Here is a 62,600-nt window from a genome sequence, read left to right as displayed (position 1 = left end):
TATGAATTTTTCTACATAAAAACGTGACAAAAACAACAAGTTATTAGATGAAAAAAATAGCATGTCAGCATTTTGTTTTTATTTTATTTTTCCATGTAAGCAAATTATATGGGTTAGTTGTTGGAAACTTGCTAAAAATGCTAGATGAAAAATAATTGAGAGTATAATGGTTTAGATGGACCATATATTAATTCATAGTGCTAGCTGAATAATCAATGTTAGTACATGGGTCTATTTGACCCTTCTGCCTTTTAACTTTTTAAGTATTGAAAGCAATGCTTAGTGACTAATTTGAGTTGCTCCTAAAGTCTTAATTATGGTGCAGAATTTTTTAGCGGGTAGCAAAAGCGTAACTTTGGCCGTCGCCCAACAATCTCCTTTTAAATCCGGTTGTGACTTGTCTTGATACCTATTGTCAGGATCAAGTGCTTACCACTAAACTAAAACCTATAACTAGTATGTAGCGAAACGGTGAAAGATGTTTGTATATTCACGTTCACATAAGATACAAGAAGATTACAAAACATATATACACAATTAGAGTCCTGTTGTAACATAATAAACTCAAGAGAGTCCTAAACTAAATATATATACTAATACTTCCCTTCAAGTGGACGGTGGAAAAGGAACAACGCCCAGCTTGATCCGTAACTCTGCAAACCGCGAACTCGGAAGTGCTTTTGTCAAAATATCCGCTACTTAATCTTTAGTTGAAAGAAAATTAACCTAGAGATCACCAGCAGTAACTCGTTCACGCACAAAATGATAATTGATCTCTACGTGTTTTGTCCGAGCGTGAAACACCAGATTAGCACACAAATATGTCGCACCTAGATTATCAGTTATCACAGCAAAGAACTGGAAGAGAAGGGAGAAACAAACCAAGCTCACGCAGTAAGGGCTGAATCCAGGCAACTTCCGCAGCAACATCAGTGAGGGCCTTGTACTCTGCTCCGGCCTTCCTAGACACCCATAAACCAAGTTAGAACCAAGAAACACAGCAAAATCGATCGTAGACTTCCTATTGATATAGAAGTTGGCCCAGTCAGAATCAGAGAAACCATGTACTGTTCTAGTTGGAGACCCAGATAGCCGTAAACCAAGATCAATTGTCCCTTTTACATACCGCAGAACCCACTTCAGAGCAGCAAAATGATCTTGAGTAGGACTATGCATAAACTGACACAGGTGGTTGACCACATTTTATTTATGAGGTAGACAACAAACTCAAATGCAAAGTCTCAAAACCGAGAAGGAACATAGGCATGAGCTATAAGTGTTAGCTCAGTCTCAACAATATGCATGCCTATGCTTACGCTCTACACAACCATTCTATTTATGAGTATAAGCACATGATTGTCTATGATTGATTCCTATGATCAAAAGTAAAGAATGCAACATTTTATATTCAACACCAAGATCAGATTGAATAGGCTTGATTTGCGAGAAAAGGAACGTTCAACCAAAGCATGAACTTGATAAAAAAAAATGCCATAAATATCATACTTCAAACGCATAGGAAAAAACCAAGTATAACGAGAATAGTCATCCACAAAATAACGATAACCACTAAATGATAAAAGATGAGCAGGACCCAAATGTCTGTATATATTAAATCTAGAACACCAAAACTCAAAGACTCAACGCGTGGTAAGGAAAATCGTGCAGATTTTTCCAACTAACATGCAGTACACAACGAAGAACAACTAGATACACGACTCGACTAACTAACCGAACACGACTTCAAAACGCTAAATAAGTGTTAGTCTATCCTTCTTCCCTCTATTCAAATCCCTAAAATCTCTCCTTATTCCATCTCTCTCTCCTTCTCTTCGCCGTTTGAGACATAGTGATTATAGCAGATTTTGCCGACAATTTCTTCGCACTCTGCCCAATCGCCAGATTAGTCGCCGGTCTTCGTACAGCAGGTCACGGTCGTCGCTGATGTCACCGTTGCGGCCTCCGTCGTCGTCGTCGTCATCGTCAAAGGCCGCAGTTGTGCCCTCAGCTCCGATCTGTCGTCATTGTTCGTAGGTCCAAGGTAATTAGGTGCTATATTATTCATATTTGTTATTTTATTTATAATTATTTGACTCAGTTTAATCAACCTGAACATGAAATTCTTAAGAAAGTATCTGGATCAACCAAAAAATCTAATGATCTGATCCTCAGTAGCCTCTGCAATAAACACCATATCATTAGCAAAAAATAAATGGGACAGTTTCGGGCCATACGTGGATATTTTGACACCTTTTCAACGCTTGCTTCTGACTTTGTCTTTGATCATGTGGCTCAGTCTTTCGATGCACACAACAAACATGTACAATGAGATTGGATCACCTTGTCTAAGACCTCTAGTGTGGTAAATTCAGTACATCTGCGTGCCTTTCTACAAAATATCCAATCTAGCTTGTTCTCTCCACACATCATCCCATAATAACATTAATCCAATGAGAGTCAATACCCAACCTCTCCAAAGTGTTGCGGATAAATATATAATTCATTTTTTCATACATTGCCATTAAATAATAAAAATGAGTTAATACCTCTCATGGTCCTCCGAGTATTAGCGATTTACTAGTTGTGGTCATTCGAGTTTTAAATGACCTTCAATGGTTCTCTATGTTTAAAAAAATAACCACCCGTAGTCATTTTAGAACGTCTCGTGGTCATTTTAAACTCGGATTTTTTTAAGAATTAAGACCACGGGTGGTTATTTTTTAAAATATGGAGGACCATTGGAGATTATTTAAAATTCAGATGACCACAACTGATAAATACTCAGCTCGGAGGACCATTAGAGGTATTAATTAACTCTAATAAAAATCATGAGAGGCATGCAATGTGTAAATTTAGTAGTAAAACACATTATACAGACAACTCAATCCAAATTACAACAATATAATGACGAAATTTGACCCAATTAATAGAACTAAACACAAACAAAAACATGCAGGCCATCATGAAAATTAAAAAGAAAATATATATATAAAAAAGCACCATACTAGACATCCAAGATTACAAACTCGATCAGTTGGACAACCACACTTAATACATAAAAACAGAAGCCAGGTGGATGCCAATGCAATAAGAATGTATGTAAGCCCTGAACTGGACTTGTTGATTGATTTTGTCTAACGATGGTTCTTTCTTCTCCCTTGACCTCTCTTGAAGAAAACCTTGAAAAGAACTCCATCAATCTTCTTGTTATAATATAATCTCCATTTGTTGGACAACAGAAGTGGCAGAAATATTCCTCCCAGCAAATCCTAATGCAATGCTGGCGTAGATATCACCATGGTAAGCTGATTCTTTCTCGTTCGATGTTGGTAGTGGAGATACTGGTTTTCTAATGCCAGTGCAAGATACATTAAGCTGGAATCCACATAGCCCCTTGTTTCCCATGAATGAGCTTGTATCAAAGGTACTAAATTGTTTGCCTTGTGGGATCCTTCCAACGAGATGGTTGTATGACAAGTTTAAGAAGGGTAGGAAGGTTAAGCTCTCTAGTTGCTCTGGGATACTTCCACCAATTCTAATTTTTGCAATGGAAAAGAAATGGACATGTGGGATTTGATCAGCAATATATATCAAGAGGAATCATGGAGAAAGTGTTGTTGGAGAGGTCTAAATACTGAGCCTCGGGTGGTAGTCGTGGAACCTTTCCACTGAACATATTAGAATTTAGATCAAGGCCATGAAGAGAATTGTATTCCATTGGGTCTTTCATATGTGTCAAATGATTGTGAGAAAGATTGAGGACAAGGAGTTGCCCATTACCGATTCCCCATATCCAGCTAGGAATTTCAATTCTCCACTAATAGCATTGTTGGAAAGATCTAAGAACCGCAAATTAGGTTGGTTTTTCAGAAAACTAGGAAATTTCTGAAGGTTGTATGAGGCTAATCTTAAATATTGAAATTGAGGAAGTAAGGGAAGTTGTGCGGCGCTTATGGTTGTCTCAACTACCAAGTTGTTATCGGAAAAATCAAAAGACATGTTGTAAGCAGTGTTTCTAAATTTTGTTAGATGTATAGTGCCATTAAATTTGTTTGATGAAAGATGGAGTGATGTAAGATTTTGAAGTTGAAAATTTATAATGCATAAGCATATATTTATATATTAGAAAGGATGATGAGGACTTATTCAAAAAAAAAAAAAAGAAGAAAGAAAGAAAGCATGACGAGTTGCGTACTTGCGTCAGGATTGAGTCGTCTAAATAAAACTGTGTGGAGCTAGACACTGAGTTGCCCCTAATGTCTGACTTTTAACTTTTTAAGTATTGAAAGCAATGCTTACTGACTAATTTGAGTTGCTCCTAAAGCCTTAATTACGGTGTGGAATTTTTTAGCTAGTATTAAACGCCTAACTTTGGTTGTCACCCAACAATCTCCTTTTGAATTCGGTTGTGACCTGCCTTGATGCTATTGTCAGGATCAAGTGCTTATTACTAAACTAAAATCTCTCTCTCTATTCTCTATATATATATATATATATATATATATATATATATATATATATATATATATATATATGTATATATATATATATATATATATATATATATATATATATATATATATATATATATATATATAAAGGGGTTCATGTGCGGTTGAAGGTGTCAGGTGCGGTTGTGCGGTGAAAGGAGAATCATTGATTTTGCTTAAATCAACGTTTAGCTTACCAAAATTAAATTAAAAAACGTGGTGGCATTTTGGTAATTTTTGCATCTAAGTAAATTTAAGGTGTTTGGATTTGGACTTAATGTGCGTGAGTTTTGTGGTTAATATGCATGTGGTTTGTGCTTAAGGTGCGTGAGGTTAGTGATTAATGTCAATAGTTGTTTCATGTAAGTAGTTGTTGAAACATATGATTTAGAACAATACTTAACACTGTTAAATTTTTCCGTTTGTGTGATGTGACATAAAAGAGAATATAATTTTTGAACAAATTAGAGTAAGATTCAAACTCACAACTTCTTGCCTAAAGGCTAAAGACTCTACCACCAAGCTACACATCAATCTTGTTACATGGTAGTTAAAATTTGTAATAATAGTGAATCGTCTGCACATAGGCCAAAAATGAATATTTGTCTTACTATTTAAGATGTTATGTTCTCAACACCTTGCCAAAAAGTCATTTTTGGCCCATAAAGTGTGTAAAAGTTCATAATTTTTTTTTTTATTTTGCTTTGACTAGTGCAAAACAACATAACATCTTAAATAGTAAGACAAATATTCATTTTTGGCCTACATGCAGTCGATTTACTATTATTACAATTTTTTTTTGAAAACACTATTATTACAAATTTTAATTATCATGTAACAAGATTAATGTGTAGTTTGGTGGTGGAGTTTTCATCCTTTAGACAAAAGGTTGTTGGTTTGAATCTTACTCTAATTTTGTTTGAAAATTATATTCTTTTATGGCACATCACAAAATCTGACATGGCAATGCCACATCACACAATCTGACATGGCAATTCGAATGTCACGTGGACAAACTTAACGGAAAAATTTAACGGTATTAAATATTGTCCTGAATTGTTCTAAATCTTCAAGTACAAGGACTAAATTGAATACAATAAAAGTACATGAACTAAATTGAACAAAACGCTACGGTACATGGACCTAGCAGGTACTTTGTAAGAAGGAGATGGTTTCGATGATGAAATCTCTCCTATAAAAAGTATTAACACATTCATAATTTTTATTTCAAAAAATCAAAGGTTGAAATTTTACTTTTACTAAATTTTTAAGTGTGCAATACATTATATTTTTTTTTATTGCATGATTGATTTGGCAAGGTAGATAAATGTCACATAGCTTTAATTTGCTTTCAATCCTTTAAAGAGCATTGGCCGCCTGATTGGAACTATATATATATATATATATATATATATATATATATATATATATATATAGAGTGAAGGTTCCCGTGCGGTTGAATGTTTCCCGTGCTGTTGTGTGGGTGATTAATGTGCGTGAGATTTGTACTCAATGTGTGTGAGTGTTGTGTCTAATGTGTTTGAGATTTGTGCTTAATGTGCGTGAATGTGTAAAATGTAGCAGAAAATATGGATATCAGCTTCTTCCCCATCCCAGTAGTCATTGCCCTCTCCCTGATGATGATGATGATGCGGAGGCGAGCTGTGGTGATTAAGAATTATGGGAATAATACAACAGAAATCCACACTTAGCTAGTGTGCAGATTTTGCTGTGCGTGCGTCATATATATAAACATTCAACTGTATTGAAGGTAGCTGATAATCCAGAATCCATGGACAAATTGAAGGAAGAAGTAACAAGAAGCTTGGGCGTTAATGTGCGTGCTGTTCTTCTTCTTTATGAGCTCGTAATTCTGAACTACTCACGCACATTAAGCACAAATCTCACGCATATTAAGCACAATACTCAGGCACATTAAGTACAAAATTCACGCATATTAACATTACGCATAAGTACAAATCTCAGGCACATTAAGCACAACACTCACACATATTAAGTATAAACCTCACGCACATTAATCCACCGCACAACCGCACGGGAAGCAACAAATGCACCCGATCCCTTCCCTATATATATATATATATATATATATATATATATATATATATATATATATATATATAAAATAAAGTTCAAATGCGGCGGGGTCTTCCCGTGCGGCGGAATTCCAGAATACACCAACAGTGTTAACAATATGCACCAACAGTGTAATAAAAACACACCACAATGAAATGCAATAAAACATCACAAAATACACAACAGACTCAAAAAAAATACACCATATAACTCACCACACCCCAATGATGTATTTCCGAACAGTGTATGGTGTTTTTACTCACACCTAATGGTGTGTGTTTGGTGATGCAGGGCTCTGTTTACTCCGTTTTGTGTGGTGTATTTTCCTAACGTTGATGGTGCATATTTGTTGAACTATTGGTGTTGCCGCACCGTAAGAAATCGCCGCACCGTAAGACACTGCCGCACCTGAACTCGCCTATATATATATATATATATATATATATATGCCTATATATATATATATATATATATATATATATATATATATATATATATATATATATATGTTTCCACACAATTTAGACTTTAGGGGCAACTCAGAAGCTTTGCTTTGAATACTTGAGAGTGGTGAGTTTCTGTTTCCATAGGGCGTAGACGACTTTATACGTCAATTCATCTTTTCTAATATTTACTATCTGTTGAAAAATATTACATCGAAAATAATAATTTTCAAAAAACAACAAGCCACAAGAAATGAAAGGATATTTAATCATTAGAGTTGAGTGAAATACTATTTTCTTAAGACCTTATTTGCTACCTCTCAAAGGTTCTAGAAGCGTTTTGTAGCCTAATTTTTTTTTTTGAAAAAAACACAACTCAATTTTTAAACACTCAAAAAAGTGATCCCGGCGAACTAGAACAAAATCTTGAACATAGAAATTTGGAGGATGAACAGAGGTTTTGAGACCAGAAAGTAGGTTGTTGTGAAAATCCACCTGCTTAACCAAAGCTTATATAAGATTTGAAGGATTAATAACATTTATCATGGCATAACTGGTTTAAAAACCAAATTATTGTAACATTTTTAGGCTCAATCTGGGATTTGATTTGCACCCAATGTGCGGGAGAGAGAACAATCATTATTGTGTGGACCATGGTCCAAAAAAAAAAACAAAGTACATTATTCTAACTCATAAAATACAATATTTTGACATACAAAATACATTATTATAACTCATAAAATATAGAGTAAAAGACATTTTTGGTCCTATACTTATAGTGGCACGGGCAATTTTAGTCCTCCTTAAAAAAAGTCAGACAATTTGTGGACACTCTTATTGTGACGAGGACAATTTTGGTCCTCCGTCAATATTCCCGTTTGATGGCCCGTTAGATAGGGGTAATTTCGTCTTTTTTAGAGCTCCTTGCTTCTTCCCCTTTTCATTCTCGTTCTCAGCCAGACCTAACATTGGAAGACCTAATTTTGACTCTAATCTTACCAGTCGAAGACCATGGCGAAGACGTAATTCGTAGATTGAAGACCAAATTCGCATTGAAGAAAGGCCACATTCGCAGCTCTACGCAACAATTAGACGAAATACAGGACGAAGGGAGGCAAATGGAGACGAATATATCAGGTACGGAAGTAGTTCGTTTATCTTTGTGTGCCATGTATGAGTTCTATGTGTCGTGGGAGCACTTACGGACTAAAATTGTATCTTATGTATGAGTTCTCTGAGTATTGAAAGTAGTTCCTTTATATATGTATGCTATCCTGTATATATGTATGTTCTCTGAGTATTAGCTTTAAATAATTGGTGTTGCTATCTAGATCCATATGCAGTTTTGAATGGGTCCATGTGTTGTTGGTTTGTTGTTCACTTTTATGTAGTGCAGTACATATATTCATATAGTGTGGACCACTTGCATTTGTCTTTCCCATTGGGGAGTGGGGACCACAATTGTGTATTGAATTGGTTACTTTTACTGCAAAATCAACCACATGTATGCTATCTAGGTCCATGTGCTATTGGCTTTAAATAATCAGTTTAGTTTTGTGTTTCCAATTTAACAGTGTTGAATTTTATTCTTTCTTTAATTTTTTTTTTCTTTTGTCCTAATGAAATAGATGGAAACAGTGCTCAGTTTATATTGAAGCTAAAACATGGTGGTTGCCTTAAAGGAATAGGATATGTTGGAGGGATTACTCAATGTTTTACTTTGAACATCGATTTGTGGGGGATGCTAACATTAAGGGATACAGTTGAAGAATTGGGATATAACATGCTAGACGAGTTTAAGTATTTCACACTTACTAGTTCAGGAGAATTATTTGAAATAGTAAATGACAGTGACTGCTGGGCAATATGTGATTTTGGAATGTTTCCTAAGGAGATGGAAGTGTGGGTTGTTTGTGGAGAGTCTGGTGAGGGTGAGGGTGATGGTGATGGTGATGGGTCTGCAGAGGGTGAATATACTGAGGGTGATGAGTCAGGCAGTGCTTCAGAGAACTATGAGTACAGTAATGAAAGTGGTGAACATGATGACTTAGACTTTGAGACTAATGTAGATCCAACTGTGGAGTTTGAAGGGATTGGGAAAGGGAAACAGATTGGGAGTGTGGCTGGGAAAGGGAAAGGGAAAGAGATTGGGACTGTGGATGGGAGTGGGAGTGTTCCTGAAAATCAGACATTGAGTGTGCCTAGAGTAGTTGAGGATGTTGGCTTGAATCTGTCTGATGATGAAGATAGTGGCAAAGACCGTGATGAAGAACAGAATTATAAATGGCCAGTTTTCAGGGCAAGCACTGATATGAAATCCCCTAAGTTTTGTATTGGATTAACATTTTGAACAAAGGATGAAGTGAAAGATGCAGTCCACAATTATGCATACAACAATGGCAAGGAATTAAAATTCACTAAGAATGATAAGAGTAGAATGTATGTAAGATGTAGACAACCTGGATGCCCTTTCAAAATTAATTTATGGAAAGTGAAAAATGCAATGTCTTGGAGGATTTCAACTTTTGATGAAGAGCATGATGGCTATGGTTGGGTGTATAAGAATAGAATGGTGAATTCAACTAGACTTGCCAAGAGATGGATAAAAGAGATTGGAGGCACCTTAAACTGGACAAGTGCATAGTTTAGAGACAAGGTGAACACTGATGAAGGAATGAAGATAAGTAACAAGAAAGCCTATAGAACAATAAGAAGAACAAATGCAGTAATTGAAGGAGATGCACTTGAGTTTTTTAACAAGATCTGGAATTATTGTTTAGAGATTGACAAAACTAACCCAAGGACTTCTTACGATGTCAAGAAAACTGAATTGATGTATGATGAAAAATTCAGATTTCTTAGGATGTACTTTTGTTGGGAAACTTGCAAGGTGGGATACAAGTTTTGTAGGAAGATAATTGGAGTAGATGGCACCCATCTAAAGAACAAGTTTGGAGGACAACTTTTAACTGTTGTCACTTTAGATGGGAATGATAGTATATTCCCATTGGCTTATGTCATTATAGAAGGAGAAACAAAAGATTCATGGACTTGGTTATTGCAGTTGCTTAAGATGGACCTAGATATCACACCAGAAGTTGAACAACAACTAACCTTTATTTTAGGTATAGAATTTTGAATTCTGAATTTTCAATTATGTTTACTTTCTGCCACTATCAATTCTGTTTTTTTTTTTTTTAAGGATGTGCATTTGAATTTTATCAATTTGAGGATTTGAATTAGGATGTGCACTAATTCTGTTTAAACGTTTTCATATTCTAGACAAACATAAAGGTCTCTTGCCTGCATTTGAGTTAGTGCTACCAAATGCTACACATAGATTTTGTGTTAGGCATCTCCATGGGAACATGAAGCTGGCAGGTTTTGTGGGCAAGGCAATGAAGGATTGTTTATGGGCAGCAGCCAAGGCAACACCAGTAAATAGCTTCACTGAAGCTATGGAGGAGATCAAGAAGTTAGATGTGGATGCATACCTATGGCTAGCTGAGAAACACCCTTCAGAATGGTCAAGATCCCATTTCACAACTTTTTCTAATTCTGATGCATTAGTGAACAACATATCAGAACATTTCAATGCCATGATTTTAGATGCAAGGGCAAAACCACTAATATCTTCTGTATAATCTATTAGGAAGTTACTTATGGCAAGAATATTTGAAAATAAACAAAAGGCTATTAACTGGAAGGGTCCATTCTGTCCTTCAATAATGAAAAAAATTTCCTTAATTGAGAGGGCTGCTTCTAGATGTTTAGGGACTCAAAGTGATGATAATCTATTTGAGATAAGGTGCATGGTAGGGTAGGGCTAGAGGGGTTAGAGCAACATACATTGGATTTGTTAAGGGGTAGTTGTAGTTGTAGGAGGTGGGACTTAACTGGGATACCTTGTAAACATGTTGTGTGTGCCATCTGGACGACACATGGAAAAGGGCATGTGCATAATTATGTACACCATTGCTACTCAATAAACAATTACTTGAATACCTATAGAGGGAGGATAAAGCCACTTTCTGGTCCAAGTGAATGACCAAGGTCAAACAAGGAACCACCATTGCCTCCACTATACACAACCAAGGTTGGAAGACCCAAGAAATTGAGAAGCAGGGCAGAGATGAAATCACCAAGGATGGGACACATGTGAAACCTAGCTTGCTAGTTAAGCATTGTAGGAAATGCAATAAGACTGGTCATAACTCTAGAACATGCCCTCAAGATCCTTCTGCAAGACAAAGAAAGGTATTGACAACAACTACTTCTAATGTATGCATATATTTACTGTCTTGGAAACTGAAATCCATTGTTTCTTTGTGATGTAGCTCAATCCAAGAAAAAGGACAAGGAAGAACAAATATGCAAAAGCAGCTACTGGACTCCACTTGCAGTAGCTATTGGGACTCCACTTGCAGTAGAAGGGAGTAGTGTTGTAGCTGGAGACATGACTGAATTTTGGAATGAAGCAGTAAAGGTGGCAGCAAGGTATGACAATGGACCTCAACCTGATGAAATCTCAATTACACAGCCAGAGCATGTTTCTGTTACACCACAGCCAGAGAACGTTTGTGTTAGACCTCCTCCCAAAAGGTCTAAATTAGAGTTGACATCAATGAACAAATTACCACTTAGGAGGGAACCTATGACAAGATCTAGGACAACCATGAAGTCAAGGTTCACCAACACTGTGGACACACCTGTGGACTTGAATGAATGACATTATGATGTTTGAATTGTAGGCAGTGTTGCTGTTTTTTTGGTACATAATATGTATGATGGGGTAGATCTTTGATGTTGTTTTTGTGTTCTATGTAAGCAGTTAATCCTCACTGTCTCAGCCTTGCTTTTTTGACATCAAAACTGACATTCTAGCTTTGCTTTTAAAATTGAAATTGGCAGTGAATGAAATGGTGTTTATTGGCAGCTTTGCTTTGTATCTTTGCTTTGGTTTATCAATAGCTTTGCTTGTTAATTGTGTAGCTTTGGCAGTGAACATGCTTTTAACTTTGCTGTGAAAAGTGACACATGACAATTGACCAAAACAAGAACACTCCGTTAATCCATTGATAATCCAAACAACAATTATGGAAGCATATGCATGTTGTTCCCTACAGATACAACAATTGAAAGATAACAAATTAATAGTACAATAAGGGCAACTGCAACCAACATCATCATGGATCTACATTTTGTACTCCTACGATTATTCTTAATTTGAATGTTTTCCCATATGCTCAACTTGCATTTTAAATATGTCTTCTTCTTCACTTTTGTTAATTTTCTTCAATAAGCCCGGTATAATCTTCTTTGACCTAGGGCACATTGGGGGATCGAACCAAGCCACGAATCCATCCTGATAAATTTGCACAAATTTAAAAAATATATAAGCCATTCAATTTCACATTTCTGAATCATCAAACTCAAAAAAAAAAAAAAAAAAAAAATTCTCATTGCAATTTTTTTTAAAACTTGCATCTAACCTTGCATCCTGAACATTCCCAGTACCTCCTTCCTGGGTTCTCATTGGTCCAAGATGTTCTCAAAACCATTTCTTGCCCACATTCACAAACTTGAATCGGAATCCATTCACCGTACACCTTTCGCCTTGTAGTTGACGAACAGGAAGAGTTACAGCTTCCTCCTTGCATTTTCCTTCGACCAGATTTGCTTCTTCAGAGAGAGTGTTGCTTCTCTTCAATCTGCCTCTTGCCCTCTTCAATCTGCCTCGTCAATCTGGAATGAAGAACAAAGCACACTGACGTATTAAAATGGAGGAGGTATGCTGAAAAGACGAAATTACCCCCTATCTAACGGGCCATCAAACAGGAATATTGACGGAGGACCAAAATTGTCTTCGTCACAATAAGAGTGTCCACAAATTGTCTGATTTTTTTAAGGATGACTAAAATTGTCCGTGCCACTATAAGTCTAGGGCCAAAAATGTCTTTTACTCTAAAATATATAATCTTACCCTGAAAATTTCATTATTCTAACACATAATTTACATAATACATTATTCTAAATCGTAAAATACATTATCTTACACCAGAAATTTTATTATTCTAACACATATAAAGTGCAATATTTTAACTCATAAAATACTATATTATCTTACCTCAGAATGTTCATTAATCTAACACGCGTGCAGAACAAGAAATTTTAATATTTTTAACATCAAAACGACGTCATTTTTTATCGTGGTCCACACAACTGTTAATTTGTAGAGAAAGAGTCTCTATGCTATACAATTCATCATTCTAAAAGGCGCGCTCTTGTATATATATGTAATCGTGCAAATCCCCTTTTTTTTTCATCCTGGGACAAGTGTTTGTTAAGTCTTTCCTAAAAAGAGAATAATAAGGGAAAAATATAAATATATATATTTGTTAACCAAGTATAAATATATATATTTGTTAAGTCTTTCCTAAAAAGAGAATAATAGGGAAAATATATAAATGAAGAAAATTATATAAAATGACAAATAAATAATTAACAAAGGGAAAATATAAATATATATATTTGTTAATCTCTAAAAAGAGAATAATAAGGAAAACAAACATATATATATATATATATATATATATATATATATATATATATATATATATATATATATATATATATATATATATATATATATAAGTATGTCTACGTGAAAGAAGACAAAAGAAAGAAGAAAGAAGAAGAATCAATTCTAATTGATGTCTGAATGAGTGATTAACTACAAGGCTAAACAACCTATTTATACAATAATGAAACTAGAATTATGCGGCAATCATGTGAACAGCCGCAATGCTCGGGAACGTGCAAGAAGCTCCTTAATGTTGCATGCGACGTGGACACTTGTGGATTTGATGCACGTACAAAATATACAAAATATTTTATTTTCCTGACGATCTCCACCTTGGATCAAATCCACTGTGTGAATTGACAACTGGAATAGTCGACTAAATCCAAGCACCGCTCGAATTTAGCAATAGGAAAAGCTTCAGAATAGCAGGATGGATCACCATCAACTTCCTATGCGACTGAAAGAGCATAAGCAACCATGTTGGTTTCATCATCACTAGCATACCTAGCAGGTTTTTTAATTGTCCTCCTAAGACGATCCATAGCAATGGAATACTCTCGTTGTGGCTCGACGAGAGCTGCGGTGCTAGTAGATGCATCAAACATCGATGAGGATACTGCTACTGAACCTGTCACAGTACTGCCATGCAAGATGTATAAGCTTCCAGAACGAGAAGCTTTCATGAGAATAAGAGAGCCTTTTATGACTTTCAGAACTCCACCTTCAGCTATGTACTTGCACCCCAGACTTTCCAAGGTTCCCAAGGATATCAAATTGCGTTTCAAATCAGGAACATACCGAACATTGGCAAGTGTCCTGACAACGTTATCATGAGTTTTAATCTGAACACTTCCAATTCCACTAACCTTGCATTGGGTATCATTACCCAACAAGACAACTCCACCATCAACCGGTTCCAGAGAAATGAATCAATCTTTGTGGGGACACATGTGGAATGTACAACCAGAGTCCAAAATCCACTCGGTTTCACTCCGTTTTCTCACCGGAGCTAACAGATAACAACACATCACCATCTGAATCACTTTCAACAACACTAGCTTCAACGGACTTCTTTTCTCTCTCTTGCTTGTTTTTCAACTTGAAGCATTCAGTCACATCATGACCATGCTTCTTGCAGTACTTACAGGATTTGTTGGACTTGGATCTAGATTTTTTATTGCTACTCTCTGTTTCAAGTGAATGACCCCTTACAGTCAAGCCTTCACCTTTGTCCTCAGACTTAATTTCAAAGTCAAACTTTTCTTTGGACAATAGGTTTGACTTAACATTGTCGAAAGTAAGGGTATCACTACTATTACCATACAGCATAATTTCTTTGAAATGCTTGTATGATCTAGAGAGAGAAACAAGCAATAAAACAGCGCGATCCTCATCTTCAATTATGACATCAATATTTTCCAAGTCCAATAAAACAGAATTGAATTCATCCAAGTGAGATTTAATAGAAGTACCTTCCGTCATACGGATTGTGTACAAACGCTCCTTCAAACGCAGCGTGTTCGCCAGAGTTTTGGCCATGTAAAGCGTATCCAGCTTGGACCATAAATCTGACGCAGTCGTCTCACTTACTACGTCACGTAGAACCTCTTTAGACACACAAAAGAATGGTTGAACGTGCCTTGTCATCCAAATCTTCCCAAGTTTCATCTGTCATTGTAGCCGGTTTCTTCTTCTTCCCAGCTAGCGCTTTCTTCAAACCGTTCTGGGTTAGAACGGCTTCCATCTGAACCTTCCAGATAGAAAAACTAATTTTCCCGTCGAACTTCTCGATATCGAACTTGGTAACAGTCGACATCTTTGAAAATAACTCTCAATTAAACTGTTTTGATACCACTTGTTAGGAATATAGCGGAATAATGCGGAAGCGAAGAATCGAAAATTGAGAATTATAGAAGTTAAATAATAGGGAAAATATATAAATGAAGAAAATTATATAAAATGACAAATAAATAATTAACAAAGGGAAAATATAAATATATATATTTGTTAATCTCTAAAAAGAGAATAATAAGGAAAACAAATATATATATATATATATATATATATATATATATATATATATATATAAGTATGTCTACGTGAAAGAAGACAAAAGAAAGAAGAAAGAAGAAGAATCAATTCTAATTGATGTCTGAATGAGTGATTAACTACAAGGCTAAACAACCTATTTATACAATAATGAGACTAGAATTATGCGGCAATCATGTGAACAGCCACAATGCTCGGGAACGTGCAAGAAGCTCCTTAATGTTGCATGCGACGTGGACACTTGTGGATTTGAGGCACGTACAAAATATACAAAATATTTTATTTTCCTAACAAAGGTTATAACGGGAATAAAAATTATATTTGTGTAATAATAATGTGAATTGATAACTTATATATTTTGAATTATTCAACGTACAATAATAAAACATTTCCAAAGTTATCACCTTTAATTTTTTTTTACTTTTCCATTTATATTTAGTAGATAACAATTAAATTAATGTACCCAAACAAAGCCAAATACCTTGTGCTCAGATGATATGTAGTGGCCTCTCTTATGTGGGAGGTCATGAGATTGAGCCTCAGTATGTTTGAACAGATACTACAATGTAATAGATCCAACGTAATTCTTTTTTACGCGATCCACTGCAACATATATTTTTATAACTCATAATATATATTATTATTATATGGTAGAAATCAATAATAATTTATTAATCATTGTTTTATTTATTTAATATTATATGATAGAAATACTATACACTTCAATAGATGGTAGCATGAGATGGATATAAAAATTTATCCATTGCACATCTAAGAACGTACGTACTGTATATGCTTTATAATAATAAGTAGCAGTTAATAGTGTATAAAATACACTTCAATAATAAATTATATTAAGCATTGTTTTAATGTACTTATTATTATATGCATGGTACCTCATGGTTTGACATATTCTATTGCTAGCGCTTTTGGCCTAAAAATTACTGGTAGTAGTTGAGGTACATATATTTGAAAATGAGTTTTAAGACGTAATCTTAGAAAAATAGAAATTTAGAAATTGTTGTAAACTTTTTTTAATACTATAGACTTTGTTATGTAGTATATCTTCATATATACTTTCTCAACATATTGAAACTTAACGAGTCAATATCACTTCCACTGAAACTCGAACTTATAACATTGCATTTGAGAGAGTGACTTCATGCCACTTAACCATAAGGTTTTTGGCCATAATTCATAAACTTAAGTTTTTCCATTTGGCCCGCATGGGTAGCTCAACTAGTCATAGATGTGAAACTTTAGAAGAATGACCAGGGATCGAGTCTCACCAGCGGCAGTGTGGGAGCAACCTACCACAACCTCTCAAAATGAGGGGGGCTCCTTGTGCGCAGTGAGCAAAAAGGTCTAGCATTTATGGTTCATGTTCAGTTGAATCACCATGATTTACACCCTCCCAAATGTTTTGTCGGGCCGGGGTTGGGGTTAAGCCTTTTTAGAAGTTTTCCCATTTGTGTTTTCTTGCAAGCTTACAGTAACTTAACCTCGATCAGATCATCTATCTTAGCTGCTTCTTCTTCTTCTTCTTCTTTTTTTTTTTGTTTTTTTTTTTTTTTTGCTTATTATATTCTTACACACATGATAACATGAGATAGATATTAAAACTAGGGATGTTTGGCAAATAGCTATTAGGGAATTGAGTTAGTGAGTTTGACTAGTTGATATCATTAGCTGGTTGTGGAAATATGTTTGTTTATTAACTGTTATGCACTAGTTGGTCGGATTCTCCTTTTGCCAGCTGGTCGGATGGCGCGCAGGCTATATAACCCATAGCCCAATTCGGGCAAGAGTAGGTTATTCGCAGCAACTATATCCTGCACTAGGGCGCGCATTGCATTGTGCGTCCTGATGCAAACCGACGTCGTTCTGAATTTTTTTTTTTGAAATTTCGCTACCCTGTGTTGGCGGTTAATTTTTTATTTTTTTTAAAAAAAAAAATCTCAGGTTAAAAAATATACATAATTTTATACTAGAATACATATAATTGTATACATGAATGTACATAATTGTATAACAAAATACACATACTGTTTTTTAAAAAAGATAATACATATAATCTAACATAATACATAATATACATAAACTTTTAACATAATAAACATCAACTCTTAACATAATACACATAAATTTCCTGTTTCGGATGTACATAATTGTATAAAAAAGATGTACATGATTGGATAAAATCATTATAATCGAAGACTAAATTGGTTACTAATAGAGGAAAATTATCAAGATATCCTAATAGAAGACTCAATTAGATATACATTATTCTAATTCATAAAGTACATTATCTTACCCTTAAAAGTTTCATTATTTTAACACATAATGTACATAATTCTAACTCATAAAATTCAACGACGTCGTTTTGAACCGTGATCGACGGAGCGTTATGTTGTGGACCTGTGTCCACCATGCGCTGTACATTCATAATTTCTATACTGTACATTCATAATTTCTATATTGTAGATTCATAATTTCTATACTGTAGATTTATAATTTCTATACTGTAGATTCATAAAATTTATAATGTAGATTCATAATTTCTATACTGCACATTTATAATTTCTGTACTGTAGATTCATAATTTCTATACTGCACATTCATAATTTCTGTACTATAGATTCATAATTTCTATACTGTAGATTCATAATTTCTATACTGTAGATTAATAAAATTTATAATGTAGATTCATACAGTACATAAATTATGAATGTGCAGTATAGAAATTATGAATCTACAGTATAAATTTTATAAATTTACAGTTTAAAAATTATGAATATACAGTATAGAAATTATGAATGTACAGTGTGTCCACCATGCACATGGTGGACACGGTCCATAGCATAATTTGCCGTGATCGACATAGTTGTTTGGATCGTAATTTGGGAACAATTTCTTGATTGACTTGGCAAGTTAGATAAATGTTAATAAATTAGCTTTGCTTTCGATCCTTACAAGAGCATGGCCCGCCTTATTATTTATGTTTTCAGACAGAAGGGTTAGATATCAACTAACCCACTCGCCAATAGTTTCTAATATGCGTATACAAATTATACAGCGCAGCTCAAATGAAGATTCTGATGTTTGCCTGGATTTCCATGGTTGTACTTTTCTCAGATATATTGAGAATAAATGTTATGTATGGATTGGGTGAGTGTCTTCCGGATCAAAAGGCTGTACTTGTGAAGATACGAAGCCAACTTTCTTACAACTCTTCATTATCCTTCAAATTGGTGTTGTGGGATGAAAGAGTTGATTGCTGCCAGTGGCCTGGTGTGAGTTGCAACGATGATGGATATACTATTGGTCTTGACCTCAGCTATGAGCCAATCACGGGTGGAGTCAATGCAATTTTCTTGCTTAAACTCTTGCCATCCCTTTCTGTTATTAGGCTTGATTGGGTCAACTTTTCTGCTCCATTTCCAGACTTGTTCTCGGATTTCACTAATCTGACTGTTTTGAGCCTGGAGAGCTGCAACTTCACAGGAACAGTCCCTCACAAAGTATTCCAGGTACCTACTCTGCAAACCATTAATTTAACATGGAATAAAATGCTTGAGGGTTCTTTGCCAGACTACTTTCCAGAAAATGGATCTCTTCAGAGACTACAACTTGGTAATACAAAGTTTTCTGGGAGATTACCTGAGTCCATTGGAAACCTCAGACTGCTGTCCCAAATTGACCTTACAGGTTGCAGTTTAAGTGGGGCAATCCCTGCTTCTATTACAAAGCTTACCAATCTTGTTGAGCTGAGATTGGTTGGGAATCACTTCAGTGGTTGGGTTCCACCATTTAAGTTGTTTAAGAACTTGACTGAAATAGATCTTTCTTATAACGATTTTATAGGTGAAATTCCCTCCTCTCATTGGGATGGCCTTAACCATCTTGAAAATCTGAACTTGGATGGGAATTCATTTTCAGGACCCATCCCAGTCTCATTGTTTTTCCTGCCATCCCTTACAACCATATCTCTGTCCGAAAACAAATTTTCTGGTCATATAAACGAATTGCGAAATGTGACTTCTCCACTGCAATATCTTCATTTGAGTGGCAACAACCTGGAAGGCTCAATACCTTCCTTCTTCTTTCGCCTTCACAATCTTACAGTTCTCTCTCTTTCATCAAACAAATTTTCTGGTCATATAATTGATTTGCAAAATGTGACTTCTCCACTGCAATATCTTGATTTGAGTAACAACAACTTGGAGGGCCCAATACCTTTGTTCTTCTTTCAACTTCAGAATCTATCATCACTCCATCTTTCATCAAACAAATTTAATGGTATTGCACATCTAACTAAATTCAAAAACCCTGAGAATATTTGGATTCTTGACATCTCCCATAATAGCTTGGCAGTTGAGACAAACATAAGAGCAGCAGAACTTTCCCTCCTCCCGGAATTTCGAGTTTTATATTTAGCTTCTTGCAATCTACAGAAATTTCCGGATTTTTTGAAAAACCAATCTCAACTCCAGATGTTAGATCTCTCCAGCAACGCTATAAGTGGAGAAATTCCTGAATGGATATTTGAAATTGGTACTCGAAATCTCGTTTTTCTCAATCTTTCTCACAATCTCCTTGACAACATGCAAGAGCCAAAGGAGTATGGTTCTCTTTATTACCTTGATCTAAATTCTAATATGTTTAGTGGACAAATTCCACGACCACCGCATGTGGCCTGGTACTTGGACCTCTCCAACAACAGTTTTTCCTCCCTACCTCTTGATATTGGTCATCAACTCCCAAATGTCACCTTCTTTTCCATTGCAAACAATAGAGTTAGTGGAACCATCCCACTTTCATGGTGCCATGCAAACCAACTTGAAGTGCTTGACTTGTCCAACAACGCTTTGCATGGCACAATACCACCATGTCTGGTTCAAAATAACACCAAACTCGCTGTTATGAATCTTAAAGGAAACCATTTAAGTGGTGAGATACCACAGGATTTTCTTCAGAGTTGTTCTTTAGAGACATTGGATGTCAGTCAAAATTTGTTACAAGGCCAGCTTCCTCCATCATTGGTCAATTGCACAGAGCTTAAGGTTTTAAATCTTGGAAACAATAGAGTAAGTGATACATTTCCTTGCTGGCTCGATAAGTTGTCGAATCTGCACATACTTGTATTGCGTTCGAATCATTTTCATGGAAGCATTTCTTGCCCCAAGCTTGGGGTAAACAGCAGTTGGCCAAGCTTACAAGTCATTGACTTATCCTCCAATAATTTTAGTGGAAATCTACCAGCTGATCTATTCTTGGAACTAAAAGCTATCCTAGTTGATGGGAATGCAGCAAATTCAAAGGTTGGCTACTTGCACTTCAAATCTCAAGAAGATGCTTACATTTATTATCAAGACTCAGTCTCACTTTCTCTGAAAGGACAAGGTTACACTATAGAGAAAATTCTGTCTATCTTCACCTCTATTGATTTTTCAAGTAACCAATTTGAAGGGGGTATACCAGAGATTGTTGGTGAGCTTAAAATGTTATATCTCCTTAACATTTCCCACAATGCACTGACAGGCAATATTCCTCCCTCTCTTGAAAACTTGAAATCTTTGGAAGCACTGGACCTGTCATTCAACAGCCTAACAGGAAACATCCCAGAGCAGCTAGAGAGCTTAACCTTCCTGTCCTCCTTAAACTTATCATACAACCATCTGGTTGGAAGGATTCCACAAGGCAAACAATTTAATACCTTCGATTCAAGCTCGTTCATGGCAAACAAGGGGCTATGTGGATTCCAACTTAATGTATCTTGCAATCGCATTAACAAACCAGCATCTTCTCTACCAAAATCGGGAGAGAAAGAGTCAGCTTACCATGGTGATATCTACGCAAGTGTTGCAGTAGGATTTGTTGTGGGTCTAGGAGGAATATTTTTGCCACTTTTGTTGTCCAACAAATGGAGATTATATTATAACAAGAAGATTGATGGAGTACTGTTGAAGGTTTTCTTTCAGAGAGGTAAGGGGAGAAGAAAGAACTCTCGTTAACAAAATCAATCAACAAGTCGAATGACTTCACCCAGGTTACTTTGTTTTTATGTATTAAGTGTGATTGTTCAACTTAGTGTGTAATCATGGAGTCTGATGTGGTGCCTTTTTTTCTTTTCTTTTTAACTTTCTTGATGTCCTGCTTTTGCTTGTATTTGGTTTTATTGGGTCAAATGTCATCATTGTAGTAATTTGGATTGATTTGTGTCATTGTGTATAATGTTTTTTCACTCCTAAATTTACATGTCTCATGTTTTTTTTTTTTTTTTTTTTTTTTTTTTTTTTTTTTTTAATGGCAACCTACAAAAGAATGAATAATATGTAACAAAATGTTATGAAAAAGAAGTTCAAACAACTTACCTAAACATAGAATACAGTTAAAGAGGTAGGAATCAGTAATCAGAAAATCATTTCCCAGGTTTTCAGCATTTGAATGTATTTGAAAAATGGATCAATGACTAAAATGTGTATTGACCACCCTCTATTTCTCAAAAATGTTTGCTGATTATTATTATTATTTTTTGACAAAAATGTGTAAAACTAAGTTGGGAATTGCGTTTTTGCATGTGTCCCGACAATTTTTGTTTTTTTTTTCGTATTTACGTAAAACGCAAGGACTTGGGTTTACGGAATCGTATACGTAGAACACATTTGGTAAACGCATTTTAGGTTGAGATACGGTATAGGGAAAAACGCAACTGGCATTTGCGTTTTACGTAGTATACGTAAAATGCAAATGGCAGATGCGTTTATTGGTTTTGTACACCGGCGGGTTCCGGCGACGTGCGAATACTAAAAAACGCAACATGCATTTGCGTTTTACGTATAAAGCATAAAACGCAAATGCCAGTTGCGTTTTGTATTTGTCCGATCGGTTTCCGGCCGGCTCCATGCATGAATGCGAATGCAACCTAAAACGCAACCGGCAGATGCGTAGTCTATTGTGATCAATTTTATTGTACTAGTTTTAGTATAAGTACTAAAAAATGAGCAAATGTTAATAGGAGATGTGTTAGCTTAGTTGGGTGTTCATGTGTATCAATATGTGGTTGGTTAGGGTTTGAATCTTCTCATATGCGTTGAACATTGATATTTGGCTTTATGTAGTTTTAGTATAAGTATTAAAAAATGAGCAAATGTTAATAGGAGATGTGTTAGCTTAGTTGGGTGATCATGCGTTTCAATATGTGGTTAGCTAGGGTTTGAATCCTCTCATATGCATTGAACATTGATATTTGGCTTTATGTAGTTTTAGTATAAGTATTAAAAAATGAGCAAATGTTAATAGAAGATGTTTTAGCTTAGTTGGGTGATGATGCGTTTCAATATATAGTTGGCTAGGGTTCAAATCCTCTCATATGCGTTGAACATTGATATTCGTTTTTTTGTAATTTTAATTGGTTAGATGAGCACTATAAATACCGATGTTAAAAAATTGTAAGGATTTAGTAGTTTAATGTGTCTTTTTAGTGAAGGTAAGTAAATTGGTTAGATGAGCACTATAAATACCGATGTTAAAAAATTGTAAGGATTTAGTAGTTTAATGTGTCTTTTTAGTGAAGGTAAGTTGAACATTGTAAATACTAATTTCCAAAAATTGTAAGGATGTAGTAGTTTACTATAATTTTAGTGTAGTCTAAGGCAATAAATATTTTTTCATAATTCATTTAGCTAAATAGTTTAAGGAATGATTATTAGTTTGAATCTAGGTTTTTAGTATTGGAAATGGTGACGTAGCTGTGTAGGTGTATGCGAACCAAGGAGATTGAGTATGACGACAAATATAATTGCGAAAAAATGTAAAAGACGTGTGAACATTGATATTCGTTTTTTTGTAATTTTAATTGGTTAGATGAGCACTATAAATACCGATGTTAAAAAATTGTAAGGATTTAGTAGTTTAATGTGTCTTTTTAGTGAAGGTAAGTAAATTGGTTAGATGAGCACTATAAATACCGATGTTAAAAAATTGTAAGGATTTAGTAGTTTAATGTGTCTTTTTAGTGAAGGTAAGTTGAACATTGTAAATACTAATTTCCAAAAATTGTAAGGATGTAGTAGTTTACTATAATTTTAGTGTAGTCTAAGGCAATAAATATTTTTTCATAATTCATTTAGCTAAATAGTTTAAGGAATGATTATTAGTTTGAATCTAGGTTTTTAGTATTGGAAATGGTGACGTAGCTGTGTAGGTGTATGCGAACCAAGGAGATTGAGTATGACGACAAATATAATTGCGAAAAAATGTAAAAGACGTGTGAACATTGATATTCGTTTTTTTGTAATTTTAATTGGTTAGATGAGCACTATAAATATCGATGTTAAAAAATTGTAAGGATTTAGTAGTTTAATGTGTCTTTTTAGTGAAGGTAAGTAAATTGGTTAGATGAGCACTATAAATACCGATGTTAAAAAATTGTAAGGATTTAGTAGTTTAATGTGTCTTTTTAGTGAAGGTAAGTTGAACATTGTAAATACTAATTTCCAAAAATTGTAAGGATGTAGTAGTTTACTATAATTTTAGTGTAGTCTAAGGCAATAAATATTTTTTCATAATTCATTTAGCTAAATAGTTTAAGGAATGATTATTAGTTTGAATCTAGGTTTTTAGTATTGGAAATGGTGACGTAGCTGTGTAGGTGTATGCGAACCAAGGAGATTGAGTATGACGACAAATATAATTGCGAAAAAATGTAAAAGACGTGTGATGTAACCGCATAAAAATACAAATGCTCGTATGCTAATGACACAACTTTGATATTCATCATATATTTATACAGTGAAAAGTACATGGACTGAATTCTAATTTCTCCATTGCAATCCCAAGTAGTCGTTAACACAGTTGTGGACGGTGGCCTCTTTGGAGTTTTGGAGGGCTTGCTCCATTGTCCAGACGCAAGTCTAAGTTGCTATGGTGTACTACTTATTTGCGTAGTACATCATCAACCGTCATTGCTATCTAGGCACGCTGTATCGTAGATGGCTTGTAAAGGAAATACGAAGTCTGTAAGTGAAGACATTCAACTTCCTTTGAGTAGAGATCTACGGCGGCAAATATGAACAAGCCCCTTAATCGAAAACCAAAATCGCGAAATTTAGTTGAAATTCATTTGAGTTTGGAGTCAATTTGAAAAAAATGTTGGCATGAAATATTGGGCATGAGAGAGTTGGTAAAAAGAAAACAAACTTCCCATCTCATACACAATAGAAAAAAGAAGTAATGCCGTCAAGCAAACAAATATCGGCTTTGAATGTGAATCCGCGAGCGGCATTGGATATATATATCGAGAGAAGTTATGGTTTTATTTTATTATTATAACAAAATATCAACATAGACAGTCAAAACGCAAGTGTGTAATGCGGTCTTGCTTAGAACGCAAGACTGGGATGCGTTTTTCTTAGCCTCACCCCATCAGTCCCATCAGTCAGCCCAGCCCATCAGTCAACCCGTCCGGACCTGCAAAACGCAATTGGGTAATGCGTTCTTGCATAAAATGCAAGTCCGGGTTGCGTTTTTCTTATGACATCCAACCCATCTATCACGTGATGACAGCCCAGGTACGTTTGTCACCCCATCCGTCACATCTAGCGTTGAAAACGCAAGCCATACTTGCGTTTTCGATAAGTAAGTCTATTTTTATTTATGTCAGCCAGCCCATCCATCTCAACCCAGGTACATGTGTCAGCCCTTCCGCCACATCTAGCCGTGAAAACGCAAGCCAGATTTGCGTTTTCGATAATTTTATTTCTGATTTAGTAGTTTTAACAGTGCAATATAAATAATCCTTTATATAATAAAGCTATATGGTTTGAGAAATAATTAATATTACAATTAATGCCACAACATACTTTATTATTAAAAAAAAAAAAAAGCACAACATTTAAATTTGAAATTTGCTTTCCAAATGTAATTATCTTAGTTATTATTTGTATTGTGAAAATTATAATATAGATGAAATACAATTAAAAATAAATCAATGTAATTATGTAAATTCTCTCTATAAGTTTATTTGAATATGCACATAATTAGACATCCTTTATTATACAAAAAAAAAAAAAAAAGCACAACATTTAAAAAATAAAATAGCTATATATTATATAATCATATAAAAAATATACTTTTGGTTTCAAAAAAATATAAAAAATATACTTTTGAAAAATAAAAAAGCTATATATTATATAATCATATAAAAAAATGTGTTCAATTAGAGTTTAAATTTACACATACAAAATTTGAAATTTGCTTTCTAAATGTAATTATCTTAGTTATTATTTGTATTGTGAAAATTATAATATAGATGAAATACAATTAAAAATAAATCAATGTAATTATGTAAATTCTCTCTATAAGTTTATTTGAATATGCACATAATTATTAGAGATTATATTAACCATACAAAATTATAATTTTAATATTAATTTTAATTTTAATTGTAATTTTGTATTCTATAAAAATAATAAATACTTCTCAAAAATATTATTATATTAAATAATTTAAAATATTTTAATTTTTCTATTTTTATTTATATTTATAATAACATAATTTTTTTCCCGTGCATCGCGCGGGTGAATTACTAGTATAAATTAATAGTGTTATTGTAATATATAGTAGTGGGATTAATTATTTAAAGTGGTAGAGATTTGGAGGGATAATGTTAGTTTGAGTTTGTTAAACGCAATTAATAGATTTAAATATTCAAGAACTATAAGATACACTAAAATAGTAGTCAGTACTTGATAAAAATTCATATAATCATTTACTAGACTCGTGGTAATGATATAAATGTATACAACGTATATTCATATACTGCATTGATTTTAGATATACATCATATATTCATACACTAGAAATTACATGAATTATAAAAAAAAATTCGGTAAAAAATAATTTTCTCGGACTGCATCATATATTCATATACTGCATTGAGTTTTCATTTCTTGGAAGTCGTTCACACAATGATGAAATGTAGCATCACCGGAGTTCTGCATTTCTTTGTTAGGGACAATAGTGTACCCCTTTAGCGTAGACATGTCTGACTTCACGCGTCTCGTCGGCACTGCGTATTATGAAACACAAAGTCTATAGTATCAGACATTGAACGACTTTTAATGAATTCACAAAAGAAATGTGGTGGCTTGTAGAATTGCGTTTGAAAAAGTGGAAAGAAAGAAAATAAACTTCCCGTAATGAGTAGAGAAAGAACTGATGCGGTCATGACGATAATGTAATGTTTGAATGTAAAATCGGTGACGTGATGTGATATTTATAGCCAAAGTTGTGTGAAATAATTATTAAAGTGAAAACGCAATTTGGAATTGCGTTGTACTGTACAACGCAATTCCCACATTCGATTTTCCTACTGTAGAAGTAGTGTAGCGTTAGTCCCGGGTCAGTCCAGTGTAAGTCAAAATATCACATCACGTGTTGAAAGCATATCCGTATTGCTTTTTTGGTAAGTTTTGTATTGTTGTGATTACAGTGTTGGGTGAATATTTGGAGTGATACTGGGACCAACAACGGTCGAACCTAAAGTCGGAGCTAAATGGTCCAACCTAAGTTATAGTGAAATGTATTTAATTGTGTAAACCGTATATATGACAAAACAAACATTGATTACAGGAATGATAGAACATATATTATAAAGTTGTTCATCTAGCCGGAATCGCTAATTCCCGTTGTAAATTGCATATCTTCTACATAAACTTCTATCCATGCGCTATAATGCCATAGTATTGCTTTTATCATCAGATGTTGCATTAGATGTCGATGCATACAATTTGGAATTCTCTAATATGCAAGTTTATGCAACATATTAGAATGATAGTAGTGCGACAAAGTAAATTTACGGTAAAAACAGGGACGGAGCCAGAGGGGGGGCAGGGGGTCAGCTGCCCCCCCCCTCACCCCACCCCCACCCCATATATAATTTGTGTATGTATATATGTATATATGTATATATAGTATAGGTTTTAGTATTAGTATAAAAAACTTGTATGGTAAGCAGTTGGATTAGTTGGTAGAGCATGTGTATGGTAATGGGAAGGGTTTTGGATTCGAAACCTTGCAATAACATAGTTTATCCTTCCAAGCCATAAGCATATGACTTTAATACATTTACTTTTTTAATATTTAATACACACACACACACACACACACACACATTAGAAAACACATTAATAGTGATATATGTTTTTAATGTGTTTTCTATTCAAATTATTTTATCAAATTACAACTATATTTCTTAAGTAATGATTATAAATTTTTTTTTAGGTAATTTATTTATTTTTTAAATTATATCTTTTGTTTTAATGTTTCGATTTTACTGGTGTTAGAATATTGGGAGAGAGAAGAATACCTCTGGAGAGTCCTCCCTATTTCTGTATGCCTTTAGGGTTAGTCAACCACCCCTTAAATACAAGCTTGATCTAAACTGATATGGTATGCTAATATTTTAGTTTCCTAAAATATTGAATACTCAATCACATAGAACATTCAATAACACTCCCCCTCAAGTTGGAGCAAAGACATTGATCATGCCCAACTTGTTACACAAATAACTGACTCGGGTTCCAGTAAGGGCCTTCGTGAATAAGTCCCTGAGTTGTTCTCCTGCCTTCAGAAATCCTATGGAGATTAACCCTTGTTGTATCTTCTCACGTACAAAATGACAGTCAATCTCTATGTGCTTACTTCGTTCATGGAACACCGGGTTTGATGCAATATGAAGAGCAGCTTGGTTATCACACCATAACTTTGCAGGAATTGTGTATCCACATTACTTCACTCGTTGATTGTGCCATCGCTCTATATTCAGACTCTGCACTCGAACGAGAGACTGCATTCTGCTTCTTACTCTTCCAGGAAACCAGATTACCTCCAAAGAAAACACAATATCCAGTTCTTGATCTACGATCCTCTTTGGAACCTACCCAATCCGCATCAGTAAAACACTCAATCCGAGTGTGACCGTGATTCTTATACAAAATTCCGTGTCCCGGGGCTCCATTTAAGTAACTCAAGATGTGCTCTACCGCTGCCCAGTGACCAATAGTTGGAGATGACATGTACTGACTCAAAACGCTAACTGGGTATGCAATATCTGGACGGGTTACGGTCAAGTAGTTTAGCTTCCCAACCAATCTCCTATACCTCTCAGGATCTTCGAACAATTCCCCTTCCTTTGACAATTGCAAGTTCGGTATTATGGGAGTATTGCATGGTTTAGTACCTAGTTTTCCCGTTTCAGAGAGTAAGTCAATATCATATTTTCGTTGGGAGAGTAATATACCTGTTTTGTTCCTCATAACTTCGATACCCAGGAAATACTTTAGTGGTCCCAAATCTTTTGTTTGGAATTGACTATGAAGAAATGACTTGAGAGACAAAATCCCTTCGGTGTTGCTCCCTGTAATGACAATGTCATCTACGTAAACCACCAACCAGATGATACTTGTTTTGGACCACTTGTAGAACATGGAATGATCCGATTTGCCTTTCACCATCCCAAAATTCTCAACAATTTGACTAAATTTTCCAAACCATGCACGTGGACTTTGTTTTAGCCCATACAACGATCGCCGAAGACGACATACTTTCCCAGACTCCCCCTGAGCAACAAACCCAGGAGGTTGCTCCGTATACACCTCTTCATGAAGATCCCCATGCAAAAAGGCGTTCTTGATATCAAGCTGATGCAAAGGCCAATCATGAATGTCAGCCATTGAGATGAGTAACCTGACAGAAGTAAGCTTAGCCACAGGAGAAAAAGTGTCAGAATAATCAACTCCATAAGTTTGGGCATATCCCTTAGCCACAAGACGAGCCTTCAATCGAGCCACAAACCCATCAGAGTTAACTTTGACAGTAAACACCCATTTACAACCAATAGATATTTTACCCGCAGGCACAGTGACCAACTCCCAAGTACCATTGTGATCCAAAGCGTTCATCTCATTAATCATGGCATTTCGCCACCCAGGATGGGACAAGGCGTCCCTAACAGTCTTAGGAATGGAAATAGACTCAAGGGAAGCAATAAAAGAACACGAGGCATGTGACAGCCTATCATATGATGCAACAGAGGATATAGGATAAGTACAGGTATGTTTACCTTTTCGGGTGGCAATCGGACGTTCATCAATTAAGACTGGATCTGATGACATAGAGGTGGTGTCAGGGCACGGAGTCTGTACTGAGTCTGGAATGGGAGGCGGTGCCGGTACGAGTGCGTCAGGTCGAGGTCGACGAGAATACACTTGCAAGATAAGAGTGGTAGGAACAGGGGAAGGAACAGACGACGTTACCGTATACATCAATATATCATCCTCCACCCCCTTACGAACAGCATCTGGGGATGAAGGAAAGAGAGGGACGTCATCATGAAAGGCAACATCAATGGAAACAAGGTACCTACCAAGCTCAGGAGAGTAACACCTATACCCTTTTTGCACACGGGAATATCCAAGAAACACACACTTCAAAGACTTGGGATCTATCTTGGTGACATGGGGACGGACATCTCGAACAAAGCACACGCAGCCAAATATACGCGGGTCAACATGGAACATAGGTTTTGAAGGATACAGAGTATGGAAAGGTGTTTTCCCACCCAAGACCGCAGAGGGCATCCGATTAATCAAGAAACAGGCTATGGAAACGGCATTACCCCAAAACTGCTTGGGAACCCCCATTTGAAACATCAAGGCCCTTGCAGTTTCAAGCAGATGTCGATTTTTGCGTTCAGTGACCCCATTCTGGGAAGGTGTATCAACACAAGAGGGCTGATGTAACATACCCTTCTTATGCATATAAGAGACAAAAGGGAACGAAAAATATTCTTTTGCATTGTTACTACGTAAAACTTTGACAGGAACACCAAATTGAGTCTCAATTTCAACACAGAATCCACAAAACACCTCAAAAAGTTCAGAACGAGACTTCATTAGATATAACCATGTTATTCGGGAAAAATCATCAACAAACGTAACAAAATACTTAAAACCAAGTTTAGAGGTCACATAACACGGACCCCAAATATCATAATGCACTAACTCAAAAGGAGCAGACGCTCGTTTGTAAATTCTAGGACTCAAAGTCACACGATGGTGCTTGGACAACTGACACGACTCACAATGTAAAGGAGACAAACTAGAAAACTGCGGACACAACTTCCTCAACAAGGGAAGGGAAGGATGCCCCAAACGACAATGAGCTTCTACTGGAGTGACAGCTCCTGAACAAGCAATAAGCTCTCGCCTCGTGGTGTCAAGAACGTAGAGGCCCCCAGACTTGCGCCCCTTACCAATAACCCTCTTCGTCAAAATATCCTGAAACAGACAATAATCAGGGAAAAACGTAACAGAACAGTTTAAAGTACAGGTAAGCTGGCTGACTGAAATTAAGTTGAACGAAAAGTTAGGTAGATGCAAGACAGAAGACATGGGGAGCGAGGGGATGGGCGTAATGGTACCGGACCCAAGAACATGGGAGGTAGAACCATCTGCTAAGGTGACGGGGGAACTATGTCGGCGGGAAGAAAGCGTGGAAAACAAACTAGAGTTACCTGTCATATGATCCGTGGCACCCGAGTCTATAGCCTACTTGGAGGAGGATGAGAGAAGGCATGTAGTTGCATTACCTGAGTCAGCAATAACAGTGACTGAAGAGGAGGATGAACGCTTTAAAGATTCTCGATACTAAGAGAACTCGTCAAACTCATCAGCAAAAACAGTGACCATCTTGGAAGACGCCTCAGTTGTGGATGCAACATTAGCAGTCGGATTTCCTCGTTCCCTCAACCATCTCCGACAGTCCCTTTTTATGTGGCCAGGCTTATGGCAATAATGACACACAATACCACTAGAAGTGTATCCCTGAGAATTTTTACCATTCCCACTGCAAGGATGACGGCCAACAAGAGCATTGTTTGATGGGATGGTAGCCTCAGGCACATTTGGTTGCGATTGCACCGATCGACTTAGACGTGGGAAAACATCAGCAAGAGAAGGGATTGCAGAGCTACTAAGAATTGCAGACCTCGCCGTGTCATACTCAGAAGGGAGACCTGCCAAAAAACTCAGAACAGCCAAATGTTCACGTTGGTTTGCTGCTCTTTAATGTCAACAGTGAATGGCATAAGCTGATTAAGTGCCTCATAAGTCTTCTTAAATTCCATAAAGTATGCAGGGAGAGACAAATCACGTTTTTCAGTACGGAAAAAAGACTTGCAAACATCATAAACTCGAGTGACATTCCCCTTTTCAGCGTACAAGTATTCCAAATACTCCATCAACTCCTTAACAGAGGCACAATGACTAATGAACCCAACAATACCCTCATCAATAGAATTACGGATTTGTAGGAACAAACGGGCATCATCTCGAACCCAAGTAGCTTCTTGGTCAGCCAAAGGTTTGGACAAGTGGTCACTTTTATCCAAACTAGTAAGATAAAGTTTAATGACATGAATCTGTTCCAAGTAATTAGAGTCATTAAGCTTACAATCCGTGATTTTAGAACTAACAGGAGCTATATCAGTGACAACCACAGACCTATTCTCAGCCATACCCACAAATATTGGACCCCAAACAGATCACAAATCACGCAAAAAACTGAGCCGAAGGGTTACGAAACAACCTGACCTTAGAACCGAAAATACTGATGCGAAACTGGTCCAAACTGAGCCCAGAACCGAGACCCCCGAACTCAGGCGATGTAACACCCCAAAAATTTTCAACTTTTGAAGCTCATATAATAAAGGTAAATGTTCATAAATCCCAAACAAACATAAGAGTACGGGGTGCTATGCCACACCTGAGCTAGATAACTCAGGTGCACAGGCTAACTAACTAATATCCTCAATAATGTAAATGCATAAGCGTGGCACGCAGGCCGAAAGGGAAACTATCTACTTCTACGCTCCAAGACTCTAGCGCGCTCCAGTGTCTACTCCTCGGTGCCTAAAAGCCAAATATATCTGTTCAGCGAGAGATGTTGGTAACCCACTCCAACGCGTTGAAATACAATACGTATAGGCATATATATATATATATATATATATATATATATATATATATATATATATATATATATATATATATATATATATATATATATATATATATAAGAAAAACCATTTCGAGGCATGAAGACATATCCTAAGAGACTCTAGCTTTTAAAACAGGGAATAGACTCGACAAATAGGGATAAGCACAGTCAACAGTCATATAATTCACAAGCATATGGAACAGACTCAACAGATAGAGATAAGCACAGCCAATAGTCATAACTAAGCATATACGGTTTACTAGAATGTATCCTATGGTCACACTTTCATAACATTCGTAACATCAAACCATCCATATCTCATCACATAGCACACTTTGTTGGCGCCACAGGACCAATCGCATACCCATACATGAGGGTCAGCGCATATAGCTCTGACACGGCCCCACAGCACCCTGCCCCGTATCGCAACACGGAGGGGTCGATCGCAACCGACCGATGAACCGCAGCTCATCATAATGTTTGATCGCAACCAAACAGTGGACCGCAGCCCAAGAGTAGTCATCTGACCGCAGCCAGGAATATTAACCGCAGCTCATGTAAAAACGTTTGATCGCAACCAAACGGTGGACCGTAGCCCGAGAGTGTAAATCTGACCGCAGCCAGCTTCTGAACCGCAGCTCAGGAATAACCAATTTGATCGCAACCAAATTGGGGTATCATGCACACATAACACATAGCAAGCACATGCAGCCCACATTAACACCTTAGGAACGGGGAGAAAACGTATATTGAAACCTATGCGTGGGCAACCACATACTAGGAATAATCCTAAGGGGTTCATACTTCCTTCACCTAGGCCCACGGGATACCAATTCACTAGCATGCGATATATAAGACTCATTTATCCTACGAACGGTACCCGAAACATCAAACTAGACATAGGCATGATGGACGGAGTCCGTTGGGACACCACGGGGGTCGGGGGAACATCAAACGGGGAAGCCGGGATCCCGAAGTGGGACAATTTCCAGCGGGTAGTCGGTGGGTGAGGGGTCACCCGCCGGCTGCCAGCCAGCGACGAATTCCCGGGCAGCGGGTGCCCGGCGGGCAGTCGCCTACCAGCTGCCGGTGACGCCAAACTTGGCCGCGGGTAGGTGGCGGGTCCCCTACCCCCCACTGACTCTTTTTCACAATTAACGCCCCGGGAACCTTTGTGGAACCCGAAACCATGCTTAGACACCTTTAAACGCAATCGATGACAACACGTAGACAATTAACGAATCAAAAGCAAGAAACATACGGCACATATCCTATCATGCTTTCTAAACATAATTGGCGCCCAAACATACGAATTCCCACCCAATATATCAAGAATAACACCACACGAGTTTCACGATACATCCTAGGGCTCTAATTATATTTAAATCATGAAGAACGCAATTCATCTTTTAAGCAACAATGTGATTTATCAAGAATACCACACAATCATTAGGAATCTAGGTTTATCAAGAATATCACACAATCATCAAGAATCTTTTCCCATCATCCAGATTACCAAGATTACCCAAGAAATCATAACATCAATTATCAAGATCACACCATTAATATCATAACCGAATCATCAATACACAAGAATGTAGAGGGATGCCTAGAGGGAGATCATAGCTAAGAAAATAGGTTTTGTTGAGACATGGGTTACCTCTTAGCCTTAATTAATTTCCTTGGCTATGAAGGATCTTTCTCTAAGTCTTTCTTCTTTCTTGATTTCTCCTAGGGGAATTCTTGGAGCTCCTTGTGTGGTGAGAGATTATTATGGTGTGGGTTCTAGGTGCCTCCTATGTCCCCTATTTATATATCTAAGAGTCCTAGTTAGGGCCCAATTACTATAGGCTTGCTAACTCTATTCCTTTTAGGACTAGGGGTTGGGTTTTAGGGGTGAGGGCCCACGGACTATGGTGGGCCTTTTCGTAATTAATTATTGTAATTTAATTCTTTCTTTGGATAATTTGTTAAATGATTAATTGGTTTTAGGGGTCGTAACACGGGGTGTTACAGGCGACCCTGGGAAGACCGGCCAGAGAGATTTCCGGTCGCCGGAGACGGCGCACGCGCCGGCGCGTGAAGCGGAAGCAGCGGACGGCGGTGGCGCGTGTGGCTCACGCGCAGGTCAGATCGCCGGGAAACTTTCCAGGCGAGGTCGCCGGACGACGGCGAGAAGCCCTGGACCGGCGGTGACGATCGGAGACGCCGGAAAAAAAATCAACCTATTCTACTGGCTCGATACCATGTTAGAATATTGGGAGAGAGAGGAATACCTCTGTAGAGTCCTCCCTATTTCTGTATGCCTTTACGGTTAGTCAATCACCCCTTAAATACAAGCTTGATCTAAACTGATATGGTATGCTAATATTTTAGTTTCCTAAAATATAGGATACTCAATCACACAGAATATTCTATAACAACTGGAAAAAAATTTCTGAATCCGTCCTACTTCTTCGCCCCCCTCAATGGAATTTCTGGCTCCGCCCCTGGGTAAAAGTACATTGCTAACGTATTACCCTGGGTAGTTCAAATGAGACTTGGATGGTAAACCAAGTTGTAGCGTAGTCACTCACATCAGGCATATGCATTATATCGTTGCAAGCTATCAACAGAATCAAATACATGCATATTCAGATAATTGATGGGAAATAGCTGGTGCCACAGGCTTTACTGATATGCTGGTGCGTCACATTCCGTCTGCCAAAGCAGCAGTAGCTTGGAAGGTCGAGCACATATATACTGGTCCAAAGGATTCCGTAATTTATCAAGCAATGGAAGAATGTGATCCTGCTAGCCCCTTAATGGCTAATGTGACTAAACTTTATCCCAAGTCAGATTGCAGTGTTTTTGATGCTTTTGGTAGGGTCTATAGTGGAGAACTTATGACAGGGCAAACTCTACGTGTTCTAGGAGAAGGGTATTCACCAGATGATGAGGTGGATATGACCATAAAAGAAGTAACAAAGTTGTGGGTATACCAAGCCCGGTACAGAATACCTATAAGCAAGGCTCCTCCAGGCTCATGGGTTCTGATTGAAGGTGTTGATGCTTCAATTATGAAGACTGTAACACTTTGTAATGTTGATTATAATGACGATGTATACATATTTCGGCCTCTTCAGTTCAACACTCTTCCAGTGGTGAAAACAGCAACTGAGCCTTTAAATCCGAGTGAATTGCCTAAAATGGTGGAGGGCCTCAGGAAAATCAGCAAGAGCTATCCTCTTGCAATCACCAAGGTTGAAGAGTCTTGAGAGCACACAATTTTGGGTACTGGAGAGTTGTACCTAGATTCCATAACGAAGGACCTTAGAGAGCTATATTCTGAAGTGGAAGTGAAGGTGTCTCTTAAACCCATTGTATTGGATCATTCGCTGTGTCGAATGTCTCCTTAATTCATGGCTTGATTTGTTCCTTCTTCCATAAATGTAGGTTGCTGATCCAGTTGTCTCCTTTTGCGAAACAGTGGTGGAGTCTTCTTCAATGAAGTGCTTTGCTGAAACTCCTAATAAGAAAAACAAAATCACTATGGTATGACTCTTTGGCACTGATATATGGATTATTAATCCTTGAAAACTTAAGTTCCCACTTCACTTGTTGTATTTGGAATTCCGTAGATTGCTGAGCCATTAGAGAAAGGACTTGCAGAGGACATTGAGAATGGTGTTGTGAGTATAGATTGGCCGCGAAAGAAACTTGGTGACTTTTTTCAGACAAAGTATGACTGGGATCTGCTTGCTGCACGATCTATTTGGGCATTTGGACCTGATAGGCAGGTAATGTGATCTCAGAATTGCCTTCCCTCTAATATAGTTTAACTTTCAGTTAGGAATTGCTTTTAATTATATTTATATGATGTGATCTCACTTATGATGAGGTTTGTGATGCTGGCTGATGGTTCAATGCACTAACAGGGACCTAAGATTTTGCTGGATGATACCCTTTCAAGTGAAGTTGACAAGAGCTTATTAAATGCTGTTAAGGATTCTGTTGTACAAGGTGTTGGGAAAAATCCCACCACCTGTGACAAATAAAATCACAGGACCGACAAGAGCGCAAATACGAGATGGTGCAAAACAACCAAAATAAATAACAGACACAAGGGACACCAGATTTACGTGGAAAACCCCAAAATCACGGGAAAAAACCACGGACCACCACCAACACAATATTCCACTATAACAAATCTTGGGTACAAAGTTGCTGGCTACCACCCGAGCCAAACACCCTAAAAATCATCAAATACAACAACTAGGCCAAATACAATATATCACGTTCACAAGCCTAAAAAGGGATACCAACTCGTACTCAAAATATTCAACCACCACGAACAAGGTGAATAGAATACAAATATTACGAGCTTACCCAAAACAATGATGCCTGGAACAAACACTGACCTCTACAAATATTTGATGAAGAAAAGTACCCCAAAGATCTTCGGAAACCTCACGACAAATCCATCATACGTGCGACAAAACCTGCCGACACACGCCACCGCCGTGCCACCAAAGAAGCTAGGCAAACCCACAACAAAGTAGCACAAAGAGAAGAAGAAATAGATGTTGCTCCTTCAACTGCTGCATACGGCCGTGAAAAAGAGAAAGAAAGAAAAACTGAATTTTTCTTTCTTTTTGGCCTACTGCTTCTGCCGAAAAATACAAAAGGAATATGTGTAGTATGTAGAAGTGTCTGGTGTAGTGGTGAGGAAACAATGAATTCTCCCTCATTTTATAGATGCAGGCAACCACCTTGGGAAATGAAGAAAGCTAATTAATTCCTCAACTTCCTCCCATAAACCTTAGGAAATCTCCTCCCATAAACCTTAGGAAACCTCTTCCCATAATCCTTAGGAAATCTCCTCCCATAAACCTTAGGAAACCTCTTCCCAAGTTCCTTAGGAAATCTCCTCCCATAAACCTTAGGAAACCTCTTCCCATAATCCTTAGGAAATCTCCTCCCATAAACCTTAGGAAACCTCTTCCCAAGTTGTAACACCCCGTGTTACGGATCCTAAAACCAACTGGTTAATTAATTAATTAATTAATAACCCAGGAGAAAGAATAAATTATAATGGTTAATTAGGGAAAAGGCCACCATAGCCCATGGGCCCAATTATATAAACCCAACCCCTAAACCCAATAGGAATAAACTCTAAATAAACCCTTGGATCTATAAATAGGGAACTTAGGGAGCACCTAGAACCCCCCCCCCCCCCCCCACACGCCTAGACGCCCCATCACCCCAGGAGAGCTCCAAGAATTCCCTTAGAAGAAATCAAGAAAGCAAGAAAGCTTAAAGAAAGATCCTTCATAGCCAAGGAATTAATTAAGGCTAAGAGGTAACCCATGTCTCAACAAAACCTATTTTCATAGCTATGATTTCCCCTTAGGGTTTCCCCCATATGATTGTAAATGGCGAATTACTATGATTATTATTGATGTTGATTTAATGATTCCATGGGGAATCTTGATAATCTTGATATTGGGAGTTTCTTGATAATTATGATGTTCTTGATGATTAATGGGGATTTTGATGATTATGTGTTGTTCTTGATGATTATGATGTTCTTGATGATTATGTGTTGTTCCTACCGAATCTTGCAATTAGAAGACGAACCGTATTCTTGTTGATATAAAAGTGATTAGAACCCTAGGTTGTATCGTATGATCTTATTCTTGGATTATCGGGTGGGAAATCGCATGTTTGGGTGTTGATTATGATTAGAAAAGCATGTTAGGTTATGTGTCGTTCGTCTATCGTATTTGATCCGTTAATTGTCTATGTGTTGTCGTTAATCACGTTGAAAAGTGTCTAAGCATGGTTTCGGGTTCCACAACGGTTCCCGGGACGAAAAGTGGTGAAAAGAGTCAGTGGGGGGTAGGGGACCCACCACCTACCCGCGGCAATTCGGGCAGCTCCGGCAGCGGGCAGCCGGCGGGCGGGCAGCTGCCCGCCGGGCACCCGCTGCCCGGAACAGTGTCAGTCGGCGGGCAGCCGGCGGGTGGACCCCCACCCACCGGCTACCCGCTGGAATTCCTCCCACCTCGGGACCCCGGCTGCCCCGTTTGATGTTTCCCCGATCCCCGTGGTGTCCCAACGGACCCCGCTTGTCGTGCCTATGTCTAGTTTGATGTTTCGGGTACCGTTCGTAGGTTTATGAGTCTATTATCTTGCATGCTAGTTGAATTGGTATCCCGTTGACCTAGGTGAAAGAAGTATGAACCCCTTAGGACTATTCTTAGTATGTGATGGATCACGCATAGGTTTGTTATACGCTTTATCCCCCTTCCCAATGTGTAATGTGGGTTGCATGTGCTTGTTGTGTGTTATGTGTGTGTGTTACCCCAATTCGGTTGCGATCGGATTGGTTATCCTGAGCTGCGGTTCAGAAGCTGGCTGCGGTCAGATGGGTATTCCTGGCTGCGGTCAGATGACATTCTCTTGGGCTGCGGTCCACCGTTTGGTTGCGATCAAACGTTTCTATACGAGCTGCGGTTCGTCCTTTATCCTGGCTGCGGTCAGATGACACTCTCTTGGGCTGCGGTCCACTGTTTGGTTGCGATCAAACATTATGATGAGCTGCGGTTCATCGGTCGGTTGCGATCGACCTCCCCGTGTTGCAATACGGGGCATGGTGCTGCGGGGCTGTGTCAGAGCTATATGCGCTGACCCTCATGTATGGGCATGCGATCGGTCCTGTGGCGCCAACAATGTGCGTTATGTGTGTGGTATGGGCGAGATTGTGATTATGTGTGCCTTGGGATGTGATTATGGGATTTATATTGGATCGTTTATGATGGGTTGTGATTATTGTTTATGCTTTGCCTTATCTGCCTTATCTATTGTGAACTGCATATACTCGTTATAACTATTGCTTGTGTCTGACCTTATCTGTCGAGTCATTCCCGGTTTTAAAAGCTAGAGTTCGTAGGATATATCTTCATGCTCACAATGGTTTTCGTATATCTATATATATCTCTATATGTATTGTATTTCAACACGTTGGAGTGGGTTACCAGCATCTCTCGCTGAACAGATATATTTGGCTTTCAGGAACAGAAGAATAAGTCACTGGAGCGCGCTAGACTCGGAACGTAGAAGTAGATAGCTCTCCTTTCGGCCTGCGTGCCATATTATGCATTTACATTATTGAGAATATTAGTTAGTTAGCCTGTGCACCTGGGTTCTCTAGCTCAGGTGTGGCATAGCACCCCGTACACTTGTATTATGTTTTGGGATTTAATGAGATATTACCTTTGTCTTATAAGTTTTAAATGCCATGGAAATCTGGGATGTTACACAAGTTCCTTAGGAAATCTCCTCCCATAAACCTTAGGAAACCTCTTCCCAAGTTCCCTTAGGAAATCTCTTCCCAAGTTCATCCCAAGCAAACTTCTGCCCAACAACTTCATCCCAACATCCACTCTTTAACTTCTACCCAATAACCCATTCTCCAACCCAAATAATTGTCAGCAAACTTTTCCATCAAGCTAACAAATATTGCAGTGGAATAGGCTTGGTCCCAAAATGAGCTATTTACCACATAGGAGGGAATCCCCAACCCAACAAATCTCCCCCTCCCGACTATGTGGAGTATATCGCCGTCCCGGCGATACAGCAACAAACCTCAAGTGACCTTACTTCCATTGGTCCACACACATCAGAATGTATCAACTCCGATACACATTCCTTTGTTGCCACATTCATTGAACCACCATAAATAGAGCCTTGCAAAGAGTACAAGTTAGAAAACTTGTTACCTCGTGCAACAACCAGTGAGCCTTTGGCAATTTTCCACTGTCCATCACCAAAGAAACAGCAGAAACCATCATCATTAAGATTTCCAGTAGAAATAAGATTCAGTCTGATTCCCGGTGCATGCTTTACATTTTTAAGTACCAGCTTTGTGCCATTGCTGGTATCAAGACAAACTGTACCGGTACCAATCACCTTCACCTGACCATCATCACCCATTCTTAGCTCTCCAAAATCACCTGGAGTATATGAAGCAAAGAATTCCTTCCTTGGTGTAACATGGTAGGCTGCACCTGAATCCACAATCCAAGTTGTCTCATGGCAAGTAACATTGTTGGCATTCTCATCGCAGACGACAAGTAAATCTCCTCCAACTATTGCAACTTGGTTCCCGGTGACATCATCATCATCTTGCTCATTGTCTCTTTTCAACTTGAAGCAAAATTTCTTGATATGTCCTCTCCTGCCACAATAATGACATTTAACATCTCTACCCTTCTGAACCTTTTGCTTGTTTCTCCCCCTATCTTCTGTAACCAAAATCTCTGACTGAGAAGTGGAGGTATCTTGAGATCTTCTTCTTGCTTCTTCATTCATGATACCACTCTTGACATACTCCATGGTCACAACACCGTTGGGAGCAGAATTGGTCAAAGAAACCCGAAATGTTTCCCAAGAATCAGGTAGAGTGTTAAGTAACCAAAGACCAAGTACCTCATCCTCAAATGTGATGCCCATGCTTGACAACTGATCAAGAACACCCTAGAAATCATTAACATGATCATTGATCAACGTACCTTCCCTGTATCTTAAATTCATCAACTGCTTCAATAAGAACAACTTGTTATTGCCTGTCTTGGAAGCATACAGGGTCTCAAGCTTATCCCACAGGCTCTTGGCATTCGTCTCATTAATAACATGGTTCAGAACATTGTCTTCGACCCATTGTCGAATATAACCACAAACTTGTTGGTTATCAAAGTCCCACTCCTCGTCTGACATATTTGCTGGCTTTGCACTTGCAAACACAGGTAGATGTAATTTCTTCACAAACAAGAGATCCTTCATCTTGGCCTTCCAAATGTGAAAATTTCTACCGTTCAACCGCACCATATTTATCGTATTTGCCTCCATGTCAAATACACCTGATCAACAACCAGGGCTCTGATACCACTTTGTTGGGAAAAATCCCACCACCTGTGACAAATAAAATCACAGGACCGATAAGAGCGCAAATACGAGATGGTGCAAAACAGCCAAAATAAATAACAGACACAAGGGACACAAGATTTACGTGGAAAACCCCAAAATCACGGGGAAAAACCACGGACCACCACCAACACAATATTCCACTATAACAAATCTTGGGTACAAAGTTGCTGGCTACCACCCGAGCCAAACACCCTAAAAATCATCAAATACAACAACTAGGCCAAATACAATATATCACGTTTACAAGCCTAAAAAGGGATACCAACTCGTACTCAAAATATTCAACCACCACGAACAAGGTGAATAGAATACAAATATTACGAGCTTACCCAAAACGATGATGCATGGAACAAACACTGACCTCTACAAATATTTGATGAAGAAAAGTACCCCAAAGATCTTCGGCAAACCTCACGACAAATCCATCATACGTGCGACAAAACCTGCCGACACACGCCACCGCCGTGCCACCAAAGAAGCTAGGCAAACCCAACAACAAAGTAGCACAAAGAGAAGAAGAAATAGATGTTGCTCCTTCAACTGCTGCATACGGCCGTGAAAAAGAGAAAGAAAGAAAAACTGAATTTTTCTTTCTTTTTGGCCTACTGCTTCTGCCGAAAAATACAAAAGGAATATGTGTAGTATGTAGAAGTGTCTGGTGTAGTGGTGAGGAAACAATGAATTCTCCCTCATTTTATAGATGCAGGCAACCACCTTGGGAAATGAAGAAAGCTAATTAATTCCTCAACTTCCTCCCATAAACCTTAGGAAATCTCCTCCCATAAACCTTAGGAAACCTCTTCCCATAATCCTTAGGAAATCTCCTCCCATAAACCTTAGGAAACCTCTTCCCAAGTTCCTTAGGAAATCTCCTCCCATAAACCTTAGGAAACCTCTTCCCAAGTTCCCTTAGGAAATCTCTTCCCAAGTTCATCCCAAGCAAACTTCTGCCCAACAACTTCATCCCAACATCCACTCTTTAACTTCTACCCAATAACCCATTCTCCAACCCAAATAATTGTCAGCAAACTTTTCCATCAAGCTAACAAATATTGCAGTGGAATAGGCTTGGTCCCAAAATGAGCTATTTACCACATAGGAGGAAAGCCCCAACCCAACAAAAGGGTAGCCTAAACTATTTCATCTTCATATTTCATGATTTTGGGTCCTTACCTCGAAATGGGACTAAATTCTTTTTAACAGGTTTCAGTGGGGTGCTCAAGAAGGACCCCTTTGTGATGAGCCCATCAGAGGTGTCAAATTCAAAATAGTTGATGCAAAGATTGCACCTGAGCCATTGCACCGTGGAACAGGCCAGATCATTCCAACAGCAAGACGGGTGGCTTACTCATCCTTCCTTATGGCTACCCCACGGCTTATGGAACCTGTATATTACGTGGAGGTATATTTTGTTAGACCAAAACTACAACTTTGATGTTGCATAGGAACAAGCTGAATATTTAATGACTTTATTTCCTAGATTTGTTTGCATAGCCATTGTATTTGCCAATGGAAGAGCTTGTTATTTGCATGCCAGTCCATGTAAACCTTCTCATTATCTACTTCTAGATTATGAGCCTATGTGGTGCTCTTTGTATATAAATCTACCATAGCTTTGTGGTAGAAGTGCCTAACAGTGACAATATAATATACTTATCACTTGTTTGTTTTACTTACTAGCTTATGTGATAACTTTGCTTAATTTACCAAAACCTGCAAAATCTCTCCATGGTATATACACCATCTTATTGAATAGAGACTGAAGTTTTGAAATCATGGACTTGAATGTTGAAAATCTAACGGTTCTATAATGAGCTTATATGTTACATCAGTCACAAAACATGTAAACTCTCTGTCATGTCCCTGTATAGTCTACAAAGTTCAGTTACTTGTATAGATGTAGCATGAACTTATTTGGATTTAATCTTTTGAAATTTGTCTTGTCTAAATGTTGTATATCTTATGCTAAAACTACTTTTTGGTAATTGTTATTTCAGATACAGACACCCATAGATTGTGTTTCTGCTATATTCCAAGTCTTGTCACGCAGGCGTGGACACGTTACAGCAGATGTTCCTCAACCAGGAACTCCTGCCTACATTGTCAAGGTTTGCTTTCTAAAAATCTTAGGGATACTTAGATGCTATATATGGAGTAATTTAGACCGGTACACAAGTGTAATGTCTTTCCCTCTCTTTGCTCTAGGCATTTTTACCTGTTATTGAATCATTTGGTTTTGAGACGGACCTGAGGTACCACACACAAGGGCAGGCATTCTGTGTCTCTGCTTTTGATCATTGGAGTATTGTTCCTAGTGATCCTTTGGATAAGAGCATTGTTCTTCGTCCACTTGAGCCTGCTCCAATTCAACACCTTGCTCGTGAATTCATAGTAAAGACAAGGCGTAGAAAGGTATCTACTCAACCATGCATGGCTGGATCTGTTATGCAATTTACTAATTTGGTCCTTGTTTGGCTGGCTCTTACTGTATTATTTTAATGAGAATTTACTGTTTGATCTCCCATGTCCTCACTCCTTGGAGGATTTGAACGAGATATGCATTATAGATTGTAATCCACCTTGTCGTACTAATAAATACATTACTCATTTTAAAAAATTCTTGTTACTGTCAGGGTATGAGCGAGGACGTATCCATCAACAAGTTCTTCGATGAGGCCATGATGGTAGAACTAGCACAACAGGATGCTGAGCTTCATCAACAAATGTTTTAGTTTTAGAGATGCTGATACGGAAAGGTCATATAGTGTTTCTGTGCAAATTGGTGTATTTTATTCTGCAATGGCAAATTTTTTTTTTTCTCATGTACTGTATTCTGCAACATCAATGAGGTTTTTTAGATTAGATAATGTAACAACGCACTATTAGGTAGTGGCCTGTCAGTGGCATAGGAAGATATTGATGCGGTTTACTAAACGAATTACCTTTTTATTGGCAATGAGGCATATTCGATTTTTACCTTTTACTGCATGTATTCTATGTTTAGGTAACTTGTTTGAACTTCATTCTTTCCCATAACATTCTGTTACATACAATTCATTCTTTCATAGGTTGTCATTAAAGAAACACGAGACATGAAAATTTAGGAGTGAAAACATTGTACACAATGTCACAAATCACTCCAAATTACTACAATGATGACATTTGACCCAATAAAACCAAATACTAGTCACCACACTAGTCACTAGACATCCATGATTACACACTAAGTTGAACAATCACACTTAATACATAAAAACAAAGTAACTTGGATGAAGCCATTGGACTTGATTGATTTTGTTAACGAGAGTTCTTTCATCTCCCCTGACCTCTCTGAAAGAAAACCTTCAAAAGTACTTCATCAATCTTCTTGTTATAATATAATCTCCATTTGTTGGACAACAGAAGTGGCAAAAATATTCCTCCTAAACCCACAACAAATCCTAATGCAATGCTTGCGTAGATATCACCATGGTAAGCTCTGACTCTTCCTCTTCCGATTTTGGTAGTGAAGATGCTGGTTTGGTAATTCGATTGCAAGATACATTAAGTTGGAATCCACATAGCCCCTTGTTTCCCATGAATGAGCTTGTAGCAAAGGTACTAAATTGTTTGCCTTGTGGGATCCTTCCAACGAGATGGTTGTATGACAAGTTTAAGAAGGATAGGTAGGTTAGGCTCTCTATTTGCTCTGGGATACTTCCTGCTAGGTTGTTGAATGAGAGGTCTAATGCTTCCAAAGATTTCAAGTTTCCAAGAGATGGAGGAATATTGCTTGTCAGTGCATTGTGGGAGATATTAAGGAGACGATATAACAGTTTAAGCTCACCAACAATCTCGGGTATACCCCCTTCAAATTGGTTACTTGAAAAATCAATAGAAGTGAAGATAGATAGAATTTTCTCTATAGTGTAACCTTGTCCTTTCAGAGAAAGTGAGACTGAGTCTTGATAGTAAATGTTATATCCTCAAGATGCGAAGTACAAGTAGTCAACCTCTGAATTTGCTTCATTCCTATCAACCAAAATAGCTTTTAGTTCCAAGAATAGTTCAGCTGGTAGATTTCCACTGAAATTATTGGAGGATAGGTAGGTCAATGACTTATAAGCTCGGCCAACTGTTGTTTACCCCAAGCTTGGTGCAAGATATGCTCCCATGAAAATGATTGGAATGCAACACAAGAATGTGTAGAAATTGACAATATATATATTTAGCCAGAAAGGAAAGGTATCACTTAATCTGTTGTTTCCAAGATTCAAAACCTTAAGCTCTGTGCAGTTCACCAAGGAGGGAGGAAGTTGCCCTTCTAACATATTTTGACTAAGATCCAATGTCTCTAAAGAACATCTCTCTTGAAACTTTTGTGATATCTCACCACTTAAAATGATTTTCTTTAAGATTCATTATAACAAGGTTGCTGTTATTATGAACCAGACATGGTGGTATCTTTATCTTTCCCCAGGGGGAAAGATAAAGAAGAGAAGAGAGGATTCATTTGGTTCTTTCATGTGACCACACCAACCCTAAGTGTGGCTTGTATCGAAAGGGTTTTCGTGCTATACACCACGTTGAGAAAGACCAACCTCCTATGTACCGTACTATTTTTGAACCTCGAAAGGGGGTCCTCCTTATGATGTTTCGGACGGCTGTCCGAAGTGCAAGGGGTAAACTCGGACTCGGATAGGATAGGATTGTGCGTGTCGGGCCCTTCGGGTGTCATATTTTGGCCGAGTTTACCGTCCCTCCGGCCCCTATGTTAGGCGGCCGTAATATTTTGTTACGTTCTACCGTTGTTACGCCAAAATAAAAGGTTCCACACGAGCTCCCGTTCTGCGGCGTGGTGGCAGGACCGCTAGGGGAGTGGCTCCGAGTGTAGATAGGGTTCAATCATGCAAAGCGTTGTAGGACAAGTCAAGCACTTGAAGATTGGCTGCACGGCACCAGGCCGGAATTGAAGTTGAGATCCTTCCACCAATTCTATTTTTTGCAATGGAAAAGAAATAGACATGTGGGATTTGATCAGCAATATCAATAGGAATCATGGAGAAGTTATTGTTGGACAAGTCCATATACTGAGCCTCGGGTGGTGGTCGTGGAATCTGTCCACTTAGCATATTAGAATTTAGATCAAGGTAATGAATAGAATTGTATTCTATTGGTTCTTTCATATGCGTCAAATGATTGTGAGAAAGATTGAGGACACTGAGTTTCCCATTACCGATTCCCCATATCCCGCTAGGAATTTCTCTACTAACAGTATTGTTGGAAAGATCTAAGAACTGCAAATTAGGTTGGGTTTTTAGAAAACTAGGAAACTTCTGAAGATTGCACGAGGCTAATCCTAAATATTGAAATTGAGGAAGTAAGGGAAGTTGTGCGGCGCTTATGGTTGTCTCAACTACCAAGTTGTTATCGGAAAAATCAATAGACAACATATTGTAAGCAGTGTTTCTAAATTTGGTTAGATGTATAGTGCCATTAAATTTGTTTGATGTAAGATTTTGAAGTTGAAAGAAGGAAGGTATTGTCCCTTCCAAGTTGTTGCTCAAATCAAGAGATTCCAGTGGGGAAGTCACTTTTTGCAATTTTATTTGACCAGAAAAGTTGTTATTGGACAGACTTAACTCTTTAAGTGAAGGTAGGGAAAACAGTGGTGTTGGGATTGGTCCACTAAAATAGCAACCTGTAAGGTCAATATGGGACAGCAATCTGAGGTTTCCTATGGACTCGGGTAAATTCTCAGAAAACATTGTCCCCGAAGTGTGAGTCTCCTAAGAGATCCATTTTCTGGGAAGTCTGGCAAAGAACCCCCAAGCATGAAATTGGAACTTAAGTCAATGGTTGGTTTGCAGAGTTGGTACCTGGAATACTTTCTGAGGGACTGTTCGACTGAAGCTGCAACCTATGAGGCTCAAAACAGTCAGATTTTTGAAATCTTCAAAGAAGTCTGGAAATTTCTGCAAGAGAGACATGTTGAAGCCACGGGTGATTGAATCATCATGTTTGAAGTCAAGAGTAGTAATATATCCAGTAACACCATTGCAACTCAGACCCGGCCAGTGGCAGCAGTCAACTCTTTCATCCCACAGCACCAGCTTGGTGGATGCCAAAGAATCGTAAGTGATTTCACTTCGTATATATCTCGAGAGAAGAGAAGAGAAGAGAAGAAGCATAATGGTAAACATGAGAATCCTCATTTTATGAGATCGAGTTATGTTGTTTCTTGTTCATGCATAGGCATATATTTATATATTAGAAAGGATGATGACTTATTAAAAAAAAAAAAAAAAAGAAAGAAGAAATGATGATCTGTATATTGCTCTTTATTTGAGGAGCTTGGAAAAAAGCTGGTTTATAGACTAAGGGACAACGATGATCTGTATATTGCTTTTCATTTAAGGTATAATAACTAACACGACTTTTGATTTAATGTTTGAGGTGTAACTTAATTAATCGACTTTTTTTGAGTGTAGATACGAAAAGAACATGTTTGTGTTTACTGACTGCAATTACAATCTGACTAAAGTAACAGCTAAGGAACTTCGCGTTATGAGGTATAATATGCAGCACTGGAAAGAGAAAGAGATACACAACGAAGAAATGAGATTGTATGTCCCCGGGGGAGCGACCATGTTTTTGAAGGCGATGGGGTATCCCTCCATGACAAAAATATATATTTTGCAGGGCAAATTTTATGGTAACAATGCATTACCCCTACGTGTTTTCACACTCAACACTCGCAACAGAAGAGACGTTGGAATTTTTCAAGCCATATAAAAAATCAGCATAATCCGAAAATACGTAAAAAAAAATATTATGAATTTTTCTACATAAAAACATGACAAAAACAGCAAGTTATATGAAAAAAAAAAATAACATGTCAACATTTTGTTTTATTTCATTTTTTCATGTAAGCAAATTATATGGATTACTTGTTAGAAACTTGCTAAAAATGCTAGATGAAAAATAATTGAGATCAATATAATGACTTAGATGGACCATATTTTAATTCATGGTACTAGGCTAGCTGAATAATCAATGTTAGTACATGAGTCTATTTGACCCTTCTGCCTTTAATTTTTTAAGTATTGAAAGCAATGCTTAGTGACTAATTTGAGTTGCTCCTAAAGTCTTAATTACGGTGTGGAATTTTTTAACGGGTAGCAAAAGCGTAACTTTGGTCGTCGCCCGACAATCTCCTTTTGAATCCGGTTGTGACTTGCCTTGATGCCTATTGTCAGGATCAAGTGATTACCACTAAACTAAAACCTATAACTAGTATGTAGCGAAATGATGAAAGTTCTTGTGTGAAAGATGTTTGTATATTCACGTTCACATAAGATACAAGAAGATTACAAAACATATATACATAATTAGAGTCCTATTGTAACATAATAAACTCAAGAGAGTCCTAAACTAAATATATAGGCAAATTATGCTGTGCATCTGTATACACCATGCATGGTGCATACGGATGCAAAAACAACGTCGTTTTCTTAAAAACGCGCGTCTCACTTTAAAAAAAAATCAGTTCCGATTCCTAGCAACAACATTATATTGTGTATAATTTGAACTATATATCCAGAATCAATGAACTGCAACAACATTATATTGTGTATAATTTGAACTATATATCCAGAATCGATGAACTAAAATTCCAGAATTGTGTATAATTTGAACTATATATCCAGAATCGATGAACTAAAATTCCAGAATCTATGAACTAAAATTCCAGAATTTATGAACTAAAATTCCAGAATGAATGAACTAAAAATCCATAATGAATGAACTAAATATCCAGCATGAATGAAAAAAAATCAGTTTCGATTCACGTTTAAATATCCATAATCAATGAACTAAAATTCCAGAATCTATTAACTAAAATTCCAGAATGAATGAACAACATAATGCTGTTGAGGGGAATCGAAACTGATTTTATTTTAAAGTGGGATGCGCGTTTTTAATAAAACGACGTCGTTTTTGCATCCGTATGCACCATGCATGGTGCATACGGATGCACAGCATAATGATCCAAATATATCTCACAAACACACAAATAACAAATTAAATGTTGGGCGACGACTTGGAGATCATAGCTGAGTTCAGCATAATTTTTTCAAAACATGGCGCTAATTGCTATACAAGTATAAGGAAATAAAGTTGCATTTTCGCTATTAGCTACTCCCTCTGTCCCATTTTATTTGTCATACTTACTATTCATTGGTCAAACGAATTCTTTCTTCTTTGCTTGTTTTATTATCATTTTCTTATTATTTTTAAATCTAAATTTTTGTGTTTAATAATATTTTAAATGTTTTTAAATATATAAATTTCACATACTAATTCTAATAGTTATGAAAAATTAAATTGTAAATAACTTCAGTCAAGCATTTTAACCGAACCCGACACATAAAATGAGACGGAAGGAGTATAACTTTTGGAGTAGTGATAAGCGTTTGATTATGACAATTGATATAAAAGCAGATCACGGGATCAAAGGGGAATGTTGGCAGACAACAAAAGTTGCATCTTCGCTACTAGTTATAACTGTTAACTTAGTGGTAAGTGTTTGATGTGACAACAAATTATTAAAAATAAAAAAATTAGGAGTGATAATAAGAAATTATAAATGATCACTGTTAGGAATATAGCGGAATAATGCAAGAGAAGCGAAGAATTGAAAATTGAGAATTATAAAAGTTGAATAATAGGGAAAATATATTAAATGACAAAATAATTAGGAATAAAGAAAAATATATATATTATCACTAGGAAGTGATTACAACAGTAAATATATATGTGTATGTCTACGTGGGGACAAAAGAAAGAAGAAAGAATGAATTCAATATTGATGTAGGAATGAGTGCAAATTACACAGTAAAAATACTAGGCTATTTATACAATAAAAAATGAACTAGAATTGAGCAGCAAGCACAGATGAAAGCCAACATTGGAGAAACGTGTGCAAATTACACAGTAAAAATACTAGGCTATTTATACAATAAAAATGAACTAGAATTGAGCAGCAAGCACAGATGAAAGCCAACTTTGGAGAAACGTGCTACACGTACATGCATGCGACACGGATGATTGTCTTCATGGAATTGAATGGATTTTGAGCCACATATTTTATTTTTCTAACAATCACAAATTAAATGCTGCAAAATTCCAAAATAAGAAAGTAAAAAATTCCACACGGTTTAGAATTTAGGGGCAACTCAGATTGAAGCCACTAAGCTTTAGGGGCAACTTAGTTTCTATGTCCACACGCTTTAATTAAGACGACTCACCATCATGGTTGAAAATATCCCATGCATTGTGTATTCTTTTTTTTTTTTTTTAAGTTTATTTATTATTTATTATTTTTAAAGACTTAATAATTATAAACTATTTAATACTTTTTTTGAAAGCTACTGGTCCAGTAAGACTTGAACTCATAATCTTCCAAATGAAAGTCCAACCCGGGTACCATTAGACCACATAGTCCTGGTAAATACTTTAATAGTTAATACTAAAATATTATATATAAATCCAAAAAACATCTAGGGTTTGAACTATTTAGGGTTATTTTGTTCAAAATGACATCGTTTTGAGTAAAATAAATCTTAAAAAAAAAAAAAAAAAAAAGAACAATAGATAATCAGCCGACTAGGTGGCAACGCCTAGGCGGCCTATGCCGTCAACGCCTAGTCGGCCCCCTAAACCACAAATTATGGTGATAAGCTAGGCGGTCCGCTAGTGGAAACGATTTTTGCAACACTGGAGTCTAGACGTCAACTCATCCTTTCTAATATATATATATATATATATATATATATATATATATATGCATGAGCCAGGCCAGCAGCTTATACAAATTTCTGAAAATTGTAAACCTCAACAAACAAACAACATAACTCTACTCATATATAGAATGAGGATTCTCATGTTTACCACCCTTGTGCTCCTCTCAAATTTAATTAGAATAATATATGTAATGCATCATGTCACTGGTGAGTGTGTTCCGGATCAAAAGTCTGTGCTTCTCCAGATACGAAGTGAAATCACTTACTCGGCATCCACCAAGCTGGTGCTGTGGGATGAAAGAGTTGACTGCTGTCACTGGCCAGGCCTGAGTTGCAATGATGTTGGATATGTTACTACTTTTAATCTCAGCCATGACGACTCAATCACCGCTGGCTTCAATGTTTCTCTCTTGCTGAAACTGCCATCTCTTTCTGTTATTATGCTTGATGGGATCTACTTCTCTGCTCCATTTCCAGACTTTTTCCAAGATTTCAAAAATCTGACTGTTTTGAGCCTGGCAGGATGCAGCTTCAGTGGAACAGTCCCTCCGAAATTATTCCAGGTACCAACTCTGCAAACCATTGACTTATCTTACAATGAAATTCTTGAGGGTTCTTTGCCAGACTTCCCGGAAAATGGATCTCTCAAGAGCCTCACACTTGAAGGGACATTGTTTTCTGGGAACTTACCTGAGTCCATAGGAAACCTCAGAGTGCTGTCCCATATTGACGTTACAGGTTGCAATTTCAGAGGAGTAATCCCTGCTTCTATTACAAAGCTTACCAAGCTTGTTGAGCTGAGATTGTCTGGGAGGGTGGTGGGAATCACTTCACTGGTAGGATTCCACCATTTAAGCTGTTTAAGAACCTCACCTATCTAGATCTTTCTCATAATGATTTTATAGGTGAAATTCCTTCCTCTCATTGGGATGGCCTTAACAATCTTGCACTTCTGTATTTGGCCCAAAATTCATTTTCAGGACCTATCCCAGCATCACTATTTTTCTTGCCATCACTTAGATCCTTGGATCTGGATGGAAACAAACTTTCTGGTCATATAAATGAATTGCAAAATGTGACTTCCAATTCTCCACTGGAATTACTTGATTTGAGGAATAACAATTTGGAAGGGACAATACCTTCCTTCTTCTTTCAATTCCAAAATCTGTCAACCCTGCATCTCGGGATGAACAAATTTTCTGGCCAAATAATTGAATTGCAAAATGTTACTTCTCAATTAAGAGAGATTGATTTGAGGGACAATAACTTGGAGGGACCAATACCTTCCTTCTTCTTTCAACTTCAGAATCTCACAAATCTCTATCTTTCATCAAACAAATTTTCTGGTCAAATGATTGATTTGCAAAATGTGACTTCTCCTTTGGAAATTCTTGATTTGAGCAGCAACAACTTGGAAGGGATAATACCTTCATTCCTCTTTCAATTACAAATGATGGTACCGTGTTTCTAACAAGATTTAGACACCCAGAGAATATTTACTCTCTTGACTTTTCCTATAATAGCTTGGTAATTGAGACAACCATAAGCCCAGCACAACTTCCCTTACTCCCTCAGTTTGAAATATTAATGTTAGCCTCCAGCAATCTGCAAAAAATTCCCAGTTTTCTAAAAAATCAATCTAAATTGAATTCATTAGATCTTTCCAGCAATGCTATACGTGGAGAAATTCCTAATTGGATATGGGGAATCGGTATACGTGGAGAAGTTCTTAATTGGATATGGGGAATCGGTAATGGGACACTTCTTTACCTCAATCTTTCTCACAATCATTTGATGCATATGAAAGAGCCAATGGAAAACCCTGCTCTTCTGGTCGTTGATCTAAATTCTAATCTGCTAAGTGGACAAATTCCAAGGCTACCAAGTGAGGCACAGTATTTAGACCTCTCCAACAACAACTTCTCCATGATTCCTCTTGATATTGGTGATCAAATCCCACGTGTCTCTTTCTTTTCAATTGCAAACAATAGACTCCATGGAAGCATCCCAATTTCCTTGTGCCATGCACCCAATCTTGAAGTGCTTGACTTGTCCTACAACACTTTGTTTGGCAAAATACCATCATGTCTGCCTCAAAATAATACCAATCTTGCTATAATGAATTTGAAAGGAAATCGTTTAAGTGGTGAGATATCAAACAAGTTTCAAGAGGGATGTTCTTTAGAGACATTGGATCTTAATCAAAATATGTTGGAAGGGCAACTTCCTCCCTCATTGGTGAACTGCACAGAGCTTAAGGTTTTGAATCTTGGAAACAACAGATTGAGTGATACCTTTCCTTGCTGGCTCAATAAATTGGTAAATCTACACATTCTTGTCTTGCGTTCCAATCATTTTCATGGAACCATATCTTGCACCAAGCTTGGGGTAAACAGCAGCTGGCCAAGCTTACAAGTCATTGACTTATCATCCAATAATTTCAGTGGAAATCTACCAACTCAATTATTCTTGGAACTAAAAGCTATTCTTGTTGATAGGAATGAAGCAAACTCAAAGGTTGATTACTTGCACTTCACATCTCCACGAGATAACTTCTACTATCAAGACTCAGTCTCACTTTCTCTAAAAGGGCATGATTATATTATACAGAAAATTCTGTCTATCTTCACTTCTATTGATTTTTCAAGTAACCAATTTGAAGGGGATATACCAGAGAGTGTTGGAGAGCTTAAACTGCTTTATCTCCTTAACATCTCTCACAATGCACTAACAGGTTGTATTCCTCAATCTCTTGAAAACTTGAATGCTTTGGAAGCATTAGACCTCTCATTCAACAACCTAGCAGGAAGTATCCCAGAGCAACTAGAGAGCCTAACCTTCCTATCCTTCTTAAACTTGTCGTACAACCATCTCGTTGGAAGGATCCCACAAGGCAAACAATTTAGTACCTTTGATACAAGCTCATTCATGGGAAACAAGGGGCTATGTGGATTCCAGCTTAATGTATCTTGCAATGGCATTAAAAACCCAGTATCTCCACTACCAACATTGGATGAGAAAGAATCAGCTTACCACGGTGATATCTACGCCAGCATTGCATTAGGATTTGCTGTGGGCATAAGAGGAATATTTCTGCCACTTCTGTTGTCCAACAAATGGAGATTATATTATAACAAGAAGATTGATGGAGTTCTTTTCAAGGTTTTCTTCAAGAGAGGTCAAGGGAGAAGAAGGAACCATCGCTAATAACAAAATCAATCAACAAGTCCAGTGCAGGGCTTACATTCTTGTTGCATTGTCATCCACCTGGCTTCTGTTTTTATATATGTATTAAGTGTGGTTGTCCAACTGATCGAGTTTGTAATCTTGGATGTCTAGTATGGTGCTTTTTTTTTTCTTTTTTTTTTTAATATTTTCTTTTTAATTTTCATGATGGCCTGCATGTTTTTGTTTGTGTTTAGTTCTATTAATTGGGTCAAATTTCGTCATTATATTGTTGTAATTTGGGTTGATTTGTCTGTATAATGTGTTTTACTACTAAATTTACACATTGCATGCCTCTCATGATTTTTATTAGAGTTAAAATCTCTAATGGTCCTCCGAGTATTAGTGATTTATCAGTTTTGGTCATCTGAATTTTAAATAACCTCCAATGGTCCTCCATGTTTTTTAAAAAAACCACCCGTGGTCTTAATTCTTAAAAATATTCGAGTTTAAAATGACCACGAGACGTTCCATGTTAGTATAAGTTATTATTATTATTATTATTTCCTTTGTATGTTTTATATTGTGTGGCTTAGATAGCTTGACTTAGTTTATCTATTTGTTAGGATTAGTTAGAGTTAGATATACTCTGTAATCCTGATGTTACGATCAATTAACGAAAACCTTTTCTAATCTGGTATCAGACTAGGCTTTTCGATCTCTCTCAAACCTCCACCACAAATCTTCCCCCTCCCTTCCCGCACTCCGAAACAGCCATGTCGTCCGGTTCCGATCGTACAGCTTCCGATGGTGCAACTCCGGCAGCCGGTGGTTCCCTCGCCGGTGCTCACCATTACATTACAATGAAGCTCACGCTAAAGAACTACCTGTTTTGGCGTATGCAGATCGTTTCCTTCCTCCGTGGCCAGGAGCTTCTGGGCTTCATAGACGGTAGCTTTCCCTGCCCACCGGAGTTGATCGTCGGCACACCAGCTTCCGTTGACGCCTCGTCCAGTCACGCCGTCCCGTCCGACACTCCCAATCCGGCTTTCAAAGCCTGGGTGAAGCAAGACCAGACCATCATCTCTCTCCTGGTCTCGTCTATGGCGGATGAGACGTTACATCTTGCACTCGGGAGGAACACGGCGGTTGAGATATGGTCATCCATCACCGGCGCGCTGGGATCCTCAAGCCAGGCGAGATGCCTCGATCTGTTGTCGCAGTTTCAGATGCTCAGGCAGGGCAATTCGACCACCGGAGATTATCTTGGGCGTGCCGGTGTTCTAGTGGAGTCACTGATCCAGGCCGGCCGGCCATTGACGCTGATGGAGCAGAACTTGTATATCATTCGCGGGCTTCGTCCGGAGCTCAAAACTTTAGCCACCGCGCTGACGGCCACCGGGAATCTGGTCACCTTATCACACTTGTCTGATTATTTGCAGGCCCATGAATTCATATTGGTGGATGACTATCCGTCTCTGGACAATGGCGCGGTGCACACTGCTTTGTATGCCGGTCAGGGGCGTGGTTCGAATAATCACGGCGGCGGCCGGAATCAAAACAGGGGCGGCGGACGGAGTTCTAGTGGCAACAGTGGTCGGAATTCGAACCGTGGTGGCGGTCGTGGAAGCCGTGGGAATCAGCGGTGTCAAATTTGCAGGTCCCATGGTCACACGGCCGTGTATTGTTATAAGAGGTATTCCACGCAACCGCCCGCTCAAGCTCACGTGGCCGTGTCCGGAGAGGCACCGTCGACCTCGGCATCGCACGCTCCGGATGGGTGGTATCCCGACACCGGGGCTACTGCGCACGCAACTCCCGATGCGTCAATGATGGGTAACTCTGAGGAGTATGGTGGGCCGGATGTGCTTCGTGTCGGCAATGGGGCAGGTTTGGCTATCTCGAGAGTCGGTCACACGTCTATTCCGTCCAAATCTAAAAATCTCCACTTAAATGATGTGTTACATGTCCCGCGTTTGTCTGTTCCTTTGTTGTCCGTTCATAAATTTACTAATGACAACAAAGTGTTTTTTGAATTTCATAACGATTCTTTTTTTTTTTTTTTTTTTTGTGAAGGATTCCACAACCAAGGCGGTTCTACTTAAAGGGTCTACTTCTGGCGGGTTGTACAAGTTTCCAAGGTTACGGTCACAATATGCGTTCGTCAGTTCCCGTGCCACTCCCACCGTCTGTCATAACAGGCTTGGTCACCCGCACAGTCAAGTATTAAATAAAGTCCTGAAAAGCTATCCTGTCACAATCAATAAAAACACCACTCCCGAGCTGTGTGCATCGTGTCACCTGGGCAAATCGTCTCGATTTAAACCAGATAGTGTTTCTCATTTCAGTGACAATGTACTCGATTTAATTTTTACCGATATTTGGGGTCCTTCCCCTGAACTATCTAGTAGTGGTAATTGTTATTTTTGTTTATTTGTAGACGACTATTCCAGATTCTGCTGGTTTTACCCATTAAGGGTGAAATCAGACATATATAAAGTATTTGAGTCGTTTCGTGTTTTGGTAGGGCGACAGTTTTCGCGCTCTATCAAGTCTATTCAGTCTGATCTAGGGGGTGAATACCGCAAACTCCATACAATTTTCCAATCTTTAGGTATAAACCATCGCCAATCATGTGCCTATACACATGAACAAAATGGCAAAGTTGAACGCCGTAACAGGCATGTAGTTGAAACAGGTCTCACCCTCCTTGCTGAAGGCAAAGTCCCGCAACAATATTGGGACTACGCTTTTGAAACAGCAACATGCTTAATCAACTACTTACCATCATCAGCGATTAATTATGAAAGTCCCTACACCCGCTTATTCAAAGTTTCACCACGACACCACCCTATAATTTCCTACGTGTCTTTGGGTGTCGGTGATACCCACATCTCCGTCCATACAATCGACACAAAATTGAGTACCGCTCCATTCCTTGCGTCTTCCTAGGTTACCCACCATCCTTTAGGGGATACAGATGTGTTGACTTGGCAACTGGGAAAACCTATATCTGTCGCCATGTGCATTTTGACGAGTCTAACTTTCCTTTTGCAACAGGAAACTATACACAAGTATCTACACCTCCGGAGATACCTTGGGCGGTAGCACCCTTGTGTCTACCAGCATCGAGTAGTAGTCACACTGCACCATCTAATACTATGCTGTCTGAAAGTGAACCATTACCACTAGCGAGGGCTCCTCCTCAGTTGGCAATCACACAGACCGCTCCGGTAAGGTCTCGCAAACGGCGTGCACAACCGCAAGGTCGTGATCATGTTATGCGCCTTCGTCACATGACCAAAGGCACGTTGGAGCCATTCCATGCCTTGACAGCAATTGCTGATCCCACTTGTTACTCACAAGCTGTGGGGCACCCCCACTGGCGTGAGGCCATGGATCAAGAGTTCAACGCCTTATTACATAATCAAACCTGGCGTCTGGTCCCTCCGGAGCCACACATGAATATCATCGGGTGCAAGTGGGTATTCCGGACGAAGTATTAGACCTCTCATTCAACAACCTAGCAGGAAGTATCCCAGAGCAACTAGAGAGCCTAACCTTCCTGTCCTTCTTAAATTTGTCATACAACCATCTCGTTGGAAGGATCCCACAAGGCAAACAATTTAGTACCTTTGATACAAACTCATTCATGGGGAACAAGGGGCTATGTGTATTCCAACTTAATGTATCTTGCAATGGCATTAAAAACCCAGTATCTCCACTACCAACATTGGACGGGAAAGAATCAGCTTACCATGGTGATATCTACGCCAGCATTGCATTAGGATTTGCTGTGGGCATAGGAGGAATATTTCTGCCACTTCTGTTGTCCAACAAATGGAGATTATATTATAACAAGAAGATTGATGGAGTTCTTTTCAAGGTTTTCTTCAAGAGAGGTCAAGGGAGAAGAAAGAACCATCGTTAATAACAAAATCAATCAACAAGTCCAATGGCTTCATCCAGGTTACTTTGTTTTTATGTATTAAGTGTGATTGTTCAACTTAGTGTGTAATAATGGATGTTTAATGTGGTGCCTTTTTTAAACCAAGGTCTAGTCAGAATCAGAGAAACCATGTACTGTTCTAGTTGGATACCCAGATAGCCGTAAACCAAGGTCAATTGTCCCTTTTACATACCGCAGAACCCACTTCAGAGCAGCAAATGATCTTGAGTAGGACTATGCATAAACTGACACATGTGATTGACCGCATTTTATTTATGAGGTAGTCAACAAACTCAAATGCAAAGTCTCAAAACCGAGAAGGAACATAGGCATGAGCTATAAGTGTTAGCTAAGTCTCAACAATATGCCTATGTTTACGCTCTACACAACCATTCTATTCATGAGTATAAGCACATGATTGTCTATGATTGATTCCTATAGGGTTGCATTCACATGCAAACACCCTTAAAATACAAACGTGAGGACAGAATCTAGCCATAGGATGTGTGCAGATGGACGGATTAGATGTAGGTAATTAAATTAAATAAAGATGCAGTTTTTGACTAGGAAAAGGGTAATTATGCCAAAGCACTAACAATGTAATTAACGAACAGATTTCAAATGGATATTACGCAAGAAATTAGGTAGACTAATTATAGTAGGAGTTCTGTTCATCTGTTCCAACGTGAAGGAATTGCAGAAGCGGAATTCGCACCCACCGGCCGGCGGTCAGTCGCAAAGAGATGGATGTGAATCCATACTACATAGAGGCGGAAAAATCAGGTGATTACGATTAACCAATCTTTACTCTTGATGAATATCATCTTTGTGTTATTCTATACAGTGTGTGTTCTCCATAAGGTTTGTAATTGTAATCTTGGGGAAGAAAACCGTGGATATTAGAACTCATGCGTCTTGTGCGTGTAGTAGTTTGAAAAAAATTAGTAACTCCAGAAAATTCTTTCTGGCAAGCGAGAACGCTGAGAGTAGGAGTCATGTGTTTTCGTGCACTGGGCGTGCACACACCAGTGTATGTCCGTGCACACATTTGTGCATGGGAATTCCTTTGCGAGATCCCTATAGATAATCTGCGCAACGGTTCGTCGACAATTAAAAATGTGTGCACTTTAATAAACATGTAAGAGTCGCATAGTTAAGTTGAGTGGGACTAATAATAGGCAAAGAGTAATATGGAATTGGACAACCCGACTGTGTCAAGGATATAGCACCCGACGGAACCAAACACTGGTTACCTACACTGGTAGTGGGAAAAGACTCAAGAGCAACAAAGAGAAAGCAGCTGAGAAGAAGAAGAAGAAAAAAAAAAGGTGAGGACGTGCGCTACCTGTGACGGCTCGGGCTTTGAAAGCCGGAAGTATCCAGACAAAATAGAACTATCAGAAGAATAGCATGTCATTTTTTTAACATATTACGGATGGAAAATTCATGTAATGGTTTTAGAAATCGTATTAAATACATTGCTTAGCTTGGATTTTTATCAAAATTGTTATTTTATTTAGACGAATTAGTACAATTAGTGCCGCAAGAAAGAATGTACACAGTGTGCACTACATTTAGTATTCGCTGGTGCACACGGAGATGTGACGTGTGCACACAGTTTCCAAGATGAGAAACACCCATGTGCACACACACATACGCAAATATGCACACAGATGCAAATGTGTGCACATAGAGGGATGCATTTAATGAGTATTTGCAGTAACATGATATGTATGCACACAACTAAAAGCCGATGTGCACTCGACTGACGTCAAGGTCTTAAAGGGCTGAGATATCATATAGCTATGTAGTGGTAATACTTTTACTAGAAATTAAAAGGTTGTTATGAGTATAGGAGCACACACACATTGTGAATCAGTGGAGTGCACACTAACGTACACATCTATGCACGTAGATACACAAGAGTGCACTCAGATTGATGCATTTTGTTGAGGGACACATTTGCATACACTTGATGGCTGACGTGCATACGGAGAGCGTAATAGTCTAAAAGGGATTCGATCTCCGATAGCTATGGAATGATAGTACTAGTAATATAAATGTAAACGGTGATATTGGGTGAAGAGCACACACACATACACAAGGGTGCATACAGAGAGTGAAATGGTAGTAACATTAGTAACTAAACTGAATACGCGGATACTAAATTGTTATACATACACATTCAGCACATACTAAAGAGTTTATATGCCTACATTTGTTACTAATAAGCCCGAAATCATGTGTGATTGAATAGAGTTGGTGCGACCTAGTGTGCACACGGGTGTGCACTGCACAAAACTAGAACTAATAACATCACCAACTAAATATGGCTCCAAACCAGCAAATAGTTACAATGGGAGTAAAGAAATAGTAACTGCAAAAAAGGAAGCCACCTATACAACCCAAAACCCGAAGCTAGAACCAGTATAGTTATCACAAAAATACCAAACTAAAATTTAATAATCCAAACACATGATGGACCACTATGGAATCCCCGGGGTATATGAAACAAACTGACACGCCCGAGAGAGGTTCTTGAGCCCATGCAGATTGAACTCGGATGTTGCGATTTCCTTTATGTAGTTAAACCTAAGCTGGTGGAGCTTTGCTGTGTCACCTTTAGTAAGGCCACAATCCCATTTGGACACCCTTTGCCCTAGTTATGACTCCATATGGGGCATGAGAAACACCCCACAATCGACCTTATTCTTCGAATCCCGCCAAGGCATTTGCATACGCTTCACATCCAAATCCGCACAGATTATAAACTTGGCAGGGTCAATAGATTTGAAGAATTTCGACAGCATGACTTTTTGTAGTACACAATAACAAGGCAAATGAAAACAACATAAAGAGAAAATCAGAATCGCATAAACAACAAGAGTTGGGAAAAGTGAATACAAACCAAATCTTCCAAACAATAACCATATTTCAGTTGCTTACTAGTTGGGATTGTGAAATTGTCAATAATCTCATACCGGCATTTTCGAAAATCAACGCAGAGCAGAAAGTAGTGGTCATGCTGTAGAATAGGGAACATAAACTGCACAAACCAACAAAAGGTAAGACCATACGCGAAGCTCAACAAAATACAAACACCCCCAATTTTGGTGTGTGCACTGCCCCATGCATAGGAGAGGTTTGCACACATCTATAACAAATAATACACACACTTACTACAAAGAACCAAGGACAACCAAACACGATTACTGATAATAGCCAAAAGAGCACTGTAAAGTATATAACAAACAACACAGACTTCTAGACACTACATGCTAACATCCCACCCACATAACCAACCCACGTGCGCATCCAACACCATAAACCACAACCCGAAACAAACTTAGGACAAAATGAATCACACATTACACAAATTTTAGCACAAAAGTGCACAAATATTAACACACGAGTGCACACAGCTTTCCTTAATGGTTTTACCTAATAACATATTGACAAAGTAGTGGCACAGACCACAAACCAAAACAAACCTAGGACAAAATGAGTAACACAGTGCACACATTTTAACAAAAAAAGTGCACACATTTCCACACAAGAGTGCACAGCCTGCACCAACAGTTTTACCTAATAACATATTGAGAAAGAAGTGGCACATGCTCGTACACAACCAAGATGAACAAAAGGGAGAATGAACAATGGCCATTGAACGTCACTAAGATGTTCTAGCAAAATGAATACTCTAACACAGTGAAACACACATTTGAGATGTTCAAAATACAATTTGATTACTAGCAAAATCATGCTCTGCGGTCGGCACTAAGATGTTGTAGCAAAAATATCTTTTGAGCAACCCAACTGTGTATTTTGAACAACCCAACATACAAAACCACTTAAGCACACATTTGAGGTGAATGAAAAATTTCAAAACACTGCCAAACTACAAAACCAAACAAAAATGCCACAAGTAACACACAAGTACATAACAAGAATCAAAGAAAAATATACCACCAACCAAACACATAAATAGATTTATGAAAAAAAAAGGTACAT

General features: G+C 37.9%; 2 protein-coding genes, 1 long non-coding RNA gene and 1 pseudogene across 3 annotated transcripts; all 4 read left to right on the top strand.

The window, feature by feature from the left end:
• Positions 1–1,971: 1,971 nt before the first annotated feature.
• LOC109176601 lies at positions 1,972–7,513 on the top strand. Its single transcript, XR_002053424.1, has 3 exons — positions 1,972–2,041; positions 3,892–3,894; positions 7,501–7,513. It is a non-coding gene; the product is annotated as an uncharacterized LOC109176601 (long non-coding RNA).
• Positions 7,514–18,735: 11,222 nt separating this feature from the next.
• Positions 18,736–21,909, top strand: LOC109176568 (probable LRR receptor-like serine/threonine-protein kinase At4g36180). The gene is made up of 3 exons (XM_019326027.1): positions 18,736–19,434; positions 19,579–20,491; positions 21,249–21,909. The coding sequence occupies exons 1-3, from the start codon at positions 18,749–18,751 to the stop codon at positions 21,270–21,272; spliced, it is 1,623 nt and encodes a 540-aa protein (XP_019181572.1). The 5' UTR covers positions 18,736–18,748; the 3' UTR covers positions 21,273–21,909.
• Positions 21,910–34,969: 13,060 nt separating this feature from the next.
• Positions 34,970–44,716, top strand: LOC109177555 (annotated as a pseudogene).
• A 6,842-nt stretch (positions 44,717–51,558) lies between these two features.
• On the top strand, positions 51,559–54,682 carry LOC109177550 (receptor-like protein 12). Its single transcript, XM_019326938.1, has 4 exons — positions 51,559–52,286; positions 52,442–52,681; positions 52,754–52,938; positions 53,133–54,682. The coding sequence occupies exons 1-4, from the start codon at positions 51,604–51,606 to the stop codon at positions 54,680–54,682; spliced, it is 2,658 nt and encodes an 885-aa protein (XP_019182483.1). The 5' UTR covers positions 51,559–51,603.
• Positions 54,683–62,600: the final 7,918 nt, after the last annotated feature.

Source organism: Ipomoea nil, unplaced genomic scaffold, assembly GCF_001879475.1.
Source record: "Ipomoea nil cultivar Tokyo-kokei standard unplaced genomic scaffold, Asagao_1.1 scaffold0176, whole genome shotgun sequence".
NCBI lineage: Eukaryota > Viridiplantae > Streptophyta > Magnoliopsida > Solanales > Convolvulaceae > Ipomoea > Ipomoea nil.
This window is presented reverse-complemented; position numbering and strand designations above follow the sequence as displayed.

Bases quoted from the DNA above. Each gene is read 5' to 3' on its own strand.
- LOC109176568 (XM_019326027.1), top strand. From the start codon at position 18,749: ATGAAGATTCTGATGTTTGCCTGGATTTCCATGGTTGTACTTTTCTCA. The intron at 19,435-19,578 runs ATTGGTTGGGAA...TGAAAATCTGAA, and splicing joins ACCAATCTTGTTGAGCTGAG to CTTGGATGGGAATTCATTTT. The intron at 20,492-21,248 runs GCAAACCAACTT...CTTTGGAAGCAC, and splicing joins TCCCACTTTCATGGTGCCAT to TGGACCTGTCATTCAACAGC.
- LOC109177550 (XM_019326938.1), top strand. From the start codon at position 51,604: ATGAGGATTCTCATGTTTACCACCCTTGTGCTCCTCTCAAATTTAATT. The intron at 52,287-52,441 runs GAGGGTGGTGGG...GTATTTGGCCCA, and splicing joins GTTGAGCTGAGATTGTCTGG to AAATTCATTTTCAGGACCTA. The intron at 52,939-53,132 runs GTTTCTAACAAG...TGAATTCATTAG, and splicing joins ATTACAAATGATGGTACCGT to ATCTTTCCAGCAATGCTATA.